Here is a 52,693-nt window from a genome sequence, read left to right on the forward strand (position 1 = left end):
AAGTCAAACAGCTCGTACTCCTTCGTGATGATTCCCTAAGGGGGTGGGAGACGTGTTTTATTTAGAGTGTATGTGACAGTGTTAATTTTGTAAATGAAAACTATGACGAAAAATGTTCATCAACTTCCTTTTTTACATGACTAAGACGAGCCGATGACGAGCTAAAAATAGATTTTTGATAATAAAAACTACGACCAAACTTATATTTTGTTTTCGTTGACGAGACGAGACGGGACTAAAGAGTTAATGGTGGACTATCGGACGTTCAAAATGCAGGATATTTAATTTTCCCCGAATTCCATCCCTGTCATTGGTTGAATTAGTCTGCATTCTGGGAATCTGCACATGTCACTCACATCCCTCAGATACACGTGATGATGTCTTCAGCGCAAAAAGGCTTTGGTCGGAAAAAAGACAAGACATATGGAGAGGAAGACACACGGTTACTGCAGGGCTACAAATTAGGCCTGGGAACCGGAAGGTCACCAGTTCAAGCCCCTGAAAGACCAAGTGCTACCGTGGTGTCCCTGAGCAAGGCACCCTTCCCTACACTGCTCCCCGGGCGCCGTACATATGGCAGCCCACTGCTCCTAACACTAGGATGGGTCAGATGCAGAAGATCGAATTTCCCCACGGGGATTAATAAAAGTACATCTTTCTTTTCTTTTTTAGCTCAGGACTGAGCCTGGCCTCCAGCCTAATGTTGCAGTGCAGTAACTATGCAGTCACACTGCAGTCAGTGCAGCTTAAGATTACAGAGCAATTTATCTGGAAGATATGTGTGTGGTTTCTTATCTCTAAGGCGGGTAGGCATATATATTAGGCTAGCTGTTGTGATAACATAATTTGGATCAAATCTGAGCTTGATACTCCTGATATACTATATTTGAATGATAATATTAGTATACATAGATAGTATGCACCTTAGCAGATCAGCAAGGACAGCACAGCAGCATCAATGTGAGAGTCTAGAGATATCCCCTAACTAAGGGAAGGACTCCAGATATCACAGAGTGTTGAGAGAGGGAAATGTGGCTTTACCAGTTTCAACACTTGATACTGTCACCTTGATTCCAATCTCAGATACTTGTATTTGCCTAACTGAATGAGTTTAAAGAGAGGAACATTTTGACTAAAATGTAATGATTCCATCGACTAAAACTGGACTAAAGCTATGAAGGATAAAAAGGACTAAAGTGTGACTAAAACTAATAACCATTTTCGTCTAAATGCTAAGACTAAATCTAAAATAGCTGCCAAAATGAACACTGGTGTGTGTGAGTCTGTGTGTGTGTGTGCATGCGTGCGTGCGTGTGTACCTTCAGGCTCTCGGCCAGGCGTTTGGACATGTCAGAGGACAGCTGGTAGCGGATCACGGGACATTTCTTCAGAGCGAGCAGCACCGAGGTCAGACCCTGAACGCAGCGCTGCAACATCGAGGGCTCCCAGCTGCGGCCCTGGAGTATACACACACACACACACACACACACACACACACACACACACACACACACACACACACACACACACACACACACACACACACACACACACACACACACACACACACACACACACACACACACACACACACACACACACACACACACACACACGTTTATGGTGCAGGACCCCTTTAAGTCAACTTGCTGTTTGAGGGTTAAAGGAGAGAAAGATTCTCACCCGGGCGACTCCCTGCAGGTTGAGGGAGAAGAGGTGAGGGTTCACTGCGATAAAGTCTCCGTAAAACTCCTGCGCACACACACACACACACACACACACACACACACACACACACACACACACACACACACACACACACACACACACACACACACACACACACACACACACACACACACACACACACACACACACACACACACACACACGTTTGTTATTTATTCAGGGTCTCTATCTATTGAATGATAGCGGGATGTTTTCCTCACCTGAACTTCAGCCACCACTTCCTGTTCATCAGCTTCAGCCAGAGCCTTGATCTCACTCTTACTGATCACATTACTGAAGTCTGCAACACACACGCATGTACACACACACACACACACACACACACACACACACACACACACACACACACACACGCACCATATAATGAGGCAGGTTACACACTGAGAATAAAGCAGTGTGTGTTCAGGGTGTCGGGCCCCTGCTGATGTATGATGTGTGTGTCAGAGCCTCACAGATGAAGTAGACGCTGTACTTGGGTCTGCGCAGCTCCTGGATCAGATGCTCCACGTTCTCCTGCAGAGACAGACAGAGAGGTTACAGAAAGACAGGTTACAGACAGACAGGCAGGCAGGAAGGCAAGCAGGCAGACAGACAGACAGGTTACCTTGGTGGGTCTCAGGAAGCAGATGGCCTTCAGGTGCTTCATGCTGTCTCTGTTCTGAGAGTCGATCCTCTCAAACAGGTAGACCTCCTTCTGCAGGATCTCAGACTGAGTGTACACAACGCTCACTATACTGGTCTGCACACACACACACACACACACACACACACACACACACACACACACACATTTCAGAATAATATCTCTGATATGTTTTATAATGATTGATCATTAAAGTGTTCTCAGAGCTGGTAAAGGTGCAGCTAGTTTGAATGGCTTTGTATACTGCAGGGTAGCTGCTGGATTTACTGCAGGTGAACTACAGTCTGATTTAAGGGGGATTATATTTACCATCAGTAATCCTAATTTAGCAAACAGGTCCACGGATGATGCCATCTCCCTCATCCTCCACACTGCCCTCTCCCACCTGGACCAGAGGTACACTTCTGTGAGAATGCTGTTCATTGACTACAGTTCAGCATTCAACACCATTGTGCCCTCCAAGCTCATCATTAAGCTCAGGGACCTTGGGCTCAACAGCGCCCTCTGTGACTGGATCCTGAGCTTCCTGACGGGCAGATCCCAGGCAGTGCGGATGGGGAACATCACATCCTCCACCTTGACCCTCAACACCGGAGCCCCTCAGGGTTGTGTGCTCAGCCCTCTCCTCTACTCCCTGTTCACGCACGACTGCGTGGCCACCCACAGCTCCAACGCCATCATCAAGTTTGCTGACGACATGACCGTCATCGGCCTGATCACAGACGGCGACGAGACGGCGTACAGAGAGGAGGTCAGAGCCCTGACATCTTGGTGCCAGGACAACAACCTCCATCTCAACGTCAGCAAAACAAAGGAGCTGATTGTGGACTACAGGAAGAGGCAGAGAGAGGCACACACACCCATCACCATCGACGGGACTCCTGTGGAGAGAGTCAGCAGCTTCAGGTTCCTCGGGGTAAACATCAGTGAGGACCTGACATGGACACATCACACCAGGGTCATATCCAAGACGGCTCGACAGCGGCTCTTCTTCCTCCGCAGGCTGCGGAAGTTCAACATGGACTCCAGGATACTCTGCAACTTCTACAGGTGCACCATCGAGAGTATCCTGACTGGCTGCATCACCGCCTGGGATGGCAGTTGCACCGCCCTCAACCGTAAGACTCTACAGAGGGTGGTGAAAACTGCTCAGCACATCACCAGGACGGAGCTGCCATCCATGGAGGACCTCTACACCCAGCGGTGTAGGAAGAAGGCCGGTAGGATATTAAAGGACCCCCATCACCCCAGCAACAATCTGTTTTGTCTGCTGCCGTCTGGCAGACGGTACCGCAGCATCCGGACCAAGACCACCAGACTCAGAGACAGTTTTATACCACAGGCTATAAGACTACTGAACTCCTGAGCTGTGTGAATGTCTACTCACATCTGTTTATAGTACACACATACATATACATATCTGTGTATACGTAATATATGCATCTGTCTATACCTCCTCATTCAACAGTGTAAAGTATTTAAATACTTTCTATTTATTCTACATATGTATATACTTTACATCCTTAGTGTTGTTATTGTATATACTTTACTTCCTTAGTGTTGTTATTGTATATACTGTACTTCTTTAGTGTTGTTATTGTATATACTTTACTTCCTTAGTGTTGTTATTGTATATATTTTACTTCCTTAGTGTTGTTATTGTATATACTGTACTTCTTAGTGTTGTTATTGTATATATTTTACTTCCTTAGTGTTGTTATTGTATATATTTTACTTCCTTAGTGTTGTTATTGTATATATTTTCTTGTCTAGTTTTTGCACTATTGTATTTATCTTATCTGCGCTGTGTATGTTGAGTTGTTGGAGGAGCCTGGGATATAAGATTTTCATTGCCAAATACGCTGTATCTGCTGTGCATATAAAACCTTTGAACCTTAATGTGCCTAGCAACTGAAGGTAGTGGTAGTAGAAGTACAGAGTAGCATAACATGGTTATAATCAAGTACAAGTACCTCAAAATGTTACTTAAGCATAGTAAGTATATTATTTAGTGTATTTAAAAGTTATATTACCGTCTCTTTATCCATCAGCAGGACCTTCATCCCGGATCCGCTGCTCTCGATCATCTTAGAGATGTATTGCTTCACTGCCAGAGTCACATTCATGTTGGCGGATAAACAACAACAACAAATTAATAATAATATAAACAACAATAAAAGCTGTTTCTATCTGAAGGCTGATTCTCTCCCAAAGATCAGCTGAGCTGCGACAACAACACAGCTGCGCGGCTACTTCCGGGTCAGTGACGTCACCACGCCGCATACACAGAGCCAACGTAGTTACGTATTTACGTGAGCGTTGTGAGTTAAGCGCTAAATGAAGCAGAATAATAAACTTCTCTTTACAGCACAAAAAGTCTGTTTTGAATACCGTGCGAACAGTCCTGACCTTTATCATTATTATTATACTTTGTTTACTGAATATAAATGTCATTGTTGTTCTACTGGGCACAGTTAGTTGCTATTTCATGGTTAGCCAGAAGGAGCATTGTGCAGCTGGCTTAACATTAAACCCAGATGTGGTTGTGAACAATAACGTGGATACACTGGCTAGGTGGCATTAATATATATAATAGTATCACTTAACTTAACGGATTTATCCTGTATTTTACTCTGGACATCCGCCTAAGTAACAGAAGCCGATGCTAACAAACAACTATCTGATTTGCTGCTAACTAAACCAAACCTGTTCATCTTTCTTTAAATAATAAGTAAATATATGTTAAAGCTAGTATATAAGAGTGTACCATACGACGTCAAAACCAGTCGTGCTTTGCTCGGCATATGAAGTTTGACATTGTAACGTCTCTTATTAAAACGGGGGACCAGTTTAATGTGTTTCATGTTAGAATGCTAGTCATTGTTAGCATACAGACATTAGTTTAGATTCTCCATTAGGCATATCACTCCGCCTTCATTTACTTTAACAGAGACGAGGAGGGGAAGTGTCGGAGGGATACATCAGCGCAAAGTAGACCCAACCGTGTACTCGGTGTAAGCTATCATCATAAAAATATATATCACACAGTTTAATGTGTTAATCATCCAAATTCTTCTAATAAATTCTGCCAATTCAAGTTGAAAATATGTTTGAACAAATCTTAGTTGATAAACAAAAGCCTTCCAATTTATTTTGCATAACAATCTTGAAGTACAGCTTAATAATTCCTCTGATTATAAACTATAAGGCTTCTGTTTTAAGGGATGAGATGCACAACTTTGATGTAACTAAATAAATGAACCCCTATGGAGGGCTGTGATGTACACGGTGTTTCCTTTAAGCATCTTAAATGATCAAGAACAATTTACCTACGTTTGATTGATTTTGCAAATTTAAAACTTAACATTAGGCAATATATACAAATATAAATACATATGCTTACAATAGTTTTTTAACAACTACTTCAGCTATGCTACGCTGCTGCAACGCTATTCTCTATTCAGATGTTGGTATTAAATCCTTGGTCACCAGATACACACTCAGAAAGATTGTACATGCTCTCTTGTGCAGATAAACGCAAAGTGTACACTTCTTTGTGCTATTTTCAGAACATTTTTAACAAATGATCCTAATGCAAAGTGGTTGGGACAAACTTGACTATTTCCATAAGTGGTAGAGACATGTCCCCAGCGTCCCCAGTAGAAAGGACGCCTATGCTAGTACTGCTGCTTCAACACAGCGTAGAGGCGGGGCAGTGGCGGAGGGATACATCAGCGCAAAGTAGACCTTAACGTGTGCTCTCTGTCACTAGCAGCTAACAGCTAACTTCTCCATATAAAGATTGTCTCTCAACACATGAACATCTCTGGTGATTTCTGGAGAAACGAAGCATTTAAAGTGATTCTTTTTCCGGAATAAGTATTTATTCTACAAATAGAAGGTGAGCATAAGGTAAGAAGATTTATAATCCGCTGCTTTAAAAGGATATCAAAGTAAACGTTAGTGAAGTCAGGGAGTAGCTGCTAGGCTAGCTGTTAGCATGCTAGCTGTTAGCATGCTAGCTGTGGTAGCTCAGTGTACAAGTGAAGGGGGGGGGGGGGTAGAAACAGAACTACAGTAAAATACAAAACTACCAGTTTGCTAAGAATATCGTAAATCGAGATAATCCTCGTGAAGTAAATTTAAAGTCAGTTATCTTGTTAGCTTGCCCTGTAGCTACACTGTGTTTAATGAGCTTTAAATAGCTTAGCATGCTAACTGACTGAGCTAACTCTCTTGTTCTGATGTTATTGATCAGAAAACACGTTAATAACGCGGCTCTAAATTACTTTAATTACTTTAATTATATACAGGATTTTATTTTCTTGTCTTTGTGAAAGTGAAAAATTACCTGAACTTTGGTTTCACTTATAGAGCTAAAGTTAAGCTAACAGTCATTCAGGCTAATCAGTGTAAAATAATGAACGTCATGAAATAAGATTTGTATTTTTATTATTTATTATAACATTTAATAGGTAAACTACTGGAGACACTTTAAAAATAATAATCTACACATTTATAATTAGTTTCATGAAATATGTATTTATAAGTAATATGTTGTCAGTGAATAATAATACAAGTGTAGAATGTAGTTTGGTAGAAGCTGTTGGATAGTTATGAGAGATTGCATAGCGTCACAGATCACAGTAATAGATGGTCTGTGTCTGCAGGGAACACCTGATGGAGGTGCAGTATGCAGCAGGAGGGGCTGACCTGCTGATGGAGTGTGATGAAGAGGAGCAGGAGGTGTGGCCCCCGTCACCAGAGAGACACAAAGAGGAGGAGGAGGAAGAGGACGATGATGATGATGATGACGAAGAGGAGGAAGATGGTGAAGGTGAAGACAAACATGCTTCTGATTTTTTTTTTTTATGCCTCTGATTTGAAAAACATTGAATTATTTAAGGATCTTTTCAAATTTGCCACATGCACCAGAGATAACTGATCTAGTTTTGTCACTAACCTCAATTTTATTGGTTTACAGATACAAGGAGTGTGCTTTGTATTTAAGGTGCACATATAAACACAGTATAATTAATGAAGCTGAGAAATAAAACGAAGAGTGAAAATATTCCAACAACTATTTTAAAAAGCTAAAATATAAAAAACACTTCATAATAAATATACAACAAAACAAAGACGTGCCGTTTATGTGTCTTGAAAAGCTTTTGTAATAATAATAACAGAACTGATTAAAGGGAGTAACTCTCAGATGTAACAGCTGGTCCTCTGTCTCTACAGATCTGGAGGTGTTCAGTCTGATGGAGGAGGAAGCTGACCTCCCCCCAGTCACAATCATCCCCATGCCAGTCCCAGTGGCCAGCAGCAGCCCCCCCCCACACCACAGCGCACTGAAGGTACCTGCACTCAATAACCTGTTTCCCTCCTCTCCAGTCTGTTCAGAACATTATGAAGTTAGAAGCAGCAAACATCACCTTTGAGAATTTAGAATCAGAGTTTGTGTTGGCTTAAGATATAAAGTATAATAAGTTATCAAAATAATGGTAGATAAATCTTTCTGTTGCCTGACTAATCAGTTAATTATCATCAGGTCGCAGCTCTAAGCAGATCTCCACTTTGATGAAGTTGTACAGAATCTTTATTAAACATTATCGAGGTCAGTCAGAGTTCCTGTCAGAGAAGGTATTAATGTGTGTGTGTGTGTGTGTGTGTGTGTGTGTGTGTGTGTGTGTATAGTGTCCAGGCGCTCCGCTGGGCTTCAGGCTGAACGGTCTTCTGGTCCGCCTGCTGCCTGGAGGTCAGTACTCTCCGTCTGATCAACCTCTGTTCCTCGTTCCAAAAATAATTTGGTTTAAAATTTGGTCAATGCTCGGTTCTCCTGGAGCTGTCACCCACATCTAAGTGGAAATAAGAAAAAATATGAAATAATATTTTATATATTATTATACAGTGGTATGCAAAAGTTTGGGCACCCCTCTGAGATTTCATGACAATTTGCTTTTCCTTTATAATAGAAGATCACAGCAACAACATTTGTTTTCCTACAAAGATGTAGACGTTTTAGTGTTTTCCAGACCAAAATTCTTAGGGTAGCATTACATAGTTTTATTATAATAAAATAAAATGCAAAAAATGGGATGTGCAAAAGTTTGGGCACCCTTATAAATAGCATTCATTTCAACACCTGTACGGATTTATAGCTGACAGGTTGCTGCATAAAATTGCTTTGATTAGCTCATTAGACCTTCAATTACAAAGACAGGTGGAACCAATCATGAAAAAGGCTATTTAACATAGGTAATAGCTGGCTGTGCCTGGCCTAGGTTCTTTCTTAGGGAGTGGCAAGATGGGGACCTCAAAACAACTCTCCACTGACCTGAAAGCTAAGATAATCCAACATTATAAATTAGGAGAAGGGTACAAAAAATTATCTGACAGGTTTAAACTGTCTGTCTCCACAGTCAGAAACGTAGTTGTGAAATGGAAGGCCACAGGAACAGTCCGTGTGAAGGAAAGATGTGGTAGGCCGACAAAAATAGGGGAAAGGCACAGGCGAAGGATGGTGAAAATGGTCACAGAGAAGCCACAGACCACCTCCAGAGAACTACAACAACATCTGGCTGCTGATGGTGTAGTTGTTCACCGTTCCACAATCCAGCGTACTTTGCACCAGGAAGAGCTCATTGGAAGGGTGATGTGCAAAAAGCCTTTCCTGAGTGTTAATCACAAGAAGAGTCGCATGAGGTATGCAAAAGCACATCTGGACAAGCCAGAAGCATTTTGGAACAAAATACTGTGGTCAGATGAGACCAAGATTGAGTTATTTGGTCATAACATGAACAGGTATGCATGGCGAAAAAAACACACTGCATTCAATGAAAAGAACTTGTTGCCCACTGTAAAATTTGGTGGAGGATCTATCATGTTATGGGGCTGTGTGACTAGCACAGGTACTGGAAAACTTGTTAAAGTTGAGGGCCACATGAATTCCTTACAGTACCAGGAGATTCTTGACAAGAATGTTCTAGAGTCAGTCACAAAGTTGAAGCTACGCCGGGGTTGGATTTTTCAGCAGGACAATGATCCTAAGCACCGATCAAAATCCACCAAGGAATTCATGCAGAAGCACAGGTACAATGTTCTGGAATGGCCATCCCAGTCCCCAGACCTTAACATCATTGAAAATGTATGGATTTATTTGAAGAAGGCTGTCCATGCACGGAGGCCAAGAAACCTGACTGAACTGGAGACGTTTTGTGTGGAAGAATGGGCCAAAATACCACCTGCCAGGCTTAAGGGACTTGTCTGTGGCTACAGGAGGCGTCTACAGGCCGTTATTGCAGCAAAAGGAGGCAATACTAAATATTAATGGAATTATTTCTTAGGGGTGCCCAAATTTATGCACATGCCTATTTTTGTTTGAATGCACATAAACATGTTTCTGTTTGACCAATAAAAGTTATTTCACTACTGAGATGTTTCTGTTACCATAAGGTATAACATATGTTAAAATGAAGTTGCTGCTTCAAAAGCTCAGCAAGTGACAAACTGATGCAGTGGTTTTCCTAAGGGGTGCCCAAACTTTTGCATACCACTGTATATCTAATTTATAATTTTAAATATAACATTTTTGAAAAACATGAAAAAAGGTTTGGGAAATATTTTAAAAAAAATTGAAAAGTTTTTATTTATTTTTTAAATACAAAGAAAGTTTAGAGAAAACTATATTTTTCTTTTTTAAAAAGTCTTAAAAAAACAAAAACTATGAAAAAAGAACCTGCTGCAGGACAACCTGGTCGGGGCAGGCGATCGGTTTCCAGCTTCTATGCTAAGCTATGCTACTTGAGCAGAGTAACTGTGACTCAGAGAAGAGAGGAGGATCCTCTGATCCAGACCTGCTCGCTCCATGGTGCAGAATAAAGCGGCTCTTTAGGACGTGTTGGAGCTGTCTTCTCTCCTGTGACAGTGTACCTGTTGTTCCTGCAGGCGGCGCTGCAGAGCTGAAGCTGCGCTCTCATCCCGGAGGTTCAGCCAGTGGTTTCACTTCAGTCCAGATCCACAGTCCTGCAGCCGCTGACCCCCCCATCATCACAGGTAAACAGCTCCCATGGGAGGCTCCTTAAAGCAGGGAGGCCCTTTAACTTATGAGTTACTGACCGCAAAGAACATCTTCAGAACTCAAAACATTAACATGGCAAGAGAAATGTAATCTTTATTCATCATATCTGGAAACATTAGAGCAAATATTGAGGAAAGAGAGAAACATAATTATATATATATTAGGTAAATAATAACAACAACAACAGGCTCTGTATATTATCTGTAATATTAATATGCATCAGATTTGACCGTCTCTCTCTCTAAACGTCTCTCCGGGGGGGATGCAGGTGTGGTTTCAGGTGAAGCTGCTCAGAAGGTGTTCAGCATCGCCACATCCACCCCCCCCCCCACAGACCCCTCATGGACCTTGGTCTCTGCACCGACTAACCCCCCAGCTCCAGAAACAGCATTAACATCATTAAGGACAACCCCCCCAGCATCAGGGACCCCCCCGGCTCCACATTGGACCCACCCAAAGCAGACGAAGCGCCCCCCTGGCAGCAGACCTGCAGCCCTTCACAGAGCCCCCTACCAAGGTTCGTTACTCAGTTTGATTTTAAATTTAAACTCTTTAACTTCAACAAGGCATTGCATCCGTTAACCGTTAGCTTAGCTAGCCGCAACATTTGCCTTTACGGCCGTTAGCTATAAGCTCTGTTATTTAGTCAGGCCGACTAGCTGCTAGCATTTCAACTCTTGTCTTGACTGTCCAATGCGCCCATGAGTTAGAGTTTGGCGCTAAAAGAAGAGCGGGGATGAGATGAGTAGAGATGAATTAATGTCTCCGCTTTGTGTCCTCAGGTCAGCTGGGACCTGTCCCCCCCCACGACTGCAGGGTCTGCCAGTCTCAGTATAAACTCATCACCGAGCTCCGAGGATTCCTGTGTGTAAGTCCTGCCCCCTCCACTGTGACATCACACATCCTTTTGCCCCGCCCCCTCCGCTGTGACATCAGACATCCTGCCCTCCCCCTCCCCCCAACATCTCTCTTCTCTAACCCCCCCTCCCCCCCTGCAGCTGTGCAGTTCGGAGGTTGCTCAGAGTCTGGAGAACCTGAAGAGGAAAAAAGTCTTCCGGAGGAGAGACAAGAGGAAGAAGTCCAGGAGGAGGAGCTCCAACACCCGCCCCCCCGCTGTGAGTTCAAATGTCCATGTTTAATCTTAAGTGAAGCAACGTTAACTACTCATAATGCTGACTCATGTCAGGGTTCAGGACTCCTAATGCTGACTCATGTCAGGGTTCAGGACTCCTAATGCTGACTCATGTCAGGGTTCAGGACTCCTAATGCTGACTAGTGTCAGGGTTCAGGACTCATAATGCTGACTAGTGTCAGGGTTCAGGACTCATAATGCTGACTAGTGTCAGGGTTCAGGACTCATAATGCTGACTAGTGTCAGGGTTCAGGACTCATAATGCTGACTCATGTCAGGGTTCAGGACTCATAATGCTGACTAGTGTCAGGGTTCAGGACTCATAATGCTGACTCATGTCAGGGTTCAGGACTCATAATGCTGACTAGTGTCAGGGTTCAGGACTCATAATGCTGACTCATGTCATGGTTCAGGACTCATAATGCTGACTAGTGTCTGGGTTGAGGACTCATAATGCTGACTCATGTCATGGTTCAGGACTCATAATGCTGACTAGTGTCATGGTTGAGGACTCGTAATGCTGACTCATGTCAGGGTTCAGGACTCGTAATGCTGACTCATGTCAGGGTTCATGACTCGTAATGCTGACTAGTGTCAGGGTTCAGGACTCGTAATGCTGACTAGTGTCAGGGTTCAGGACTCATAATGCTGACTGATGTCAGGGTTCAGGACTCGTAATGCTGACTAGTGTCAGGGTTGAGGACTCATAATGCTGACTCATGTCAGGGTTCATGACTCGTAATGCTGACTAGTGTCAGGGTTCAGGACTCGTAATGCTGACTAGTGTCAGGGTTCAGGACTCATAATGCTGACTGATGTCAGGGTTCAGGACTCGTAATGCTGACTAGTGTCAGGGTTCAGGACTCATAATGCTGACTGATGTCAGGGTTCAGGACTCGTAATGCTGACTAGTGTCAGGGTTGAGGACTCATAATGCTGACTCATGTCAGGGTTCAGGACTCGTAATGCTGACTCATGTCAGGGTTCAGGACTCGTAATGCTGACTCATGTCAGGGTTCAGGACTCATAATGCTGACTCATGTCAGGGTTCAGGACTCATAATGCTGACTAGTGTCAGGGTTGAGGACTCACGATGCTGACTAGTGTCATGGTTGAGGACTTGTAATGCTGACTCATGTCAGGGTTCAGGACTCATAATGCTGACTCATGTCAGGGTTCAGGACTCATAATGCTGACTCATGTCAGGGTTCAGGACTCATAATGCTGACTAGTGTCAGGGTTGAGGACTCACGATGCTGACTAGTGTCATGGTTGAGGACTCGTAATGCTGACTCATGTCAGGGTTCAGGACTCATAATGCTGACTAGTGTCGGGGTTCAGGACTCGTAATGCTGACCCATGTCAGGGTTCAGGACTCATAATGCTGACTAGTGTCTTATAACGCGCCTCTTATAATGCTGACTCATGTCAGGGTTGAGGACTCATAATGAATCAGAATCCCTTGATTGGTCCCACAGGGAAATTTAAATGTGCAACAGGAGCAGGAAAAGAGGAGACGCGCCCCAACCCGCCCCCCCCCCCCCCCCGAATGACTTTAAAGTTACGGCAGACCTACAGTCACTGTTGTAATCCTTCCAAATGATGCCCTGACTTAAGATTTGGTCCGTCAGATTTAAAAACAACGACTCTAACGCAACTTCTCTCGGTCACATAGCAATACATAAACATCAGCGATTATTTACCGATGTGCCGATGGTGGTAAGTGGGGCTAACATCGGCCAATGCTGATATCTCACAGATGTGTCGGTGCATCCCTACTCGTACTACATCATTATTTATTTGTAATAAACTGGGTATATAGTTTAGCAGGTCGGAGCATCTGGACCAGGGCGTGCTCTCTACTAGTCATTCTGACTGACCAATAGTAATGTTTACATTGACTTATGAACTGCTCTAATGGTTACACAGAGGTGTCAGTCACCCAGAGATAGGTCCCTGCGTAACGGAGAAAGTCTGACTTGCAGCTGGCTCACCATTATCACGGATCACAGAGCGGTGATTTCTTTGCAGAAGACTTGTACCACTCCTAATACCACTGAGGAGGTGCTGGCCATTGTGGCTGATGATAGCGGGGCAGGTATGTTACCTGTTGACTCTTCGTCGGTTGACGAGGACCTCCTGCCGCCAGAACTACACCCGGACAGTGGTGACTCAGATTATGGTCTTCCACCACCGAAGAGGTATGTAATCTCTCTCTGTATCGATGACTTATTTTAGTCCGTTAGTAAATTAGTAAATTCACACTCTTTACCAAAACATCCATATAGTGTTAGGTCTGTTTGGAGTGACATTTCAAAAGTATAGTGAATTCATCTGTTTGTTTTCACAGTGATGAGGAATATGAGCCTGAAGCTGCTTCTGGACCACCATCTGCCCCACCCTCACAGCCATCAATGTCTGCTTCCACTGATCCATGGCCATCAACCCCACCCCCCATTCAGCCACAGCTAGGCCATTCAACTCGCCAGGCTTCTGCTCCAGCTTTGGCCCCTCTCCCTCAGCCACGTGAAAGACCATCCACACCTCAACTCGTCTCTCAGCCCCAGCTAGGCCGCTCCACTCGCCGGGCTTCTGCTCCCCCTTCTCAGCCATCACCTTCCTCATCTGATTCCGAATCACCAAGTGAGACGCTGTACAAAAGAAAAGGAAGAGCGTCAAATCAACCAGCAAAACCCAGGAAGCGTGGCCGAGGAGGGTTTTCCCCTTCGAAAACAACAGAGGAAGACCCCAGGTGGCACAACACAGAGGAGGAAGACCACACACCAGAGCCCCTGAGCTTCATGCCGGTCAGGGTCCCAGGCCCAACCTTTGACACCACGGCAGCATGGTCTCCCCTTCCCCTTTTCAGACTGTTTTTCAGCGCGTCCGTGGTTCAGACCCTCCTTGACAACACAAATGCAAACGTGCTGAAGAGATCAGAGGCTGGGAAGAAGTATGCTTGGAAAGCGCTGACTGTGAGGGACCTTTATATTTTCCTGGCCATTATCCTTTTCACCGGCCTCGTCCACGTCCACCACAGATCGGACTACTGGAGGACGAAATGGCCATATGGCTCCCTTTCCCATCTAGGAAAATGTCCCAGGAACGCTTTGAAGCCATCCTGTGGTCGCTGCACCTGAGCAACCCGGAAGAAGACGAGGAAAACGAGCGCATGAGGAACACCGCCGAGTACGCCAGACTCTTCAAGATCAAGCCCCTGTACACGGATATAACTGCTGCCTGCAAAGCACATTTCCATCGAGGAGAGGATGGTGGGATCCAAAACCCGCATCAGCAGGAAACTGTACATGAGGGACAAGCCCATAAAGGGGGGGTACAAACTGTTGGTGCTGGCGGATTCCTCAACGGCGTACACCTGGAATTTCTGTGTGTGCACGGAGAAGAGAGTTTCCACCACAGGCCAGGCCCTCAGCTACTCCTCAGTGATGAACCTCATGCCATTTCCTCTGCTCGATGGGGGCTACACACTTTTTGTGGACAGCTTCTACACCAGCCCTGCCCTCTTTGGGGATTTGTCCACAAAAAACATTGGCTGTTGTGGGACCATTCGAAAAAATCGAAGTGGTTTTCCACAGACTGAGTTGATTGACCTCCCGATAAAGGCTGAAAGGGGAGATCTGCGGTGGATAAGGAGAGGCAGACTCCTGTTCGTCAAGTGGATCGACCCCTGTGAGGTGTGTATGTGCTCCACAGTGCATGAGGCCTTCAGTGGACAGACTATCCGGCGGAAAGTGAAAGAGGCTGGTGTGTGGCAGACTGAGGCTGTTCCTGTTCCTGGCGCTGTAGTAGACTACACTCGGAGCGTGTGCGGCGTGGATGTGTGCAACTCTTTGATTGGCTACTACAGCGTTCACCACAAAACAATGAAATGGTACAAGGCTTTCTTTTTCCATTTGATGGACATTGCAGTGGTGAACAGCTTCATTCTCCACAAGGAGCTGTGCAAGATGAGGAATGACCCTAGCCGGACAAAGCCACTCAGCCAGAAGTCTTTCAGGGAGCAGCTGGCAGCAGAGATGTTGGAGTTTGCTGAAGGCTCCGCAGCAACACTCTCACCACTGCTCACATGCATGCCCATGTAATATGGGGAAGATGCTACCCAATCAAGGGTGAAGACACCTATGTACTGAGGTCCCTCTATGCCTCACTGCAAGAAAAAACTGTTTGAAGGAGTGGCACGACAGAATATTGTAACACCCAGGACGTCATGTTTGGCCAGTGTTGATTTTAGAATGTGGCTTTCTTGTATATCGTGTTGGTTAAATGTTTCAAATAAATCTGCTCCAGTTGGAGTGAAACATCATTTCTTGTGTGTGTTTTTGTTGAATGGGGAAAAGGGTTCAGGACTCATAATGCTGAGTCAGGGTTCAGGACTCATAATGCTGAGTCAGGGTTCAGGACTCAATGCTGAGTCAGGGTTCAGGACTCTCTCCTGCAGGTCTTTATAACAGAGTACTTCCTGTGTCTCTTCAGGCGAAAGTGCTGCAGACGACCAGCCACAAACCGTCTGATGACTTCCTGTTTGACGGCTTCAGCCCACCTCCCCCCGTCACCCCCTGCAGCCCTCCCCCTGAGCCCCCACCCTCCGAACCCCCTCAGGGGAAGCTGGTGATCATGGTGGAGGATTTTTATTATGGCTCCGCCCCCGGCCGAGGAGATGTGAAACCTGAAGCGCCGGACGGGAAGTTCACCGGACCGTATAGCTGCATCCACTGCCCCAAGACGCTGCGCAACAACACCCGGTCAGTGCCATAGTGACCTCACCGGGTAGAAGGAGAGGACTCTTTAAAGGACCCTGAAAATAGGATAAAGACTTATGGTCTGTCTGTCTGTCTGTCTGCCTGTCTGCAGGTTGATGTCTCACATGAAGGAGCACGTCTCCTCCGCAGGTCGCTCTGGTAGTTTCAGATGTCCTCACTGTTTCCGTCACCTACCGTCAGAGTTCAAACTGCAGCAGCACATGGAGGCTGTCCACGGCCAGCACCAGTCCACAGGTAACACACACACACACACACACACACACACACTCGTCATAAATCCTGCTGCTGGCTGCAGTTACCCCTCCTGATCATGTGTGTGTGCAGTGAAGTGTAGGATCTGTGAGCTGGAGTTTGTGAGCGAGGCAGCGTTCCTGTGGCACATGAAGAGCACTCACAGACCTGGAGAGATGCCCTACGTCTGCCAGGTGATATATCTGTGTGTGTCTTTATATATAACACACATGCATCTGAGATTGCTCACTCTGTGTGTGTGCGTGCTGTAGGTGTGTGGCTTCAGGTCGTCCTTCTACGCAGACGTCTGGTCTCACTTCCAGCAGCTTCACTCAGACTCCAAACACTTCCTGTGTCAGTACTGCCTCCGAGTGATGCGCTCCAACAACTGCTACCAGCAGCACTTCGCCCGCCACCAGGTACTCAATATACTTTACTATACTCTATTACTCTCTATTATACTCTAATACTCTAATATACTCTAATACTCTAATATACTCTAATATACTCTAATACTCTAATATACTCTAATACTCTAATACTCTAATATACTCTAATATACTTGTGGCGTCAAACAAGTGTGAGCATAGGACCAGCATCTGTGGAGGAACTCCAGGCCTGAAGGGGGCAGAGAGAGCTCACCCAGACACTCAGCAGACAGGATGCAACCCATGTTTCTGGAGGGACCGATTTCACCTGCGCACCTCTAATCAAGCATGAGTATAAAATGTTTGGAGTTAGCTTGGCGAGCCCTCTTTGCTCGGTCTCCTCAGCCTACTGACAGCTCATGTTCAACCACAGACGCAACTGGTATGGACTTCAAATATTTAGTTTGAAAGAATCATTTGTTTGCTGTTTCTGTTTGAGTTTGATCTGTGTTGAATTTAAATGAGATGTTTAGTTTAATGATCAGGATTGATGCGTACTGATGCATACTTTTGTTTCTTAAAGGTTATCAACCTATTCTTCCTCTGGAATTTCACTTTGTGCCATCAATCTGAAAGAAAATAAATCACCAGAACGGAACAGAGTTGTCCCCTTGCATCATTTGTGTTGAACAAGCCGTTTTCAAGTTTGGGCAGAGCTGAATCTGAATCTTAACATCTGGATAACTTGACAGTTGATAACCAGCTTATATCCAGCGTGGCAGTGAAGACCCCAGGATTAAAGCCTGAAGAAAGGAAAGCTGTCATTGCAAAGGGAGAATTGACTGGGAAACAATGGCGAAGGAAGCTCTTGGAAAAACAGTGAAACAGCTGAAGCAAGAGAGGACCTTGGCTAGAAGTGCCTTCACCAAACAAGCCAACTTCCTGAGCAGAACGTCAGGAAATTTGACAAAGACTGAACTACAAGAGGAGTTCAAGGAGCTCACGTCACTGGCAAGGAACATCGGGGAAACGAATGATGGCTACAGGGCTGGCCTACTGGCAGACCTTGAAGCTGAGACTGATGAAGGTGAAGAAGTCAAGCTGGACGAGCAGCAGCAAACAGACCTGGAAAAGGTAATGGAGGAGTGCGATGCAAAACTGGATGAAGTCCGAAAAACAGTCCAAAACAACCTCTGGCCCAGATATGGGGAAGGTGAGATCGGAGCTGCAATAGAAGAGGCAGAGACAGCCTGTGAGGGACTTCAGGGAATACCTGTCTCCGCCCTGAGTAGAGATGGCTATGAGCTACGGTGGGACAGTGTGAAGACGCAAATCCAAGGTGCCGCTACAAGCCTATCAGAGTGGGAGATGTGGATTCCAGCATTACAGAAGGCAAGTCTGGAGGACAGAGTGAAGGAGCTGAAAGCTCTAAACACCAGCCTTGAAGCGAGGAGAGCAGAATTTCTCACAGCACAAAGAATGGCAGAAGAGGAGAGAAGACAAAGAACACCACCACTGCCTGTGCCAGCTCATCAACCAATAGTAAAAATAAAACCAACCAGTCTACCCAGGTTCGACGGACTCAAAAGGAATTTCCATCGATGGAGGAAGGACTGGGAGAACCTGCAAAGGCAGGGGGAGCCGACCGGCTCAGTAGAGGCAAAGAAGTTCCAACTCCTGGACAGCGTTGAGGAGAGAATTTGCCGGGACCTGCGCCTGCCTACTTACAACACTGCTGAAGATATGTTCAGAGTGCTGGAGATCAGGTATGGAAACAAGTCTACAATTGCCCTGGAGATAATTGAAGATCTGGAGAAATGTCCTGCTTTAAGAGCAAACCAGCCAAGGAAAGTCATGGACATGACTCAAACCATTGAGAAGGCCCTGAACGATCTCACAGAGCTCGGAAACACTGGAGCCATAAAGAATCCTCTGGTGATAAGATCCATAGAGAGCAAGCTGCCAGACAATATGAAGAGAGACTGGCTGGTATTCATGGTCAACCCAAGAAATGGCGTGACCCCAGACACTCACTTCGACAGCCTTCTTGGATTCCTGAAGACCCAAGAGGAAATTCTTGAGAGACTGAACTAGCTTAGTGTGAGTGAAAAGCCTGAAAGAAAACTTACTTACCTGGACAAGAAGTATGCCTCCACACGTTCCACAAGGAGGGGAGGATGTATTATCTGTGGAGATGAAAAGCACCGGGAGAAGATTTTCTTTTGCAAGCAGTTTAAAGAACTGAAGCCTGGCGAGAAGCTGAGTGCTGTGGAGAAGTTGGGAGCATGCAAGCGATGCTTAGTCTGTCATGAGAAGATGAGTACTGTAAAGACACTTACCTGTGCAGGAACAGGGACTGTAAAAAAGGGAGCTCTTCGGACCACCATTTCTTTCTTTGCTCAAGGGGAGACTTCAAGATGAAGGAATCTGATGGAGGAAAATCCACCTGGAGAAAGCAAAAGCTCACAGAGGAGCAAGTAGAATTGATGTCTGAACTCACTCCGGAAATGGCAGAAAGATTCAGGAAAGCTTTTACCAACACCACTGCAAGGGCCAACTGTGTTGTGAAGGATCAACGTGGAGCGGTGGCGTCAAGAGCACCTGAGCTACCAGTCATTCTAATGCTGTTAGAGGTAACTGCCAATGCAGGACAGAAGATTGGAACTCTCATTGACTTAGCATCAGACACCAACTACGTCACCCACAGTGCTGCCAGGAGATTGAACCTGCTAAGTGAAAACATCACGCTAATCGTCCATGGAGTCGGAGGGATGGCCATGGAGGTGAAAACCAAAAGATACTCACTCAGAGTGAGGGTCAAGACACCCAACGGCACGGAGAGAGCTCATGAGCTTGTCTGCTATGGCTTGGATGAAATCGCCAAAGTGCACAGAGTAATCAAACCAGAGCAACTCAAAAAATTCTTCCCAGGAACCAACCTGGAAGAGCTCAAAAGACCAAAGCACATTGAGCTACTCATCAGTCACCGGGAAGGAAGACTTGCTCCACAAAGAGTGAAGGTGATTGGGGACCTTGTCCTTTGGGAAAGCCCATTAGGAAAGACGGTTGGTGGAGCGCATCCAGACCTCTTTGAAGAGGTGGATATGGCTGCGCATACATCTAAAACACACTTTGCGCGATCCATGAGAACCGCAGCAGTGAAGTATCAAGAAATCACTGAAGCACAGGAGTTCAAAGCTGAAACCAAAAGTACGGTTGCTGGCAAAAAGTTCTTGGACTGGTGGAGATGGGACAGCATTGGAGCAGCCTGCGAACCAAAGTGTGGAGGACGCCGGTGCGGCAACTGTCAACCAGGAGGCAAGGAAATGACTCTGAGTGAAGAAAGAGAGCTGGAGATCATAAGGAAAGGGCTAACCTACATCAGAGCAGATGCGCACAGTGATGGACCACACTGGGACACCAAGTATCCCTGGATTCAAGATCCAAGTTCCCTTCCCAACAACATGAGTGGGGTGGATGCCACTTTCTTGAGGACAGAGAAACAACTCAAAAAAGAGCCAGAGTGGAGAATGGCATACACAGCTCAAGTCCATGAGATGGTGGAGAGAAGAGCAGCAAAGAAACTCACCAAAGACATCACTGCAAGCTGGAAAGGACCAGTATGGTATGTCAGCCACTTGGTGGCACCAAATTCGCACTCGCTCACAACACCCGTGCGACTGGTATGGAACAGCAGCCAGAAGTTTAAAGGGCTCAGCATGAATGACCTTCTGCTGAAGGGGCCTGATGTCCTCAATCCCATCCGAGCAGTACTACTCAGGTTCAGAGGAGGTGTCCATGCTGCCCTTGGCGACATCAAGAAAATATACAATTCTGTGTGGCTGGAAGACCTGGAGATGCACCTCCACAGATTTCTCTGGAGAGACACTGAGGAGGGAGAGATCGAAGAGTATGCCATCACCAGAGTCAACATTGGCGATCGACCAGCAGGGTGCATTGCACAGCTGGCCATGAGGGAGACAGCAAAGCTGCCCATGTTTGCTCACCTGGAGGAGGAACGTAGGATCCTTGATGAGGATGCTTATCTCGACGATGTCCTGACCTCCCATAATGACTTGCTAAAGCTGGACCAGAACACCAAAAGAGTTGAAGAGATCCTGAAGGCAGGCGGGTTCTTCCAAGAGCCCTGGGTCCGGTCAGGCCAAAGTGGGAGGCAGGAGGTTGTGCCAGGAGAACAAGGAGCAGAGGAAAACAGAATACTCATTCTTCCAAACCAGATGAGGGAAGGAGACAACAAAGCCCTTGGAATTGGATACCTCGTTGAAGAGGATAAACTTTACCTCATGGCATCAATCAACTTCTCAAAGAGGAAAAGGAAAATGAGTCGGTCAAAATCTCCTTGGTGAAGAGGTGAGAGAGAACACTCCAAACCCACTGACGAGAAGACAACTGCTAAGCCAAGTAGCAAGCCTGTATGACCCGATAGGCCTTGTCACACCTGTCAAACAGAAGGGTGCTATTCTTGTCAGGAAGGCATTTCAGGAAGCTGGAGGCAAAGCTCTGACCAGAGACACTTGGGACAAACCTCTGTCTGAAAAATTGAGGGAAGAAGTCATCCTGCTGTTGGAGGAATACACACATCTTAGGCAAATCACCTTCCACAGAAGCCTCACACCAGTCGATTGGATTGGAAAACCTTGGAGTAACATTCTCTGATGGAAGTGACAAGAGCTATGGAGCTGTGGTGTACTTCAGATGGGAAACTGAACAAGGCATCCGAGTCAGACTGGCTGAATCCAAAGCAAAGCTCACACCATTGGACCAAAAGGGAGAGCCAGTGAAAGCTGAAACCTGCGGAGCGGTCTTTGCAGCACGACTCAGAAAGTACATTGAAAAACACAGCCGAATGGAAATCGAACGATGGCTCCATCTGCTGGACAGTCGGACTGTGTTGGGAGCAATCCAAAGAGACAGCTATGGATATCAAACCTTCTTTGCGAACAGAGTTGGAGAGATCCAGAAATCCACCTCTGTCGAAGACTGGTGGTGGATCCCAGGAGACCTGAACATTGCTGACCTCGTAACAAGAGGAGCAAGGCCAGAATACCTTAAAGAGGATTCTGTGTGGCAGAACGGACCAGACTTTCTGAAGGACCCTGTGGAAGAGTGGCCAAAAAAGTCAGCCAAAGAAGTCGCTGCATTTGCCAAATAAGGCATAGACCAGCTCCAAAGGAAGTCTTTCACAGCAGCACTGACCAGAACCAAGGTCAAAAAACAAAGTGATGTCCCTTCTTTTACTGCAATGCCAGAGTCTCCAGTCTCAGGGACCAGGAAGATGCACAGCAAAGTAGCCCTGATGGAAAAGAACCCAAGATCCAATTCCAGAGAGTACCAGCTGGTTCTGCAATGGAGGGAATCCTTGACATCAGCAAGTTCAGCAATTTGACCAAGCTGACCAGAGTCATCGCCTGGGTATGGAGAGCTGTAAAGAAGTGGAGGAAACTACTGACAAAGACCTCAGTCTCTAGCAAGCCAAAGTGGGAGGGAATTCCTTCAACACCAGAGATAACGTCCCGAGCTGAAGAAGCTGTACTCACCATTGCAGAATGTGAAGATGCACTCCGGGATCTATTCCTTGCGGCTCAAGAAGGTGAAACCTTTCCAGACACCACACTGAACACACTTGTCGTGTACAAGGAGGAAGACACAGGACTTTTGCTCTGTGGAGGAAGATTCCAAATATTTAACGAGGCCAAAACTACAGTACCAATTATACCATATGATGCATGGATATCCACGCTTCTAGCTCAAGAAGCCCATGATGCAAACCATGAAGAAATAGCGGGCACACTACTCCGGATGAGAAGCAGAGCCTGGGTGATAAAAGGCCAGAAACTGGCTCAGAAGATTGTTGACAGCTGTGTGACATGCAGAAAAGCTCGGGCAAGAAAGTGCCAGCAGATCATGGGAGACCTTCCATTGGAGCGGATAACACCGGCCAAACCATTTGAGTACACAACAGTGGACTTATTTGGACCTTGTGAAGTCAAGGACGAGGTGAGAAAGAAAGTCAAGCTCAAGGTGTGGGGAATTGTCTTCTGCTGCATGGCATCCAGAGCTATGCACACAGATGTTGTCAGTGACCAGTCAACTGAAGGCTTCTTACTGGCGTACCAGAGATTCACAGCACTTAGAGGGCATCCGAAGAAACTGTGGTCAGATCCTGGAAAGAACTTTGTGGGAGCCAGACCGGCCCTCAAAGAGCTCTACCTCTTTCTGGACCAACTGGGAAAATCTGAGCTTGAGAATGAAGCTTCCAAGCATGGAACAGAATGGAGTTGGAAAATCCACCCAGCAGACTCTCCTCACAGGGATGGAGCTGCAGAAGCAGCTGTTCGTGCTGTGAAGCGGGCCTTGCAAAACCTGGGAGGAGAAGGACTCTTCACATGGAGTGAGTTCCAGACATTCTTGTTCATGGCTGCCAATCTTGCTAATGAAAGACCCATTGATGCCAGGGTGCAGAGCCGGGAGGACTGCATAGACTACATTAGCCCAAATACCCTTCTGCTTGGACGGACTGGACCCAGAGGAGATCTTGGAAGCTTTAACTTTGAAGGCTACCCCTACAGAAGATTGAGGGCTATTCAAACAGAAATCGACCGATTCTGGAGGAAATGGAGTCAGTTAGCTGGGCCCAAGCTATTCGTGAGGACTAAGTGGCACACAGTGCAAAGGAATGTGGCAGTTGGAGATGTTGTCTGGCTAGCGGACCAAAACGCCCTGAGGGGTCAGTATAGGCTCGCCAAAGTGATCAATGTCAACGCTGACAAGAAGGGCATCGTCAGGGATGTTCACGTCAGAACTTTTCCTAGCTACCCGGTCCCAACTATGAAGCCTGCTCAAAACCAGAAGGCAAAAAGACTCAAAACCAAAATATCAGCTACAGTTCTTCAGAGAGATGTCAGGCGTATCATTGTCCTACTTCCGATTGAAGAGCAACACTGAAAGGGCAACTTAATCAAACCCTGCCCAACACTAAGGTGCTGTGACCTCCTTGGGTTCAAGAACCAGGAGGTCAAGTGGGAGGTGTGGCGTCAAACAACTGTGAGCATAGGACCAGATCTGAGGAGGAACTCCAGGCCTGAAGCGGGCAGAGAGAGCTCACCCAACAGACAGGATGCAACCCATGTTTCTGGAGGGACCGATTTCACCTGCGCACCTCTAATCAAGCATGAGTATAACATGTTTGGAGTTAGCTCGGCCCCTCTTTGCTCGGTCTCCTCAGCCTACTGACAGCTCATGTTCAACCACAGACGCAACTGGTATGGACTTCAAATATTTAGTTTGAGAGAATCATTTGTTTGCTGTTTTCTGTTTGAGTTTGATCTGTGTTGAATTTAAATGAGATGTTTAGTTTAATGATCAGGATTGATGCATACTGATGTGGAATGTAATTTGCCCTTTTGTTTCTTAAAGGTTATCAACCTATTCTTCCTCTGGAATTTCACTTTGTGCCATCAATCTGAAAGAAAACAAATCACCAGAACGGAACAGAGTTGTCCCCTTGAATCATTTGTGTTGAACAAGCCGTTTTCAAGTTTGGGCAGAGCTGAATCTGGATCTTAACATCTGGATAACTTGACAATACTCTATTATACACTTTATTAACTGTGTGTGTGTGTGTGTGTGTGTGTGTGTGTGTGTGTGTGTGTGTGTGTGTGTGTGTGTGTGTGTGTGTGTGTGTGTGTGTGTGCACAGAAGAAGCACGTGTTCAGCTGTGATAAGTGCCGTCTCCACTTCCTGTACGTCAGAGAGCGAGTTGAGCACAACATGAACCACCGGACCCACATCAGACCTCCACAGCTGGTCGGACTCAAACCCGGAACCAGGGTAAGATCAGAACCACAAACAGATATAATAATACTATATATATACAGTGGGGCAAAAAAGTATTTAGTCAGCCACCAATTGTGCAGGTTCTCCCATTTAAAAAGATGAGAGGCCTGTAATTTTCATCATAGGTACACTTCAACTATGAGAGACAGAATGGGGGAAACAATCCAGGAAATCACATTGTAGGATTTTAAATGAATCAATTGGTAAACTCCTCGGTAAAATAAGTATTTGGTCACCTACAAACAAGCCAGATTTCTGGCTCTCACAGACCTGTAACTTCTTCTTTAAGAGGCTCCTCTGTCCTCCACTCGTTACCTGTATTAATGGCACCTTTTTGAACTCGTTATCAGTATAAAAGACACTTGTCCACAACCTCAAACAGTCATACTCCAAACTCCACTATGGCCAAGACCAAAGAGCTGTCAAAGGAGACCAGAGACAACATTGTAGACCTGCACCAGGCTGGGAAAACTGAATGTGCAATAGGTAAGCAGCTTGGTGTGAAGAAATCAACTGTGGGAGCAATTATTAGAAAATGGAAGACATACAAGACCACTGCTAATCTCCCTCCATCTGGGGCTCCACGCAAGATCTCACCCCGTGGGGTCAAAATGATCACAAGAGCGGTGAGCAAAAATCCCAGAACCACACGGGGGGACCTAGTGAATGACCTGCAGAGAGCTGGGACCAAAGTAACTGAGGCTACCATCAGTAACACACTACGCCGCCAGGGACTTAAATCCTGCAGTTCCACACGTGTCCCCCTGCTTAAGACAGTACATGTCCAGGCCCTTCTGAAGTTTGCTAGAGGGCATTTGGATGATCCAGAAGAGGATTGGGAGAATGTCATATGGTCAGAAGAAACCAAAATAGAACTTTTTGGTAAAAACTCAACTCGTCGTGTTTGGAGGAGAAAGAATGCAGAGTTGCCTCCAAAGAACACCATACCTACTGTGAAGCATGGGGGTGGAGACATCATGCTTTGGGGCTGTTTTTCTGCAAAGGGACCAGGACGACTGATCCGTGTAAAGGAAAGAATGAATGGGGCCATGTATCGTGAGATTTTGAGAGAAAACCTCCTTCCATCAGCAAGGGCACTGAAGATGAAGCGTGGCTGGGTCTTTCAGCATGACAATGATCCCAAAAACACCGCCAGGGCAACGAAGGAGTGGCTTCGTAAGAAGCATTTCAAGGTCCTGGAGTGGCCTAGCCAGTCTCCAGATCTCAACCCCATAGAAAATCTTTGGAGGGAGTTGAAAGTCCGTGTTGCCCAGCGACAGCCCCAAAACATCACTGCTTTAGAGGAGATCTGCATGGAGGAATGGGCCAAAATACCAGCAACAGTGTGGAAACCTTGTGAAGACTTACAGAAAACGTTTGACCTCTGTCATGGCCAACAAAGGGTATATAACAAAGTATTGAGATGAACTTTTGTTATTGACCAAATACTTATTTTCCACAATCATTTGAAAATACATTCATTAAAAATCCTACAATGTGATTTCCTGGATTTTTTTTCTCATTCTGTCTCTCATAGTTGAAGTGTACCTATGATAAAATTACAGGCCTCTCTCATCTTTTTAAATGGGAGAACTTGCACAATTGGTGGCTGACTAAATACTTTTTTGCCCCACTGTATATAATAGGATCATAAACATTATAATAATAATGTTATTATTATTATTATTGTGCAGGTCACTGTGAGGACTTACTCTGTGGTGGCCCATTCAGAGAGAGAAGAGAGGTTGAAGAGGAGCGCCTGCCGGGTCCGTCTGCTCCTCACACTTCAGTTCAAATCATCACCATCATTATCCCAGTGGGATACTTTGCTTGGTAAACATGTTAGCATTGACTCACTTCTTCTCTGGTAAAGGTGGTAGATGTGGACCCGCCGCCCCCACGACAGGAAGCTCCAAAGAGGAACCCAGTGAAGAGTCTGGGGCTGCTGCTCTCCTCCATCAGCCAGGAAAGGTACAGCACAGACAGACACACATCTCTGAGCAGCTCCTGTCTGTTATCTAAAAGGATACCCTCTATGAACTCCTCTCCCCCCCAGTATCTCCCTCCCTCCCCCGCTGTGTGTCGAGTGTCTCTCTCCAGTCAACGACTTCCACACTCACTTCCCAGCTCTGGTCCACTGCTCGCTCTGCAGATTCATCACCTGCTGCTCCACCTCCTACGCCAACCACATGATCAAGTAGGTCCTACACCCTGACAAGAGTCAAATGAGATGTTAGCCTCCTTTAGCTTAGCGGTGGTGAAGTGAAGTCATGTGACCGTGCTGTAGTTCCTTTATAGCCGAACATTAGCCGCCTTTAGCTTAGCGGTGGTGACATGAAGTCATGTGACCGTGCTGTAGTTCCTTTATAGCCCAACATTAGCCGCCTTTAGCTTAGCGGTGGTGACGTGAAGTCATGTGACCGTGCTGTAGTTCCTTTATAGCCCAACATTAGCCTTCTTTAGCTTAGCGGTGGTGATGTGAAGTCATGTGACCGTGCTGTAGTTCCTTTATAGCCCAACATTAGCCGCCTTTAGCTTAGCGGTGGAGACGTGAAGTCATGTGACCGTGCTGTAGTTCCTTTATAGCCCAACATTAGCCGCCTTTAGCTTAGCGGTGGTGACGTGAAGTCATGTGACCGTGCTGTAGTTCCTTTATAGCCGAACATTAGCCTCCTTTAGCTTAGCGGTGGAGACGTGAAGTCATGTGACCGTGCTGTAGTTCCTTTATAGCCCAACATTAGCCTTCTTTAGCTTAGCGGTGGTGATGTGAAGTCATGTGACCGTGCTGTAGTTCCTTTATAGCCCAACATTAGCCTCCTTTAGCTTAGCGGTGGAGACGTGAAGTCATGTGACCGTGCTGTAGTTCCTTTATAGCCCAACATTAGCCGCCTTTAGCTTAGCGGTGGTGACGTGAAGTCATGTGACCGTGCTGTAGTTCCTTTATAGCCGAACATTAGCCTCCTTTAGCTTAGCGGTGGAGACGTGAAGTCATGTGACCGTGCTGTAGTTCCTTTATAGCCCAACATTAGCCGCCTTTAGCTTAGCGGTGGTGAAGTGAAGTCATGTGACCGTGCTGTAGTTCCTTTATAGCCCAACATTAGCCGCCTTTAGTTTAGCGGTGGAGACGTGAAGTCATGTGACCGTGCTGTAGTTCCTTTATAGCCCAACATTAGCCGCCTTTAGCTTAGCGGTGGTGACGTGAAGTCATGTGACCGTGCTGTAGTTCCTTTATAGCCGAACATTAGCCTCCTTTAGCTTAGCGGTGGAGACGTGAAGTCATGTGACCGTGCTGTAGTTCCTTTATAGCCCAACATTAGCCGCCTTTAGCTTAGCGGTGGTGAAGTGAAGTCATGTGACCGTGCTGTAGTTCCTTTATAGCCCAACATTAGCCGCCTTTAGCTTAGCGGTGGTGACGTGAAGTCATGTGACCGTGCTGTAGTTCCTTTATAGCCCAACATTAGCCTCCTTTAGCTTAGCGGTGGTGAAGTGAAGTCATGTGACCGTGCTGTAGTTCCTTTATAGCCCAACATTAGCCGCCTTTAGCTTAGCGGTGGTGACGTGAAGTCATGTGACCGTGCTGTAGTTCCTTTATAGCCGAACATTAGCCTCCTTTAGCTTAGCGGTGGAGACGTGAAGTCATGTGACCGTGCTGTAGTTCCTTTATAGCCCAACATTAGCCACCTTTAGCTTAGCGGTGGAGACGTGAAGTCATGTGACCGTGCTGTAGTTCCTCTATAGCCCAACATTAGCCTCCTTTAGCTTAGCGGTGGTGAAGTGAAGTCATGTGACCGTGCTGTAGTTCCTTTATAGCCCAACATTAGCCGCCTTTAGCTTAGCGGTGGTGACGTGAAGTCATGTGACCGTGCTGTAGTTCCTTTATAGCCGAACATTAGCCTCCTTTAGCTTAGCGGTGGAGACGTGAAGTCATGTGACCGTGCTGTAGTTCCTTTATAGCCCAACATTAGCCTCCTTTAGCTTAGCGGTGGAGACGTGAAGTCATGTGACCGTGCTGTAGTTCCTCTATAGCCCAACATTAGCCTCCTTTAGCTTAGCATGTTAAGATGTATTTGAATGTGTTCACAGTAACCATGCCAACAGCAGAAGGAAACCTCTGTACCCCGTCATCTATAAGTCCGAACCCAGGTAACGTGTATGCACATTAGAAAAAGCTTATTCTATGAGTCTGATCAGAAAGGTTAAGTGTGTGTGTGTGTGTGTGTGTGTGTGTGTGTGTGTGTGTGTGTGTGTGTCAGGCTGTCTGAGATGTTGAGGTGTGTGTCCTGCTCCTTCACCACCTGTAGAGGAGACCTGATGGCCAATCACCTGACAGAGAAACCAGAACACACCTGCATCATGCTGACACACAACGGTAACACACACACACACACACACACACACACACACACACACACACACACACACACACACACACACACACACAGATAAAGCCTCCAGCAGAAGTTTGTGTGTTTAGAGCAGGGCTATTCAACTAGAAAATTCAGCTGGGCCAGACATTCAGCAGCCTATAAAAAGCGGGTAATGACAAATTTTAAACCAACACAAATTACTGCGATGAAAAACGTGCAATTTTTATTCATCGTTCAACTCACAAAGGCACATCAGAAAGTGCATTAAAACACAATAAATCGGCATTAATTTAACAGAATCTGAGAGTCTACATTTGAAAAAAAACCAACGGGTGCAGTTGTAGCATTACATTTGTTTGCTTTAGAAGTCAAATCTTCAGGTTATTTTCTGAACCAGGCACATCACAAAATGAATTTAACTGAATACAATAATAGCAGTCTAAATAAATGTCTGTCTAAATAAAAATTGCATAAACTAAAGAGCTCCAATATAACAAAAAGAGGTAGTACTGTAGCAATACTATTTTTTCACTGTTCAAGTAATAACAAAAAGATCATAAGTGTTGGTCTCATTTGACCCAGACGCATCACAAAGTGCATTTAAATGGATAAAGAAAGAACTGTCGAACCTTCAGTGCACAAACCCATAACAAGAGGTAAGGGTAACTAACATGTGAATGAATTCTACACTACACGTCTGCTACAGTGAAGCGGGTGCTTACTGTCACCTCATCTGTGATTCATGCTGACTTTCTCAATGGGAGAAGTGACATCTTTGGTTTTGAACACGAGCAGTGAGTTTGGCTCATAGGATGTCAATGCAATCCTAAGCCATTGGTGAAGAGTGCTGTCAGTCAGGGAGCAGCGAGGGCTCCTGTTTACTGAGTTCATGTGTGGAAAGCTTGCCTCACATGTGTATGTTGATCCAAACGTACTGAGCACACAGATCGCTTCTTTCTGAACGTTAGGGAACTGCTGTTTGTTGACGTCACTCCAAAACTTCGCTGGCCCGTTAGGGGAAGTTTGTTCGGAGAGTGGGGTGTTTCTCATTGTGGTGCCTCCGGACACCAGGCAACGCACTGGTTGCAAATGAAACCGTGGCGTTTGGATTTGACGGCTGAATAAACACATATGTATCAGTCCAGGCCGGGTTAGACCGACGGGTTCATCGAGAGTGTTGCGTTCATGGTCTGTACTAGTGTAGGAATTTGGCCACGGCACGTTCATGGTCTGTAGTAGTGTAGGAATTTGGCCACGGCAGACTGGGCCAATCGGGAGTTGGCTCTAGGCCGCATCTGGCCCGCGGGCCGCCATTTGAATAGGCCTGGTTTAGAGAATGTTCCTTTAGTGAAGGAACTGAAGACCAGTTTCTGTTCTGACTCTTTGATTGAAAATGTGACGTTGATGTTTCAGGGCTGCAGAGTGGAAACAGATCTGAAACACACGCCACTCACAGGTAACACACACACACACACACACACTGATCAATCACACACACTCTGATCAATCACACAAAACTTAAGGGCTTTTATTGTGAAGGGGCAGCAGCCGCTAGCTGAGTTAGCTCTAAATGCTAATGAACCACATCCTGTTTAGTTTTTTACCTTTACATTTTTCCCCCCCCATTCCACAGTGTGACCCCCTCCCCAGGTCAGGTGGGTGGAGCTTTCCTGCCCCTCCACCTCCTCCACCCCGGCCAGACTTCTCCCCAGCTGTCAGTCAAACACCTCTCTTCCCCCCCTCCCCTGTCGTCCCCCCCAGTCATGACCATCAGGCTCCTGGGGTCAAGGCCCCCCCCAGAGCAGGTGAGAGCAGCTGTTCTCTAGCTTTCCCTTCAAAATAAGAGTTGGTCTTTAAATTCATATCTTTTATTTTGGTGATCGAAGAAATCTTTCTGGAATTCAGAGGGTGAGAATAATCTTCCTCCTCCTTTTCTTCTTCTTCCTCTTCCTCTTCTTCCTCTAACCCCCCTCAGGGTTCAGCCTCCCCCCTCTCCCCCAATCAGCTCCTGGTGGTCCTCTCCTCCCTCCTCGACGGTCTCCCCCGGGCCTCCCTCCTGCACTCTGTCCCTCCCCAGCAGATCCTGATTTGGACCCAGCAGCAGGAGGAGCAGCTGCCGGGGAGGTTGTGGTTCTGGAAGACGAAGGAGGTGGCTGAGTGGGTTGTTAGGGTGAGGGAGCAGCAGCTGAGGGTGAGGGAGGACGTGTTGCTGCAGGTGGGGAGGAGCGCTCTTGGGGAGGAGACTTCTCTGAAGGAGGTGATCAGCTGGACCGTGGACCTCCTGCTGAGACACGCCCTGCAGCCTCCCCCATACCAACTGAAACACCACCGAAGAAGAGGGGCAGTCCCCAAGTGCGTCAGGAAGGGGAGTCGCTCCTTCCTGCCCCAACTCCTCACCCAGGTGAGAGGCCTTTCCTGCCGCTCTTATACTGAGATACATCTTTCCTGCCGCTCTTATTCTGAGATACATCTTTCCTGCCGCTCTTATTCTGAAATACATCTTTCCTGCCGCTCTTATACTGAGATACATCTTTCCTGCCGCTCTTATTCTGAAATACATCTTTCCTGCCGCTCTTATTCTGAAATACATCTTTCCTGCCGCTCTTATACTGAAATACATCTTTCCTGCCGCTCTTATACTGAGATACATCTTTCCTGCCGCTCTTATTCTGAAATACATCTTTCCTGCCGCTCTTATACTGAGATACATCTTTCCTGCCGCTCTTATTCTGAAATACATCTTTCCTGCCGCTCTTATACTGAGATACATCTTTCCTGCCGCTCTTATACTGAGATACATCTTTCCTGCCGCTCTTATTCTGAAATACATCTTTCCTGCCGCTCTTATTCTGAAATACATCTTTCCTGCTGCTCTTACACTGAGATACATCTTTCCTGCCGCTCTTATTCTGAAAAACATCTTTCCTGACGCTCTTATACTGAGATACATCTTTCCTGCCGCTCTTATACTGAGATACATCTTTCCTGCCGCTCTTATTCTGAAATACATCTTTCCTGCCGCTCTTATACTGAAATACATCTTTCCTGCCGCTCTTATTCTGAAATACATCTTTCCTGCCGCTCTTATACTGAAATACATCTTTCCTGCCGCTCTTATTCTGAAATACATCTTTCCTGCCGCTCTTATTCTGAGATACATCTTTCCTGCCGCTCTTATTCTGAAATACATCTTTCCTGCCGCTCTTATACTGAGATACATCTTTCCTGCCGCTCTTATACTGAGATACATCTTTCCTGCCGCTCTTATTCTGAAATACATCTTTCCTGCCGCTCTTATTCTGAAATACATCTTTCCTGCCGCTCTTATTCTGAGATACATCTTTCCTGCCGCTCTTATTCTGAGATACATCTTTCCTGCCGCTCTTATTCTGAAATACATCTTTCCTGCCGCTCTTATACTGAGATACATCTTTCCTGCCGCTCTTATACTGAAATACATCTTTCCTGCCGCTCTTATACTGAAATACATCTTTCCTGCCGCTCTTATTCTGAGATACATCTTTCCTGCCGCTCTTATTCTGAAATACATCTTTCCTGCCGCTCTTATTCTGAGATACATCTTTCCTGCCGCTCTTATTCTGAAATACATCTTTCCTGCCGCTCTTATACTGAGATACATCTTTCCTGCCGCTCTTATACTGAAATACATCTTTCCTGCCGCTCTTATTCTGAAATACATCTTTCCTGCCGCTCTTATACTGAGATACATCTTTCCTGCCGCTCTTATACTGAATACATCTTTCCTGCCGCTCTTATTCTGAAATACATCTTTCCTGCCGCTCTTATTCTGAAATACATCTTTCCTGCCGCTCTTATACTGAGATACATCTTTCCTGCCGCTCTTATACTGAGATACATCTTTCCTGCCGCTCTTATTCTGAATACATCTTTCCTGCCGCTCTTATTCTGAAATACATCTTTCCTGCCGCTCTTATACTGAGATACATCTTTCCTGCCGCTCTTATACTGAAATACATCTTTCCTGCCGCTCTTATTCTGAATACATCTTTCCTGCCGCTCTTATACTGAAATACATCTTTCCTGCCGCTCTTATACTGAATACATCTTTCCTGCCGCTCTTATACTGAATACATCTTTCCTGCCGCTCTTATTCTGAGATACATCTTTCCTGCCGCTCTTATTCTGAAATACATCTTTCCTGCCGCTCTTATTCTGAGATACATCTTTCCTGCCGCTCTTATTCTGAAATACATCTTTCCTGCCGCTCTTATTCTGAGATACATCTTTCCTGCCGCTCTTATTCTGAGATACATCTTTCCTGCCGCTCTTATTCTGAGATACATCTTTCCTGCCGCTCTTATTCTGAAATACATCTTTCCTGCCGCTCTTATTCTGAGATACATCTTTCCTGCCGCTCTTATCTGAAATACATCTTTCCTGCCGCTCTTATACTGAAATACATCTTTCCTGCCGCTCTTATACTGAAATACATCTTTCCTGCCGCTCTTATACTGAGATACATCTTTCCTGCCGCTCTTATACTGAGATACATCTTTCCTGCCGCTCTTATACTGAAATACATCTTTCCTGCCGCTCTTATTCTGAGATACATCTTTCCTGCCGCTCTTATTCTGAGATACATCTTTCCTGCCGCTCTTATTCTGAGATACATCTTTCCTGCCGCTCTTATTCTGAGATACATCTTTCCTGCCGCTCTTATACTGAGATACATCTTTCCTGCCGCTCTTATACTGAAATACATCTTTCCTGCCGCTCTTATTCTGAAATACATCTTTCCTGCCGCTCTTATTCTGAAATACATCTTTCCTGCCGCTCTTATTCTGAGATACATCTTTCCTGCCGCTCTTATTCTGAAATACATCTTTCCTGCCGCTCTTATTCTGAAATACATCTTTCCTGCCGCTCTTATACTGAGATACATCTTTCCTGCCGCTCTTATACTGAAATACATCTTTCCTGCCGCTCTTATACTGAAATACATCTTTCCTGCCGCTCTTATTCTGAAATACATCTTTCCTGCCGCTCTTATTCTGAAATACATCTTTCCTGCCGCTCTTATACTGAGATACATCTTTCCTGCCGCTCTTATACTGAGATACATCTTTCCTGCCGCTCTTATACTGAGATACATCTTTCCTGCCGCTCTTATACTGAAATACATCTTTCCTGCCGCTCTTATACTGAAATACATCTTTCCTGCCGCTCTTATACTGAAATACATCTTTCCTGCCGCTCTTATTCTGAAATACATCTTTCCTGCCGCTCTTATTCTGAGATACATCTTTCCTGCCTGCTCTTATTCTGAAATACATCTTTCCTGCTGCTCTTATTCTGAAATACCGTAATTTCCGGACTATTAAGCGCACCTGAATATAAGCCGCACCCACTGAATTTTTAAAAAATATGTATTTTGTACATGAATAAGCCGCAGGTGCCTACCGGTACATTGAAACAAATGAACTTTACACAGGCTTTAACGAAAATGTAAAAAATAGCAGTAAACAGTAGCCTACCAAGAAAGGCATTGGTCACTATCTTCCTCCTCCTGTGCACTGAAACCACTGAAGTCATCTCCTTCGGTGTCGGAGTTGAATAGCCTCAGAATTGCTTCATCCGATGTTGGATCGTCTTCATTGTCGCTCTCGTCACTTTCATCCGGAGGCAAATTCCCCGCTGAGCTCATGCTGCCCTCTTCAACACGCAGCAGTCCAGCCTTTCGAAACCCGTTGATGATGGTGGATTTTTTGATAATGCTCCACGCTGTCAGGACCCACTGGCAGACTTGACCATAAGTTGCTCTTCGCATGCGGCCCGTTTTAGTGAAGGATTTCTCCCCACTTGTCATCCAAGCCTCCCACTGAACGCGGAGCGCCACCTTAAATGCACGATTTATACTGATGTCGAGTGGCTGCAAATACTTTGTTGTGCCCCCAGGAATCACAGCTGGAATTGAGTTTGTCCTCTTGATGGCTTCTTTCTCAGAATCTGTGCTGTCCAACACGAGCAAAGCCTTGTTCTTGTGAAAGAATCCTCCCGGTCGCTTGCCGTAACACTCTGTATGCCATTCATGCATTAGGCCTTCCGTCATCCATCCTTTCTTGTTGACTTTCACAACAATTCCTCTCGAGAATTTTTCTTTTGGCATCGTCATGCGTTTAAAAATCAACATCGGTGGAAGCTTTTCTCCCGATGCCGTGCAGCTCAGAACACAGGTGAAGTGCGTTTTTTCATGCCCAGTTGTTTTCAGCGTGACTGATGATTCGCCTTTCCTGTTGACAGTGAGTGATAGGCAGGTCAAATGTCAGAGGAACCTCATCCATATTTATGATGTTGTGCGGGCCGATGGAATGCTCCGCTATCTTTGCATCAGTGAATTTGCGGAAGTTTGAAACTTTTTCCTCGTAGTCGGGAGGGAGCTGCTGACACAGACTCGTTTGTACCCTGATGGACAGGCCTTTACGTCTCATAAATCTTAGACACCACGATGGTCCACCTCTAAAATCCTCAAACTTCATTGCGGTGGCAATTGTTTTGGCTTTCAGTCGGATCTGCACAGTGGAAACACCTCGGCCGTCAGCTCTCTGTGTGTTGATCCAGTCTTCGAGCTCATTTTCTAGTTCGGGCCATCTGCTTTTCTTCCCTCTGAAAGCTTTTGTTGTCTTTTTGCACTGAGTTAGTTCCTCACGCTGCTGTTTCCAACGTCTTATCATCGACTCATTACGGCCAATCTCCCGTGCAGCAGCTCTATTTCCTTTTCCAACTGCCAGATCGATCGTCTTCAACTTGAAAGCTGCATCATATGCATTTCTCTGTGTCTTTGCCATGATGAGGGTGACAAAATGACTACCGTAATCAGAATGATGGGAAGTTTGAGCACGCTCGATTTACGTCACATTATGTGACGGTGCTCAGTTTTTTGTCTATTTTTTTTTCTAAATCCCATTTTGGCGGCATGAAGCTTGTGAAAGCGGAAAAAATCCGTAAGTTAGCCGCGTCATTGTATAAGCCGCGAGGTTCAAAGCGTGGGAAAAAAGTAGCGGCTTATAGTCCGGAAATTACGGTACATCTTTCCTGCCCGCTCTTTTTCTGAAATACACTAACGGAGGATGTGAAGGGAGGAGTGTAACGGTTTAAATGTATCTTCAGATCCGGACCCAGAGCCTCCCCCCTCACTGCGTGGGCTCCATGGACGAGTTCCCCATCTTTCTGGACCAGCACCTCCTCCAAGAGCTGAGCCCATTGACCCTGAGGTTCTCCGGCTCCCCGGAGGAGGAACCCGTGTTCCAGGTGGTTCTTTCGGCTCTGTCAGACGGGAGCTTCCTGCCCCCCCTGCTGCTCTTCAGTGGAGAACCGGCTCACCTCCCCCCCGGGTTCCCTGACAACGTCCTGCTGGAGGCCCGACAGGGAGGAGTCCCCGACCAGGAGCGCCTCCTCACCTGGGTCAACAAGGTCAGCAACTCCCCGCTCTTATTGTGAAAAACATCCATCCCCCGCACTCTTATTGTGAAGTCCTCCACAGTGCAGTAACAGCTGTGTGCCTGCAGGTGTGGCGCCCCCATGTGGTCTCTCGCTGGAGCCGGAAGGTGCTGCTGCTGCTGGACGTTCACCGTGGCCACCTGGCAGACGAGCTGCGAGGCAGCATGAGCTCCGAGTCCACGGAGCTCCACTTCATCCCCCCCGCCTGCAGCTGCCGCCTGCAGCCGCTCGACGTGTGTGTGACGCCTGTCCTCAGGCACTTCCTGCAGGTACCTGTCTGTCTCTCCTCACCTGTCTGTATCCTCTCACCTGTCTCTATGTCTCACCTGTCTGTAGCGTCTCACCTGTCTGTAGCCTCTCACCTGTCTGTATCCTCTCACCTGTTCCTCAAGCTGCTGAATGTTCTCTAAATGTTACAGCGTGTTCCTCCAAATGGAGGAGGTTTGGTACGTTAGCACCTGTTGAAGTCCGTACTTAACGGATGAAAGCTCAAAGGGGTAGTTCAGAATTTGGATTTAGGACCTCGTTTCCAATGAGCCGGTGTGCTATTTATCAGTGGAGACCGTTTTCAACACATCCAGTCCTTCAAGGTGCAGAGTTTGCTGGTGCTAGGCTAGCGCAAGTCAATGGTTTCTGCTAGCCTGCCAATAACAACATCTCACCCACTCCACGGTACACCCGAGGCAAATAAATGAATGCTAGAAATAAACCTGCCCTCGCATCGCATTGGGGGGGGACTAGTTTCTCAGTAGCGGCGGAATTATACTTTGCTCCGGTTGTGTCGTAACAAAGCTGTGCCGAAAAGTTAACAGGAAGCGCATCGGATTGTAAACGAACGACTAGGCAAGGTATGTCTTTCAAACGTGGCCATATCTTGTTGATTGATCTGTATCCTCTCACCTTTCTCATCTCACCTGTCTGTATCCTCTCACCTGTCTGTCTGCAGGCCCGGTGGGCTCAGCTGGTCTCTGGAGGTTTTGCTGAGTCTCTGTCTCTGGATCAGCTGGCTGTGACTCTGGGCTGTTGGATCAGTGAAGCTTCCTCCCTCCTCAACGCAGAGACGCACTTCCTGCGCAGGTAAAAGACACTCACCTTTGTACTTTAGATAGCAGCTAATAGAAGCTAACAGCAGCTAACAGAAGCTAACAGCGGCTAACAGAGGTTAACAGCAGCTAACAGCGGCTAACAGAGGCTAACAGCGGGCTAACATCAGCTAACAGATGCTAACAGCAGCTAACAGAGGCTAACAGCAGCTAACATCGGCTAACATCGGCTAACATCGGCTAACATCGGCTAACAGCGGCTAACAGAGGCTAACAGCGGGCTAACATCAGCTAACAGATGCTAACAGCTTCTAACAGAGGCTAACAGCTTCTAACAGAGGCTAACAGCTTCTAACAGAGGCTAACAGCAGCTAACATCGGGGAACTTGCTGTTGCAGGTCCTTCTCCTCAGTGTGGGACCCTCAGCAGCTGGAGGACCGAGAGGAGGCCGCCAAGATGATCGACGCTCTGATCGAGGCTCTGCTGCAGCCTGCTGAACCTGAACCTGAACCAGAACCAGAACCTGAACCAGAAACAAAGCTGGAGTTGCTGCTGCTGCTTGAGGAAGGGCAGGAAGTGATGGACCAGGTTCCCGAGGAGGTGGAGCAGGAGGTGAGGAAGGACGTTAAGGAATCTGAGGAGGAGATATTGATGAAAAGCCTGTCACCTCTGGAGCGGGAATTTGCAGGGGACAGTGATCTGGACTCGTTTCACGGCCTCTCTGAGGACTGATGGTCCTGCAGGGATGAGCCCTAGACGCTGAACTGAGTAAAAACCACAGGAGGAATCCCATTGGATCAGGGAGATGCTGCCTTCAGGGACCAGCTCAGGAACAGGTCATCTTGCAGCCCTGTTGGGTTTCAGGTCAAATAGCTGATAGACTCCTCCAGCATCTGGAGCGCTGTTATTAAAGGGTAATAATCTGTGATCATGTGATTAAATAACTGTTTCTGATTGGATGGTGACCTGATGGACTGTTCTTATTTTTTTTGTACCAGAGCAAATAAAGTATGGAGACATTTTATAGTGAAATAAAGCTGTGTGCGTCTCTGTAGTGTCCCCTGGTCTCCAGCTGTGTGCGTCTCTGTAGTGTCCCCTGGTCTCCAGCTGTGTGCGTCTCTGTAGTGTCCCCTGGTCTCCAGCTGTGTGCGTCTCTTTAGTGTCCCCTGGTCTCCAGCTGTGATCGTCTCTCTTTAGTGTCCCCTGGTCTCCAGCTGTGTGCGTCTCTCTTTAGTGTCCCCGGTCTCCAGCTGTGTGCGTCTGTCTTTAGTTTCCCCTGGTCTCGAGCTGTGTGCGTCTCTCTTTAGTGTCCCCTGGTCTCCAGCTGTGTGCGTCTCTCTTTAGTGTCCCCTGGTCTCCAGCTGTGTGCGTCTGTCTTTAGTGTCCCCTGGTCTCCAGCTGTGTGCGTCTCTCTTTAGTGTCCCCTGGTCTCCAGCTGTGTGCATCTCTCTTTAGTGTCCCCTGATCGCCGTTGTGTTTGGAGCTGCTCATGTTTCCTCAAGCTGCTGAATGTTCTCTAAATGTTACAGCGTGTTCCTCCAAATGGAGGAGGTTTGGTACGTTAGCACCTGTTGGCGTCCGTACTTAACGGATGAAAGCTCAAAGGGGTAGTTCAGAATTTGGATTTAGGACCTCGTTTCCAATGAGCTAGTGTGCTATTTATCAGTGGAGACCGTTTTCAACACATCCAGTCCTTCAAGGTGCAGAGTTTGCTGGTGCTAGGCTAGCGCAAGTCAATGGTTTCTGCTAGCCTGCCAATAACAACATCTCACCCACTCCACGGTACACCCGAGGCAAATAAATGAATGCTAGAAATAAACCTGCCCTCGCATCGCATTGGGGGGGGACTAGTTTCTCAGCAGCGGCGGAATTATACTTTGCTCCGGTTGTGTGGTAACAAAGCTGTGCCGAAAAGTTAACAGGAAGCGCATCGGATTGTAAACGAACGACTAGGCAAGGTATGCGTTTCAAACGTGGCCATAACTTGTTGATTGGTTAGTGTGATAAATTCCTTCGTGCACTGTATTCTGCTTCTGTAGCAACGACAGCGGCAGGTAAATAAACTATAGTAGAGCCGGTAGCCTATTAGCAGCTAATATCAGTCCGCCGCGGCCGTAGCCTACTACCAACTACAGGGAACACAGTAAACTGCTGTTGAGACACGAGTCCCTCAAAATGCGATGCAATGCGAGGGCAGTTTATTTAACCTGAGTTGAGTCTCCGCCGGTGTGTTGATGTCCAAGCCAGCAGCAAAGAGCCACAGTTGATTCCTTTCTGTATCTCGCACTGGAAATGTGTTGAAACTTAGTGGTGACCATCTGTAGCGTTTACAATGTGGAAATGCACACTGAATCACCATGTTGCCTAGTGGTTCGTTTACAATCCAATGCTTCAATCCCACTGTACTACGAGGTGTCCCGACTGGAGTGCACTTCCGGTTAACTTTTCGGCACAGCTTTGTTACCACACAACCGGAGCAAAGTATAATTCCGCCGCTGCTGAGAAACTAGTCCCTCAAAATGCGACGCGATGCGAGGGTAGTTTTATTTCTTAGGTTATTCTATCAACACAGACATTAACATCGATAGTCTGGCGTTTTTATTATTTGCCTCGGGTGTACCGTGGAGTGGGTGAGACTGTTGTTATTGGCAGGCTAGCAGAAACCGTTGACTTGCGCTAGCCTAGCACCAGCAAACTCTGCACCTAGAAGGACTGGATGTGTTGAAAACGGTCTCCACTGATAAATAGCACACTGGCTCATTGGAAATGAGGTCCTTTGTCCAAAATTCTGAACTACCCCTTCAATAATTACAAGCTGATGAACTCTTTATAATATATATATTTATAACCACAGATATATCTCTTGGTAATGTTGAAAAATAAATATCACAGAATTTACAAAAACACTTAATCAAATATTTTTTAAATCTTTATATACATATTACATTTATTCCAGAAAGGGAATGCAGGCATTTCAAATGTTTTTCAAAGTAAAACATTTCAGTGATGAGTTCAGGGGCTAATCCCAGAGCCATGAAGAAGAGCCAGCAGGGAGGAGCTTCCTGGAGACCCTATAGATGATCTCCACAGAGCTAATGATGCTAACGTCAGAATAAACTGTTGTAATGTTAAAAGTGAAAGAAGGGACTGTGGTCGTTGAGCAGGTTTTTATTTTTATGCGATTAGTGAAAACGTCAGATTCTGTGTTTAGTGCCGGTCACATGACAGCGGATGGTTTCACCCAGAAAGGGGCGGGGCCGGGACAGGATGTCTTCCCTCCTCTGAACCCTATGGTTACTGCTCATCTTCAATATGAACCCGCAAGTTCAGGATTTAAAACAGGGATGGTTTGTGACGAGAGACTTCTTGTTGAAACCCTTCCCGCAGACGCTGCAGCTGTACAGTTTCTCCCCGGTGTGGATGGTCATGTGCTCCGTCAGATGGACGTTCTGTTTGAAGCTTTTGCCGCAGACTGAGCAGCTGAAGGGTTTCTCCCCCGTGTGAATCCTCATGTGTGTCTTCAGGTTTCCCTTCAGGCTGAACGTCTTGTCGCAGCCCGGGCAGCTGAATGCTTCTTTAGCTCCGGAGGTTTTCTCCATCTGGCTCTGTGGGCGCTGCGATGACTCGCCGACACACTGGTGTGTTTTCAGCTGAGTGTACCAGGTGAACTTCCTGTTGCAGGCGCCACAGTTGAAGCGCTTCTCCTCCGTGTGAACCGACATGTGCAGCGTCATCCGCCGCTTGTGTGCAAACCTCTTCTCGCAGAAGGGGCAGCTGAAGGGTTTTTCCCCCGTGTGAATCCGCAGGTGAAGCTTCAGAGTTCCCTTCTGGCTGAAGCTCTTCTGGCAGAACGAGCACTTAAACGGTTTCTCCCCCGTGTGAATCCTCATGTGAGCCAGGATATTGCCACTGCAGCTGAAGCGCTTCTGGCAGACGGAGCAACTAAAGGGTTTCTCTCCGGTATGAATCCTCATGTGGCTCATCAGATGGTCGCGGCGGCAGAACGTGCGGCTGCATTCAGAGCAGCTGAACAACTCTTTGTCAGCCTCACATCGCTCCTCCATGACTTCTTCAGAAAGTAGAGGCTCGCTGCTCTCCTCGCTGCCTTTGGTCTCCAGATCTGAAGCCTTGTCTTTGAGGTCGGGCTGTGACTGATCCCCCCCCATGTGTCTGTGAGCCACGCTCTTCTTTCCTGTGTGGATCTTCATGTGCCGGCTCACGTCTCCGCTGTACCTGAACTGCTTGCTGCAGATGGAGCAGCTGAAGGGTTTCTCCCCGGTGTGCAGTCGCATGTGGCTGATGGAGTTTCCCTTCTGGGAGAATCTCTTCCCGCAGAAGGAGCAGCTGAAGGGTTTCTCCCCGGTGTGAATCCTCATGTGAGCGTACAGATGTGGCTTCCTGCCGAACCTCTGGCCACACTCTGAGCAGCTGAATGACCGCTCCACGTTACAGTCAATATCCACAGGAAGTTCATTCTTCTTCTCCTGAGAGCCAGAGCCCCCAGTCTCCTCCCAGTCTCCATCGCTGACCTCGGTCTCAGAGGAGTCTCCAGTGTTGTCCCCGGTCTCTGGCTGTAAGCCTGTCTCTGGATCTGAGCTCCTGGCTGGTTCTGGTCCTCCACAGTCCTCTCCACCAGCCTCTGTTTCCACAGTCTGTCTGTGATGAAGCTGTGAGGACTGAGGCTCCTCTTCTTCATCTTCACTCTTCAGAGGGACGGGAGTGAAGGTTGACTTTATGTCAGCCTCCTCCTGTTCCTCTTTAATGTGAGGGGGGGGCTCTGGCTCCTCTTCACCAACGATCACCTTCAGGATGTCTGGGGGGGGTCCTGAAACACAGAGAGGAAGCTGCTGTTACCTGAGCGGTATGTCTGATCTGCTCAACAGGAAGTGAGGTTTGTTCTCAAGCACCTTTCAGGCCAGGCTGCGAGCTCCAGCTCCAGACTGCGTGACCGCGGGGACACACCTGAGACAGGGAGACAGGGTTCAGAGGGAGAGACAGTTAGAGAACCAATTGTCTGTCTGTCTGTCTGTCTGTCTGTCTGTCTGTCTGTTACCCATGTGAGAGTGAAGGCTGTGGCCCTGTGCTGCAGTTGGAACTGGAAGGGGGAGGTTCTCCGGCACGTTGCCTGGCGACAGCGCCTGACAGGAAGCTGGGTCAGCGCCGCCAGCTGACGGAGCCGCTGCTCCGACACGATGGCATCTCGGAAACCTACGACGTCCTCTGCCGTGAGCCCCGGACTCTCAGGGGAGGCCATCGTCTCTCTGGGTCCCACCATCGGCAGGTCGGCCCCCAGACTGCAGGATCAGAAACACAACACCAGTGAAACCAGAGCCCGGTCTGCTCTGATTGGACAACCGCTTAGAGATGTCCCGCCCCTTAGCCTATCACGTAAAATGTGTTGGAGCACTAGCCAATAGGAGCGTGAGTGTTCCATAATGATGTCACCATGTTCAGGAAGTAAACCAAAGACTTTTCTTCTTTCACAGATATATCTTTCAAACACTTTAAAGACCTCTCCAATGGGGGGGGGGGGCACACACTGCAGCAGGACTGAGTCTCTGATATCTCCTCTAGAATAATGGAGTGTAAGGTGTTTACCAGGCGGGGGGGTCGAGGTCCTCCTGCTCTTGGGACGCTCCAATCCTGTTACACATGAAGCTTTATTAAAACAGAGACAGGAGCTGTGGTGCGTTCACTGACACAGCCTACAGACAGAGAGGAGACCTGAGAGGAAGCATGAACACACTCACCGACAGGAAGCTGAACTCTGAGGAGGGAGAGGAGGGTCTGATGCTTGAGAAGACACCCGCTCATAGCTGGAATAAGGAGAATGGTTATTAGAGTAAATTAAACTGGTTTCATTTTAATCCAAACCTCAGAGTGAAGCTCCTCTTTATTCCTGCTTTTAAATACTGGTACCTGAACACACCACGCTGTATCTACAGAATTACACAATGGGATCATTAAATTACCTACAGATCTCTCTCTCTACTCTCTCTCTCTCTACTCTCTCTCTCTCTACTCTCTCTCTCTCTACTCTCTCTCTCTCTACTCTCTCTCTACTCTCTCTCTACTCTCTATCTACTCTCTCTCTCTCTACTCTCTCTACTCTCTCTACTCTCTCTCTCTCTCTACTCTCTCTCTCTCTACTCTCTCTCTCCTCTCTCTACTCTCTCTACTCTCTCTCTCTCTACTCTCTCTACTCTCTCTACTCTCTCTCTCTCTCTACTCTCTCTCTCTACTCTCTCTACTCTCTCTCTACTCTCTCTCTCTACTCTCTCTCTCTCTACTCTCTCTCTATCTACTCTCTCTCTACTCTCTATCTACTCTCTCTCTACTCTCTCTCTATCTATCTACTCTCTCTCTATCTACTCTCTCTCTACTCTCTCTCTACTCTCTCTCTACTCTCTCTATCTACTCTCTCTCTCTACTCTATCTACTCTCTCTCTCTCTACTCTCTCTCTCTCTCTATCTACTCTCTCTATCTACTCTCTCTATCTACTCTCTCTCTATCCACTCTCTCTCTATCCACTCTCTCTCTACTCTCTCTCTCTCTACTCTCTCTCTATCTACTCTCTATCTACTCTCTCTCTCTCTATATATATATATATATATATATATATATATATATATAGAGAGAGTAGAGAGAGAGAGAGACTATATATAGTCTCTCTCTCTCTTTCTATATATCTCTATATATCTGATACAGTGGGGCAAAAAAGTATTTAGTCAGCCACCAATTGTGCAAGTTCTCCCATTTAAAAAGATGAGCGAGGCCTGTAATTTTTATCATAGGTACACTTCAACTATGACAGACAGAATGGGGGAAACAATCCAGGAAATCACATTGTAGGATTTTACTGAATTAATTGTAAATTCCTCTGTAAAATAAGTATTTGGTCACCTACAAACAAGCAAGATGTCTGGCTCTCACAGACCTGTAACTTCTTCTTTAAGAGGCTCCTCTGTCCTCCACTCGTTACCTGTATTAATGGCACCTTTTTGAACTGGTTATCAGTATAAAAGACACCTGTCCACAACCTCAAACAGCCATACTCCAAACTCCACTATGGCCAAGACCAAAGAGCTGCCAAAGGAGACCAGAGACTAAATTGTAGACCTGCACCAGGCTGGGAAAACTGAATGTGCAATAGGTAAGCAGCTTGGTGTGAAGAAATCAACTGTGGGAGCAATTATTAGAAAATGGAAGACATACAAGACCACTGCTAATCTCCCTCCATCTGGGGCTCCACGCAAGATCTCACCCCGTGGGGTCAAAATGATCACAAGAACGGTGAGCAAAAATCCCAGAACCACACGGGGGGACCTAGTGAATGACCTGCAGAGAGCTGGGACCAAAGTAACAGAGGCTACCATCAGTAACACACTACGCCGCCAGGGACTTAAATCCTGCAGTTCCAGACGTGTCCCCCTGCTTAAGCCAGTACATGTCCAGGCCCGTCTGAAGTTTGCTAGAGGGCATTTGGATGATCCAGAAGAGGATTGGGAGAATGTCATATGGTCAGATGAAACCAAAATAGAACTTTTTGGTAAAAACTCAACTCGTCGTGTTTGGAGGAGAAAGAATGCAGAGTTGCCTCCAAAGAACACCATACCTACTGTGAAGCATGGGGGTGGAAACATCATGCTTTGGGGCTGTTTTTCTGCAAAGGGACCAGGACGACTGATCCGTGGAAAGGAAAGAATGAATGGGGCCATGTATCGTGAGATTTTGAGTGGAAACCTCCTTCCATCAGCAAGGGCACTGAAGATGAAGCGTGGCTGGGTCTTTCAGCATGACAATGATCCCAAACACACCGCCAGGGCAACGAAGGAGTGGCTTCGTAAGAAGCATTTCAAGGTCCTGGAGTGGCCTAGCCAGTCTCCAGATCTCAACCCCATAGAACATCTTTGGAGGGAGTTGAAAGTCCGTGTTGCCCAGCGACAGCCCCAAAACATCACTGCTTTAGAGGAGATCTGCATGGAGGAATGGGCCAAAATACCAGCAACAGTGTGGAAACCTTGTGAAGACTTACAGAAAACCTTTGACCTCTGTCATTGCCAACAAAGGGTATATAACAAAGTATTGAGATGAACTTTTGTTATTGACCAAATACTTATTTTCCACAATCATTTGAAAATTAGATTATGTGATTTCCTGGATTTCTTTTCTCATTCTGTCTCTCATAGTTGAAGTGTACCTATGATAAAAATTACAGGCCTCTCTCATCTTTTGAAATGGGAGAACTTGCACAATTGGTGGCTGACTAAATACTTTTTTGCCCCACTGTATCTAGATATATAGATATGTATATCTATATATATATCTATCTATATATATATCTATCTATATATATATATATATATATAGATAGATATATATATATATATATATATAAATAAGCTCTCTATCTCTATCTCTCTATCACCTCATGCTAACACTAGCATAGTAAACCCATCTGAACGGCTGGGAGATGCTAGCAGCTAACAGTGACTGACTGGTCCAGCAGCAGCAGGGCCAGTTCCGGGTCTCTCTGGAGGCCAGTAGCCGCCCTCAGAGCGACCCAGCGCGGCCAGGCCGCTCCGAGCGAGACGCTGCTCAGGTCCCTGCTGGAGGCCGACGAGAGGAGGCTGTTCCCCGGAGGACAGAGGGGAGGAGAGCCGCCTGCAGCCGAGCTGAGATCCGACATCAGTCCAGCAACTTGTGTTATTAAAGATGTGCACGAGGCTCCGCGCGCTCCCGTCAGCACGCTGTGGTTCCACTTCTCGCCGCCGGGGGGTGGGGGAGGTCTTATTTTACACAAAGGACCTAAAATGTGTTAAAGTGTGAAAGACACAGGTTTTAAATTAAGATGTAAATCAACAGGGCGGAGAGTGACGTCATGTGGAAAGTGCAGGATACTGAAGACAGAGGTTAGTCTGTTCCTCCCCCAGGCTCTTCAGATGAACGACCTGCAGCTCAGAGTGATGTCATCGTCTGCTCACGTGACTCCTAAAGAGGGAGAGGATTACAGCTCCTCTCAGAGGGCGAGCGGAGAGAGAGGAGCTGATGAAGGTGCTGGAGTGCTTCCTGCTCCTGCTGCTCCTCAGCGTCTGTCTGCAGAGAGCCGGCTGCCACCTGCCCGACCCCTCACCGGCACCCCCCCGCCTACAGGTACAACACAAGGTGCATGCAGGGAGTCAATAAAACAGACTGCGGGACTGTTGCCTTCACTGACAGCCGATCAGTGAAGGCAACAGTCACATGTTCTCTGCAGCGTCACGATGTAAAACACCTGGGGGGGGTCTCCAGGTGTGGTCTTAGTGAGATTCCTCTCTGTCTCCTTCAGGTCTCTGAGTCTGGCGCCACTCTGAAAACCAGGAGCGGTCTCAGTCGTCTTCCTGGACTCTGTCGCCGCCTGAAGAGACGCAGAGTCACCGTGCTGGTACCTCCGTCAGATTACTGTCTCCTGATCCCTTAGCTGACACAGTGACATCACTACGGAACAGTCTATTCCACTGTACAGTTTCTAATTTGACATTCTGTCTGTCTGTCTGTCTGTCAGTGTCACAGAGACAGGTTCTGCTGGAGGGGTCGCAGTGAGACCAGGTCTGTCCAGGTGTGTGTGTGTCCGCGGGGCTCCAGGTGTTCACACTTCTTCCTCCACAGTCATTAACCCTCTGAGAGCCTGAGACCCTGATACCCCGAGACCCGGAGATTCTGAGACCCTGAGATTCTGAGATTCTAAGATTCTGAGACCCTGAGGTTCTGAGACCGTGAGAGCCTGAGATTCTGAGACCCTGAGATTCTGAGAGCGTGAGACCCTGAGCGCCTGACACCCTGAGACCTGAGATTCTGAGATTCTGAGACCCTGAGAGCCTGAGAGCCGAGATTCTGAGACCCTGAGAGCCTGAGAGCCGAGATTCTGAGAGCCTGAGAGCCTGAGAGCCTGAGAGCCTGAGAGCCTGAGAGCCTGAGAGCCTGAGACCTTGAGATTCTGAGTCCCTGAGATTCTGAGACCCTGAGACCTGAGCCTGGTTGGATAGGGAGGCGTCAGTAATGCTGGTCTACAGAGGGGATGATCTGCTGATGGTTCCTCTGGTTTGAAGACATGGGGACAGGAGACCGGTGTATGGAGACCCTCCTCAACTCTCTCAGCTCTACAGGTGTGTTTGATGGTATCGTGTTCCTGTGAGGACGCTGAGAGGAATCCACAACCAGAATAAAATCACTCGTACATAAAGATGTTTCACCTCTGGGACTTTTATTGTGAAAGTCTTGCAGGAAGCAGCAGGTTTGATACACTTTAGATCTGATGGGGAATACTGGAGGTACAGAGGGGTGCGTGGTGACGGGGTCCAGGTGTATGACAGAGTGACAGGATGTAAGATCACCCAGAAGACAAGCACCATGCTCTGTGACAGTGTTCAGGGAGCCTGTGGCTAAGGGGGAGGGCGGGCTGGTTCTGTGTGTGTGTGTGTGTGTGTGTGTGTGTGTGTGTGTGTGTGTGTGTGTGTGTGTGTGTGTGTGTGTGTGTGTGTGTGTGTGTGTGTGTTGTGTGTGTGTGTGTGTGTGTGAGCTTCCCTATTTGTCTGATAGTTTACAGTTTTTTCCTCACAGTCATCTTTTATATTTCCACTCTTGTAGTTCTGTTTTATATTTCCAGATGTTTATATTTTTGATTTTATAAACTAATGAAGAGATTCTGATTCTGACGCTCTTATTCTGAAAACGTGCACCGGAAGTGTACACGTGTTTAACGCAGTGGGTATTTTATTGTGGTGGTGTGCACCAGAAGTGTAACAGTCGCTAACCGGCTAACAGACTCGGTAGCGTTCCGTTTGTCCAGTTGAAACCCGGTCAGATTCCGGTCCTCTCGGTACGGTAACCAGTAACTGTCTCATGACTTCAGGTGAGTGTTTTCCTGTCCGAAGCTAAGCTAACGCTACCATGTAGCTGCTAGTAAACACAATGCTAACGTTAGCATTAGCTTGTTTGTTTTCTCATGGAGTTTCAAAACACGGTTGTTATTATTGTTAATTTAATATGTGACTTTAGATCGCTCCTGACGTCACACGTTAAGGTGGGTATTGATTTGATCCGGTAAATAGTGAAGTCACGTGATTAGCTTGTTAGCTGCTAACGGCTAACAGTTCTGTTTCTGTGATGGGTCTCTTTAATGTCCCCCCTTCACAGTAAGAGTACTAATAATTTGGTCTTAAAATACTCCCTACAAGGAAAAGTTCTGCATTCAAAATGTTCCTCAAGTAAAAGTAGAAAAGTGTTCATCAAAATGTACTGAAAGTGGTGATCGTGCAGATGAAGCTGAAGTGTTTTACTGCTAGAACAGATCGGCTCATCCTGTAATTGAGTATGAAATAAATGTAGCGGAGTTAAAAGACACACTTTAAATAACATTAATCATGTGGAATAGTCCGGGTCCTCACGTCACAGCAGACCTCAGAACTCCTGATCCTCCTCCTCCTCCTCCTCTGCAGGAGGTTCAGAACAGCTGGTAGAGTGACAGCTGGAGATCATCACCTACCCCTCTATCTCTTTCAGCGGCCTGGAGCCCTGAGCGCTGTCAGTGACAGACAGGAACTGGTTTCAGGAGGTGTCAGTGGGCAGGATCAGGAGCCAGGAGGTGTAAGGAGGTGTCAGTGGGTGGGATCGAGAGTCAGGAGCAGTGGCGTCGTTGCTGTCCCGCTTCCGGGCCCTCCTGATGGAGAGCGAGTGCCGGGTCCCGGTGGCCTGCTGCCGGCCCCGAGTCCTGGTCCTCCATGCCCTGTTCTGGGGCCTGGTGTCCCTCAGGTCAGTGACAGACAGACAGTCCTCTGTGGGACATGTCAACAACACCAACAACAACATCTACATCATGAACTCCTTCTCTCTGATAATGCTGAATCTGATGTGAATGTTTCAGGGTGTTTGGATCCTCCCTGCTGAGCGAGGACAGAGCTACAGGTGAGGAAGAATCAGATTGAACTTTATGAATCAATAATGTCTCTATAATATTAATGCCCCCCCCCCAGTGAAGCAGCAGACCCCCTGCTGGCTGCTGGAGGAGTTTGTGGTGACGGCCGTGTGTTCGCAGTGCAATGCCTTCCAGACGGTGAGCGCTGCCTCCAGAGCCTGAACGCTGCACAGGGCAATGTTTACATCTGGTGCTTGTTGTTACCATGCCGACAGATGATGTTGTTGTTGTTTTTTCAGACATCCTGGTCGTCCTGCTTACCGACGGGATACGTGGAGCGAGTGAACTGCACCCGGTCCAACAAGGACGAGTACAAGAGGTCAGGATACTGCGTTACGTACTGCACTGTGTATAAATATAAATATATACATGTATATATGTGTATTAATCCCCCCATCCCCCCCCAAGCTGCCGCTCCGCCCTGCTGGAGGAGCGTCTCTTCTGGAAGTTCGAGGCGGCCATGCTGGCTCTGACGGCCTCCTCCTCGGTGCTTGTCGTGCTGCGGCAGCGCTGGCTCGACCGCCTCGCCTCCGAGAAGGTGCGGCGGCAAATCGAGTCCATTTAGAGACCTTGGGGGGGGGGGGCAGACAGAAGCTGTGAAAACTTTATTTAAAAAGCATCTGGAGACAGATGAGGCGTTTTTGATGCCGTCAGAACCTCTGTGATTCACAGCTCTGGGGCATCACACATCCTGCTGATCACTCAGCTTCAGTTTAATCTTCTCTGAATATGAGGACCTAAAATCTGGGTCAAAATATTTGTTTTGAATTTCCTCTTCCCGATTGGTCGACCTCAGCACTCTGATCAGCTGACCGCCGGTCTTCAGACTGAAACCGTTTTCTTTATTCTGTTTCTATGAGATCAGCTGACGGGGAAATGTCCCACTGCCTTTGAACGCAGCACCAGGTGTATTATTGTTAAAGGTTTGTTTGTAAATATGTTTGTTTTTGTTTCTGACCAAATAAACAGCTGATCCACAGTGTGCTGTTTCTGAAGCTAATGTTTCACCGTTTAAATGAGGAGTAAAAGCCGCGTCTCCAGTCCTCTATGGCAGTGTTTTGCAAAGTGGGGGTCCCGCCAGGGCGGTCGCGAAAACTTTGAGGGAAAGGGACAAAGGGGGTAAAATGTGAAAATAGAAATGTTAGTTTTAGTTTTTTTAGATGGTATTAATAACTGCATATCTATCAATCTGTGTCTTTTGATGCCAATCTTTTAAAATGTATATATATTTTTTTAAATCACACAACTGCCCTTAAAGCCAATCAGCATTGCGTTGCTGCTACTGAGTTACTGCTAAAGGATGACATGGAAACACCCTAACCCTTAAAAGAAAAAGACCAACGGAATGAAGATGCTCCCGCTGTAAAACACTCAAAGCCACTACCTGGCCACCTAAAACTCGGAGGTATGAGCCATCATACATTCCGTTTGGCTTTACTGCGGCAAGTTAGAACGGCCGTGATGTGCCTAAATGTGTTCTCTGCCTCGAGATCCTCGCCAATGAGTCTTTAAAGCCATCTAAAGTTGATCGACATCTCAAACAAAAGCACCCAGCAGAAGCTAATACATCTATAGACTTTTTGAAATAAAAGAAGAGCACCTAGCGATGCAGTCGGCTACATTTAAGGAACAACCCGGCGTCCCCGAGCGGGCAAGGAAGGCATCCTTTTTTGCATCATACCACATGGCGGGTGCAAAGAAACCGCACACAATAGGAGAGGATTTAATTCTAGCAGCTACCATAGATATGGTTCGGGAAATGCTAGGTGAGGATGCTGCTCTCGGATAATTCTGTGAGCCAACGGATTGACGACATGGCTCAAGACGTATCTGCTCATTTTTAGGAGCAAGTGAGAGCCAGTGAATATTTCGCTCTGCAGCTGGATGAGAGCACGGATGTATCAGATTTATTTCAGAAGACAACTTTGTTGAGGAAATATTATTTTGCAAAGCACTGGAAGGTAGGACCACAAGAAGAGACATTTTCCAAGTTTTAGATGAGTACATCGTCTCAAATGGACTTGACTGGTCTCGATGTGCGTGTGTGTGTTCAGATGGGGCAGGTGGCAGCTTTGATGTAGTGGCAACGCACTGCATGCTCCATTGCGAGGCACTTGTTGCTAAACGGATGGATGATGAACTACATCAGATACTACAGGAAGTTATACAAGTAGTGAATTTCATAAAACTTCGGCCCTTAAAACATCGACTGTTCGCTGTTTTGTGTAACGAGATGGAAGCAAAGTTTGGGGTTACTGCTCCACTCCAATGTGGCTGGCTTTCCCGTGGGGCGGGGCTGAATCGTGTTTTTGAACTGCGAAGGGAGATCGGGGAATTCCTCTCTTCTGAACATCATCGACTGGCTGGCCGTTTTTCAGATGCCTCATGGCTTCGGAAACTTGCACACATGTCGGTCCTATTCCAGCATCTAAATGTCCTGAATAAGAGCATGCAGGGGCGTTAGGCGTACATATTACATGTGCAGGACAAAGTAAAGGCTTTTACAAAGAAAATCGCCCTGTGGTCGACCCAACTCAAGGAGGGAGTGACAGAGAGGTTTCCACAGCTTCACCAAGCGCTTCTGTGTTGATCCAGGCATCATTTCACCACTGATCCAGTTGCACCTAGCACACCTACTGGGATATTTCAAAGACTATTTCCCTGACCTGGAAGACAACTCAAATCAGAACTGGATAAGAAACCCATTTGCCCCAGGAGTAGGTGAGAGTCTGGATCTTATGTCCCAGGAGAGACTCATAGACATGGCAAAGGAATGGGAGTTGAAGGTGAAATTTCACCTGTTTCACTCCCACCGTAGCTCCTGGCTGTATGTCAAAAAAGACTCTCCTGCTCTGGCTGAGAGGGCTCTCAAATCCCTTCTCCCATTTGCCCCATACCTCTGCGGGTCTGGCTTTCTACATACACAACAAAGCACAGAGCACGTTTGCAAGTGGACAATGACATTCATCTGGCACTGAGAAACCTAAAACCTAGGATTGAGGAACTGTG

General features: G+C 46.8%; 3 protein-coding genes across 7 annotated transcripts in view; 1 reads left to right on the top strand and 2 right to left on the bottom strand.

Annotated features, from left to right (window-relative positions):
- vps45 (vacuolar protein sorting 45 homolog) overlaps positions 1-4,680 on the bottom strand; it is a 12,296-nt gene extending 7,616 nt beyond the window's left edge. Inside the window, exons 1-7 of the mRNA XM_063900009.1 lie at positions 4,426-4,680; positions 2,354-2,488; positions 2,202-2,262; positions 1,950-2,029; positions 1,684-1,752; positions 1,320-1,457; positions 1-35 (exon numbers count right to left, since the gene is read on the bottom strand). The exon at positions 1-35 is cut by the window's left edge and continues 76 nt beyond it. Coding sequence (XP_063756079.1) covers positions 1-35; positions 1,320-1,457; positions 1,684-1,752; positions 1,950-2,029; positions 2,202-2,262; positions 2,354-2,488; positions 4,426-4,518 — 611 coding nt within the window. The 5' untranslated portion in view covers positions 4,519-4,680. The remainder of the gene's footprint in view (positions 36-1,319; positions 1,458-1,683; positions 1,753-1,949; positions 2,030-2,201; positions 2,263-2,353; positions 2,489-4,425) is intronic.
- Positions 4,681-40,646: 35,966 nt separating this feature from the next.
- LOC134875250 (gastrula zinc finger protein XlCGF57.1-like) lies at positions 40,647-46,685 on the bottom strand. Of its 3 annotated transcripts, none has more exons than XM_063899731.1 (6): positions 46,230-46,685; positions 43,481-43,546; positions 43,329-43,373; positions 42,784-43,024; positions 42,638-42,692; positions 40,647-42,555 (listed from the first exon to the last, which is right to left on the bottom strand). In XM_063899731.1, the coding sequence occupies exons 1-6, from the start codon at positions 46,418-46,420 to the stop codon at positions 41,057-41,059; spliced, it is 2,097 nt and encodes a 698-aa protein (XP_063755801.1). In that variant the 5' UTR covers positions 46,421-46,685; the 3' UTR covers positions 40,647-41,056. The 3 variants fall into 3 exon arrangements, with proteins under 3 accessions (XP_063755801.1, XP_063755802.1, XP_063755803.1); XM_063899732.1 differs by having other exon boundaries at positions 46,160-46,424; XM_063899733.1 differs by lacking the exon at positions 46,230-46,685 and adding an exon at positions 43,831-43,854 and having other exon boundaries at positions 43,481-43,733.
- A 708-nt stretch (positions 46,686-47,393) lies between these two features.
- jtb (jumping translocation breakpoint) lies at positions 47,394-50,663 on the top strand. Of its 3 annotated transcripts, none has more exons than XM_063899741.1 (6): positions 47,394-47,876; positions 49,273-49,521; positions 49,634-49,674; positions 49,743-49,822; positions 49,924-50,003; positions 50,093-50,663. In XM_063899741.1, exons 2-6 carry the CDS (start codon positions 49,433-49,435, stop codon positions 50,247-50,249), a joined length of 447 nt encoding a protein of 148 aa, XP_063755811.1. In that variant the 5' UTR covers positions 47,394-47,876; positions 49,273-49,432; the 3' UTR covers positions 50,250-50,663. The 3 variants fall into 3 exon arrangements, with proteins under 3 accessions (XP_063755811.1, XP_063755810.1, XP_063755812.1); XM_063899740.1 differs by lacking the exon at positions 47,394-47,876 and adding an exon at positions 48,437-48,622; XM_063899742.1 differs by lacking the exons at positions 47,394-47,876; positions 49,743-49,822 and adding an exon at positions 48,437-48,622.
- Positions 50,664-52,693: the final 2,030 nt, after the last annotated feature.

Source organism: Eleginops maclovinus, chromosome 13 (assembly GCF_036324505.1).
Source record: "Eleginops maclovinus isolate JMC-PN-2008 ecotype Puerto Natales chromosome 13, JC_Emac_rtc_rv5, whole genome shotgun sequence".
In the NCBI taxonomy this organism is placed as follows: domain Eukaryota; kingdom Metazoa; phylum Chordata; class Actinopteri; order Perciformes; family Eleginopidae; genus Eleginops; species Eleginops maclovinus.

What these genes read in the sequence shown, in the direction of transcription:
- LOC134875250 (XM_063899731.1), bottom strand. Translation starts at nt 46,420, where the DNA reads ATGTCGGATCTCAGCTCGGCTGCAGGCGGCTCTCCTCCCCTCTGTCCT. An exon ending in GCCCTGCTGCTGCTGGACCA is followed by an intron (nt 43,547 to 46,229) that starts GTCAGTCACTGT and finishes TCCTTATTCCAG; the next exon opens with CTATGAGCGGGTGTCTTCTC. An exon ending in CAGCCTTCACTCTCACATGG is followed by an intron (nt 42,693 to 42,783) that starts GTAACAGACAGA and finishes TCCCTGTCTCAG; the next exon opens with GTGTGTCCCCGCGGTCACGC.
- jtb (XM_063899741.1), top strand. Translation starts at nt 49,433, where the DNA reads ATGGAGAGCGAGTGCCGGGTCCCGGTGGCCTGCTGCCGGCCCCGAGTC. An exon ending in GAGCGAGGACAGAGCTACAG is followed by an intron (nt 49,675 to 49,742) that starts GTGAGGAAGAAT and finishes CCCCCCCCCCAG; the next exon opens with TGAAGCAGCAGACCCCCTGC. An exon ending in AGTGCAATGCCTTCCAGACG is followed by an intron (nt 49,823 to 49,923) that starts GTGAGCGCTGCC and finishes TTGTTTTTTCAG; the next exon opens with ACATCCTGGTCGTCCTGCTT.